Source organism: Lepus europaeus, unplaced genomic scaffold (genome assembly GCF_033115175.1).
Source record: "Lepus europaeus isolate LE1 unplaced genomic scaffold, mLepTim1.pri SCAFFOLD_47, whole genome shotgun sequence".
In the NCBI taxonomy this organism is placed as follows: Eukaryota; Metazoa; Chordata; class Mammalia; order Lagomorpha; family Leporidae; genus Lepus; species Lepus europaeus.
Window position 1 is genome coordinate 2017633 of NW_026909346.1, and position 72089 is coordinate 2089721.

A 72089-nucleotide genomic window follows, 5' to 3' on the forward strand; every position below is an offset into this window, starting at 1 on the left:
TTTTGAATGTACCTCCTTCTTTGATGGCTCCGTTCTTTCCACTGGGATCTCACTCACAGAGATCATTCATTTAGGTCTTTTTTTTCCATGATATCTTAGCTTTCCATGCCTACTATACTCTCATGGGTTCTTCAGCCAGATCCGAATGCCTTGAGGGCTGATTCTGTGGCCAGAGTGTTGTCCAAAACCATTTTTACTGTGATTGTCTTTGTCCATGGTATACGAATACTACACCACTTTGTCCATATATGTCTGGATGAAACCAGAAATATCCAGTTGTGTTTTGGCTAACTCAATCCCAGATATTGTGTAAGCCTCTGTGTTTGTGTTTTCTGGATATTATCGATGTACTTTATTGTTTTGAATGTTTTCTGTCAGGGAACATTGAATTTTAAGCTGTGAAACAGTAATTGGTTCCACAGGGAGACACCAGCTCTACACATTAATATTTTCTAGGGAGAAAGCTATAGGAAGTGTGGCAAACCAACATGATATTTCTGTTTGTATAGATGATATTTTATGCACTTGCCTAACGAAAAGACTTCACTTTTCTCCAAAACCATTTATACTGTGATGTTCCTGGTCCATTGCATATGAATTCCACACGAATTTGTCAGGATATGACTGGATGAAACTAGAAATATCCGGTTGTGTTTTGGTTAACTGAATCCCAGATATTGCGACAGACTCTGTGTTTGTGTTTTCCAGAAATTATGGATGGACTTTATGGTTTTGAATGTTTTTTATCAGGGAACATAATTTTGGGTTGGGAAACACTAATTCGTTCCACATGGAGACACCAGCTCTACACATTCGTATTTTCTAGGGAGAAAACTATAGGAACTGTGGCAAACAAACATGATATTTCTGTTTGTATTGATGACAATTTGCGCACCTGCCTAACGAATAGACTTTGCTTTTCGCCAAAACCATTTTTACTGTGATGTTCCTGCTCCATTGCACACGAATTCCACACGACTTTTTCAGGGTATGACTGGAGGAAACCAGAAATATCCGGTTATGTTCTGGAAACTCAATCCCAGATATTGCGACAGCCTCTGTGTTTGTGTTTTCGGGATATTATCAATGGGCTTTATTGTTTTTTTTATCAGGGAGTTTTTAATTGTGTGCTGGGAAACACTAATTTTTTCCACATGGAGACAACAGCTCCACACTTTCCTATTTTCTAGGGAGAAAGCTAGAGGAACTATGGCAAACAAACATGATATTTCTGTTTGTATAGATGACATTTTATAAACTTGCCTAACGAATAGACTTTGCTTTTCTCCAAAACCATTTTTACCATGATTGTTTGTGTCTATTGCATAGGAATACTACACCACTTTGTCCGCATATGAGTGGAGGAAACCAGAAATATCCGGTTGTGTTTTGGCTAACTCAATCCCACATATTGCGACAGCCTCTAAGTTTGTGTTTTCCAGAATTATCGATGGACTTTATTGTTTTGAATGTTTTTTATCAGGGAACATTTAATTTTGTGCTTGGAAACACTAATTGGTTCCACATGGATACACCAGCTGTACACGTTCGTATTTTCTAGGGAGAAAGCTAGATGAACTATGGTAAACAAACATGATATTTTTGTTTGTGTAGATGACATTTTATGCACTTGCCTAACGAAAGGATTTTCCTTTTGTCCAAAACCATTTTTTAAACTTTTATTTAATGAATATAAATTTCCAAAGTACAACTTATGGTTTACAATGGTTTCCCCCCCTCCCATAACTTCCCTCCCACCCGCATCCCTCCCCTTCCCCACTCCCTTTCCTCTTCCATTCACATAAAGGTTCATTTTCAATTCTGTTTATATACAGAAGATCAGTTTAGTACATATTAGGTAAAGATTTCAACGGTTTGCCCATATAGCAACATAAAGTGAAAAAATTAGCATTGGAGTACTAATTATAGCATTAAATAACAATGTACAGCACATTAAAAACAGAGATCCTACATGATATTTTTTTAAAAAATTAATTAATTTTTAATGCCATTTCCAATTTGACACTAGGTGGTTTTTTTTCATTTCCAATTCTCTTTATACACAGAAGATCGGTTCAGTATATAATTAGTGAAGACCTCATCAGTTTGTACCCACACAGAACCACAAAGTATAAAAAATACTGTTTCAGTACTGCTACACCCACAGCTGTCCCATCTGCGTAGCAAAACTGCTGCCATGTTGGGACCCTCAGGCTGGAGGGGTGGGGTCAGTGCTCCACGGAGTGAAGCCCCAGGCAGTTCCCATGCAGTCAGCGGTTGTCATGGCCCCTGGCGGCTAGAGAGGCACGAAACTGCCAGCTTGGCTCAGAGAACTTTCCTTGCTGTTGCTTTTGTTAATTTTAGCAGTGCTTTTTCATTGTGCTATGTGCAGTCAAGTGGGGTACAGGTGGGACACCAGGATTCAATAAACTTTACCTCCGGGAACATATCCTTGTGGGCGCCGCTATTCATCCAGGCTGTGCACAATGCAGCCTGGGCATTGACCTCAAATAACATTCTGGGAACATTGCTCGATCCCACAGAGCAGCTGGAGCTGCTTGGCTTTGATGAAGGAGATGGCACGGCAGAAGCCCACTTGGAGATGTTATTAGGAAATGTGCACGCCCAAAAAGATTCCAAAAGAGAGCAAGAATTAGCAAAGATTCCCAAGAGAATTTTGCCAAAAGGATATGAACAATATCTAATTAGTGGGCGGTGGTGGACTCGTCCTCAGTGGGCCCCGCAAGCGGGAAAATATTTACCCCCTCTAGTTATTATTCAGGTAGCGAATTAGTGCGTGTGAGAGGAGGTTGGGATAAAATGATCAAGAAATTTATAAAAGAAAAATTGTCTTTAAGTTAAGAAATGAACTCTCTGTGACCTTTCATAAAAGTGCAAAAACGATTCTCACGGCATATGTAGATTGAAAAACTGAAACCACTATTGTCTCACATGTGAGTTAGAATGTCCTGTTGATTAATGATTGTAATCGTAATTTCTTTTCCTTGAAGCCTGTATTTGCTTTGCCAAGTTCCGTGTAAAAGCGGAATAAAAGCTTATGCTTTGCAGCAAATAAACGCAGCAGCATACTCATACAATTTGGGTGTCTGTCTGTCATTCCCCCCGTCGATTCTTGCTCTCCTGGACACCTTCGCCCTCGTTCTCCCTCGGTCTGAGGCCTCTGATAGAGCCGGTCCGTGGCACAGTACTAGTTATAGCATCACTTCACATTAGACAACACATTAAGGACAGATCCCACATGGGGTGTAAGTACACAGTGACTCTTGTTGCTGACTTAACAATTTGACACTCCTGTTCATGGCGTCAGTAATCTCCCTAGGCTCTAGTCATGAGTTGCCATGGCTATGGAAGCCTTTAGAGTTCGCTGACTTTGATCTTATTCCGATAGGGTCATAGTCAAAGTGGAAGTTCTCTCCTCCTTTCGGAGAAAGGTACCTCCTTCTTTGATGGCTCCGTTCTTTCCACTGGCATCTCACTCACAGAGATCATTCATTTAGGACTTTTTTTTTCATGATATCTTGGCTTCCCATGCCTACTATACTCTCATGGGTGCTTCAGCCAGATCCGAATGCCTTGAGGGCTGATTCTGAGGCCAGAGTGTTCTCCAAAACCATTTTTACTGTGATTGTCTGTGTATATGGCATAGGAATACCACACCACTTTGTCCGGATATGAGTGGAGGAAACCAGAAATATACGGTTGTGTTTTGGCAAACTCAATCCCAGATATTGCGACAGCCTCTGTGTTTGTGTTTTCTGGATATTATCGACGGACTTTATTGTTTTGAATGTTTTTTATCAGGGAACATTTCATTTTGTGCTGGGAAACACTAGTTCATTCCACATGGAGACACCAGCTCTACAAATTCGTATTTTCTAGGGAGAAAGCTAGAGGAACTGCGGCAAACAGACATGATATTTCTGTTTGTATAGATGACATTGTATGCACTTGCCTAACGAAAAGACTTTGCTTTTCGCCAAAACCATTTTTACTGTGATGTTCCCAATCCATTGCACACGAATTCCACACCACTTTGTCAGGATATGACTGGATGAAATTAGAAATATCCAGTTGTGTTCTGGAAACTCAATCCCAGATCTGGCGACAGCCTCTGTGTTTGTGTTTTCTGGATATTATCGACGGACTTTATTGTTTTGAATGTTTTTTATCAGGGAACATTTCATTTTGTGCTGGGAAACACTAGTTCGTTCCACATGGAGACACCAGCTCTACAAATTCGTATTTTCTAGGGAGAAAGCTAGAGGAACTGCTGCAAACAAACATGATATTTCTGTTTGTATAGATGACATTGTATGCACTTGCCTAACGTAAAGACTTTGCTTTTCTCCAAAACCATTTTTACTGTGATTGTCTTTGTCCATTGCATACGAATACCACACCACTTTGTCCAGATATTTCTGGATGAAACTAGAAATATTCAGTTGTATTCAGGCTAACTCAATCCCACATATTGCGACAGCCTCTGTGTTTGTGTTTTCCGAAAATTATTTATGGACTTTATTGTTTTGAATGTTTTTTATTAGGGAACATTTAATTTTGTGCTGGGAAACAATAATTGGTTCCACATGGAGACACCAGTTCTACACATTCGTATTTTCTGGGGGAAAGCTAGAGGTACTGCAGGAAACACACGTGATATTTCTGTTTGTATAGATGACATTTTATGCACTTGCCTAACGAAAAGACTTTGCTTTTTGCCAAAACCATTTTTACTGTGATGTTCGCACTCCATTGCACACGATTTCCACACTACTTTGTCAGGATATGACTGGATGAAATTAGAAATATCCAGTTGTGTTCTGGAAACTCAATCCCAGATATTGCGACAGCCTCTGTGTTTGTGTTTTCTGGATATTATCGACGGACTTTATTGTTTTGAATGTTTTTTATCAGGGAACATTTCATTTTGTGCTGGGAAACACTAGTTCATTCCACATGGAGACACCAGCTCTACAGATTCGTATTTTCTAGGGAGAAATCTAGAGGAACTGCGGCAAACAGACATGATATTTCTGTTTGCATAGGTGACATTTTATCCACTCGCCTAGCGAAAAGACTTTGCTTTTCTCAGAACCATTTTTACTGTGATGTTCCCGCTCCTTTGCACACGAATTCCACACCACTTTCTCAGGATATGACTGGATGAAATTAGAAATATCCAGTTGTGTTCTGGAAACTCAATCCGAGATATTGCGACAGCCTCTGTGTTTGTGTTTTCTGGATATTATCGACGGACTTTATTGTTTTGAATGTCTTTTATCAGGGAACATTTCATTTTGTGCTGGGAAACACTAATTGTTCCACGTGGAGACACCAGTTCTACACATTCGTATTTTCTAGGGAGAAAGCTAGAGGAACTGCGGCAAACAGACATGATATTTCTGTTTGCATAGGTGACATTTTATCCACTCGCCTAGCGAAAAGACTTTGCTTTTCTCAGAACCATTTTTACTGTGATGTTCCCGCTCCTTTGCACACGAATTCCACACCACTTTCTCAGGATATGACTGGATGAAATTAGAAATATCTAGTTGTGTTCTGGAAACTCAATCCCAGATCTGGCGACAGCCTCTGTGTTTGTGTTTTCTGGATATTATCGACGGACTTTATTGTTTTGAATGTTTTTTATCAGGGAACATTTCATTTTGTGCTGGGAAACACTAATTGTTCCACATGGAGACACCAGTTCTACACATTCGTATTTTCTAGGGAGAAAGCTAGAGGTACTGCAGGAAACACACGTGATATTTCTGTTTGTATAGATGACATTGTATGCACTTGCCTAACGAAAAGACTTTGCTTCTCGCCAAAACCATTTTTACTGTGATGTTCCCAATCCATTGCACACGAATTCCACACCACTTTCTCAGGATATGACTGGATGAAATTAGAAATATCCAGTTGTGTTCTGGATACTCAATCCCAGATCTGGCGACAACCTCTGTGTTTGTGTTTTCTGGATATTATCGACGGACTTTATTGTTTTGAATGTACCTCCTTCTTTGATGGCTCCGTTCTTTCCACTGGGATCTCACTCACAGAGATCATTCATTTAGGTCTTTTTTTTCCATGATATCTTAGCTTTCCATGCCTACTATACTCTCATGGGTTCTTCAGCCAGATCCGAATGCCTTGAGGGCTGATTCTGTGGCCAGAGTGTTGTCCAAAACCATTTTTACTGTGATTGTCTTTGTCCATGGTATACGAATACTACACCACTTTGTCCATATATGTCTGGATGAAACCAGAAATATCCAGTTGTGTTTTGGCTAACTCAATCCCAGATATTGTGTAAGCCTCTGTGTTTGTGTTTTCTGGATATTATCGATGTACTTTATTGTTTTGAATGTTTTCTGTCAGGGAACATTGAATTTTAAGCTGTGAAACAGTAATTGGTTCCACAGGGAGACACCAGCTCTACACATTAATATTTTCTAGGGAGAAAGCTATAGGAAGTGTGGCAAACCAACATGATATTTCTGTTTGTATAGATGATATTTTATGCACTTGCCTAACGAAAAGACTTCACTTTTCTCCAAAACCATTTATACTGTGATGTTCCTGGTCCATTGCATATGAATTCCACACGAATTTGTCAGGATATGACTGGATGAAACTAGAAATATCCGGTTGTGTTTTGGTTAACTGAATCCCAGATATTGCGACAGACTCTGTGTTTGTGTTTTCCAGAAATTATGGATGGACTTTATGGTTTTGAATGTTTTTTATCAGGGAACATAATTTTGGGTTGGGAAACACTAATTCGTTCCACATGGAGACACCAGCTCTACACATTCGTATTTTCTAGGGAGAAAACTATAGGAACTGTGGCAAACAAACATGATATTTCTGTTTGTATTGATGACAATTTGCGCACCTGCCTAACGAATAGACTTTGCTTTTCGCCAAAACCATTTTTACTGTGATGTTCCTGCTCCATTGCACACGAATTCCACACGACTTTTTCAGGGTATGACTGGAGGAAACCAGAAATATCCGGTTATGTTCTGGAAACTCAATCCCAGATATTGCGACAGCCTCTGTGTTTGTGTTTTCGGGATATTATCAATGGGCTTTATTGTTTTTTTTATCAGGGAGTTTTTAATTGTGTGCTGGGAAACACTAATTTTTTCCACATGGAGACAACAGCTCCACACTTTCCTATTTTCTAGGGAGAAAGCTAGAGGAACTATGGCAAACAAACATGATATTTCTGTTTGTATAGATGACATTTTATAAACTTGCCTAACGAATAGACTTTGCTTTTCTCCAAAACCATTTTTACCATGATTGTTTGTGTCTATTGCATAGGAATACTACACCACTTTGTCCGCATATGAGTGGAGGAAACCAGAAATATCCGGTTGTGTTTTGGCTAACTCAATCCCACATATTGCGACAGCCTCTAAGTTTGTGTTTTCCAGAATTATCGATGGACTTTATTGTTTTGAATGTTTTTTATCAGGGAACATTTAATTTTGTGCTTGGAAACACTAATTGGTTCCACATGGATACACCAGCTGTACACGTTCGTATTTTCTAGGGAGAAAGCTAGATGAACTATGGTAAACAAACATGATATTTTTGTTTGTGTAGATGACATTTTATGCACTTGCCTAACGAAAGGATTTTCCTTTTGTCCAAAACCATTTTTTAAACTTTTATTTAATGAATATAAATTTCCAAAGTACAACTTATGGTTTACAATGGTTTCCCCCCCTCCCATAACTTCCCTCCCACCCGCATCCCTCCCCTTCCCCACTCCCTTTCCTCTTCCATTCACATAAAGGTTCATTTTCAATTCTGTTTATATACAGAAGATCAGTTTAGTACATATTAGGTAAAGATTTCAACGGTTTGCCCATATAGCAACATAAAGTGAAAAAATTAGCATTGGAGTACTAATTATAGCATTAAATAACAATGTACAGCACATTAAAAACAGAGATCCTACATGATATTTTTTTAAAAAATTAATTAATTTTTAATGCCATTTCCAATTTGACACTAGGTGGTTTTTTTTCATTTCCAATTCTCTTTATACACAGAAGATCGGTTCAGTATATAATTAGTGAAGACCTCATCAGTTTGTACCCACACAGAACCACAAAGTATAAAAAATACTGTTTCAGTACTGCTACACCCACAGCTGTCCCATCTGCGTAGCAAAACTGCTGCCATGTTGGGACCCTCAGGCTGGAGGGGTGGGGTCAGTGCTCCACGGAGTGAAGCCCCAGGCAGTTCCCATGCAGTCAGCGGTTGTCATGGCCCCTGGCGGCTAGAGAGGCACGAAACTGCCAGCTTGGCTCAGAGAACTTTCCTTGCTGTTGCTTTTGTTAATTTTAGCAGTGCTTTTTCATTGTGCTATGTGCAGTCAAGTGGGGTACAGGTGGGACACCAGGATTCAATAAACTTTACCTCCGGGAACATATCCTTGTGGGCGCCGCTATTCATCCAGGCTGTGCACAATGCAGCCTGGGCATTGACCTCAAATAACATTCTGGGAACATTGCTCGATCCCACAGAGCAGCTGGAGCTGCTTGGCTTTGATGAAGGAGATGGCACGGCAGAAGCCCACTTGGAGATGTTATTAGGAAATGTGCACGCCCAAAAAGATTCCAAAAGAGAGCAAGAATTAGCAAAGATTCCCAAGAGAATTTTGCCAAAAGGATATGAACAATATCTAATTAGTGGGCGGTGGTGGACTCGTCCTCAGTGGGCCCCGCAAGCGGGAAAATATTTACCCCCTCTAGTTATTATTCAGGTAGCGAATTAGTGCGTGTGAGAGGAGGTTGGGATAAAATGATCAAGAAATTTATAAAAGAAAAATTGTCTTTAAGTTAAGAAATGAACTCTCTGTGACCTTTCATAAAAGTGCAAAAACGATTCTCACGGCATATGTAGATTGAAAAACTGAAACCACTATTGTCTCACATGTGAGTTAGAATGTCCTGTTGATTAATGATTGTAATCGTAATTTCTTTTCCTTGAAGCCTGTATTTGCTTTGCCAAGTTCCGTGTAAAAGCGGAATAAAAGCTTATGCTTTGCAGCAAATAAACGCAGCAGCATACTCATACAATTTGGGTGTCTGTCTGTCATTCCCCCCGTCGATTCTTGCTCTCCTGGACACCTTCGCCCTCGTTCTCCCTCGGTCTGAGGCCTCTGATAGAGCCGGTCCGTGGCACAGTACTAGTTATAGCATCACTTCACATTAGACAACACATTAAGGACAGATCCCACATGGGGTGTAAGTACACAGTGACTCTTGTTGCTGACTTAACAATTTGACACTCCTGTTCATGGCGTCAGTAATCTCCCTAGGCTCTAGTCATGAGTTGCCATGGCTATGGAAGCCTTTAGAGTTCGCTGACTTTGATCTTATTCCGATAGGGTCATAGTCAAAGTGGAAGTTCTCTCCTCCTTTCGGAGAAAGGTACCTCCTTCTTTGATGGCTCCGTTCTTTCCACTGGCATCTCACTCACAGAGATCATTCATTTAGGACTTTTTTTTTCATGATATCTTGGCTTCCCATGCCTACTATACTCTCATGGGTGCTTCAGCCAGATCCGAATGCCTTGAGGGCTGATTCTGAGGCCAGAGTGTTCTCCAAAACCATTTTTACTGTGATTGTCTGTGTATATGGCATAGGAATACCACACCACTTTGTCCGGATATGAGTGGAGGAAACCAGAAATATACGGTTGTGTTTTGGCAAACTCAATCCCAGATATTGCGACAGCCTCTGTGTTTGTGTTTTCCAGAATTATCGATGGGCTTTATTGTTTTGAATGTTTTTTATCAGGGAACATTTCATTTTGTGCTGGGAAACACTAGTTCATTCCACATGGAGACACCAGCTCTACAAATTCATATTTTCTAGGGAGAAATCTAGAGGAACTGCGGCAAACAGACATGATATTTCTGTTTGCATAGGTGACATTTTATGCAATCGCCTAGCGAAAAGACTTTGCTTTTCTCAGAACCATTTTTACTGTGATGTTCCCGCTCCTTTGCACATGAATTCTACACCACTTTGTCAGGATATGACTGGATGAAATTAGAAATATCAAGTTGTGTTCTGGAAACTCAATCCCAGATATTGCGACAGCCTCTGTGTGTGTGTTTTCTGGATATTATCGACGGACTTTATTGTTTTGAATGTCTTTTATCAGGGAACATTTCATTTTGTGCTGGGAAACACTAATTGTTCCACGTGGAGACACCAGTTCTACACATTCGTATTTTCTAGGGAGAAAGCTAGAGGTACTGCAGGAAACACACGTGATATTTCTGTTTGTATAGATGACATTTTATGCACTTGCCTAACGAAAAGACTTTGCTTTTCTCAGAACCATTTTTACTGTGATGTTCCCGCTCCTTTACACACGAATTCCACACCACTTTGTCAGGATATGACTGGATGAAATTAGAAATATCCAGTTGTGTTCTGGAAACTCAATCCCAGATCTGGCGACAGCCTCTGTGTGTGTGTTTTCTGGATATTATCGACGGACTTTATTGTTTTGAATGTTTTTTATCAGGGAACATTTCATTTTGTGCTGGGAAACACTAGTTCGTTCCACATGGAGACACCAGCTCTACAAATTCGTATTTTCTAGGGAGAAAGCTAGAGGAACTGCGGCAAACATACATGATATTTCTGTTTGTATAGATGACATTGTATGCACTTGCCTAACGAAAAGACTTTGCTTTTCGCCAAAACCATTTTTACTGTGATGTTCCCAATCCATTGCACACGAATTCCACACCACTTTGTCAGGATATGACTGGATAAAATTAGAAATATCCAGTTGTGTTCTGGAAACTCAATCCCAGATCTGGCGACAGCCTCTGTGTTTGTGTTTTCTGGATATTATCGACGGACTTTATTGTTTTGAATGTTTTTTATCAGGGAACATTTCATTTTGTGCTGGGAAACACTAGTTCGTTCCACATGGAGACACCAGCTCTACAAATTCGTATTTTCTAGGGAGAAAGCTAGAGGAACTGCGGCAAACAAACATGATATTTCTGTTTGTATAGATGACATTGTATGCACTTGCCTAACGAAAAGACTTTGCTTTTCTCCAAAACCATTTTTACTGTGATTGTCTTTGTCCATTGCATACGAATACCACACCACTTTGTCCAGATATTTCTGGATGAAACTAGAAATATTCAGTTGTATTCAGGCTAACTCAATCCCACATATTGCGACAGCCTCTGTGTTTGTGTTTTCCGAAAATTATTTATGGACTTTATTGTTTTGAATGTTTTTTATTAGGGAACATTTAATTTTGTGCTGGGAAACAATAATTGGTTCCACATGGAGACACCAGTTCTACACATTCGTATTTTCTAGGGAGAAAGCTAGAGGTACTGCAGGAAACACACGTGATATTTCTGTTTGTATAGATGACATTTTATGCACTTGCCTAACGAAAAGACTTTGCTTTTTGCCAAAACCATTTTTACTGTGATGTTCGCACTCCATTGCACACGATTTCCACACCACTTTGTCAGGATATGACTGGATGAAATTAGAAATATCCAGTTGTGTTCTGGAAACTCAATCCCAGATATTGCGACAGCCTCTGTGTTTGTGTTTTCTGGATATTATCGACGGACTTTATTGTTTTGAATGTTTTTTATCAGGGAACATTTCATTTTGTGCTGGGAAACACTAGTTCATTCCACATGGAGACACCAGCTCTACAGATTCGTATTTTCTAGGGAGAAATCTAGAGGAACTGCGGCAAACAGACATGATATTTCTGTTTGCATAGGTGACATTTTATCCACTCGCCTAGCGAAAAGACTTTGCTTTTCTCAGAACCATTTTTACTGTGATGTTCCCGCTCCTTTGCACACGAATTCCACACCACTTTGTCAGGATATGACTGGATGAAATTAGAAATATCCAGTTGTGTTCTGGAAACTCAATCCCAGATATTGCGACAGCCTCTGTGTGTGTGTTTTCTGGATATTATCGACGGACTTTATTGTTTTGAATGTTTTTTATCAGGGAACATTTCATTTTGTGCTGGGAAACACTAGTTCGTTCCACATGGGGACACCAGCTCTACACATTCGTATTTTCTAGGGAGAAAGCTATAGGAACTGCGGCAAACAAACATGATAATTCTGTTTGTATAGATGACATTTTATGCACTTGCCTAACGAAAAGTCTTTGCTCTTCTCCAAACCATTTTTACTGTGATTTTCTCAGTCCATTGCATACGAATTCCACACCACTTTGTCCGGATATGACTGGAAGAAACCAGAAATATCCGGTTTTCTTTTGGCTAACTCAATCCCAGATATTGCTACGGCCTCTGTGTTTGTGTTTTCTGGATATTATCAACGGACTTTATTGTTTTGAATGTTTTTTTTTCCGGGAACATTTGATTTTCTGCTTGGAAAAAAAAATTGGTTCATCATGGGGACACCAGCTCTACACATTCGTATTTTCAAGGGAGAAAGCTAGAGGAACTGCGGCAAACAAACATGATATTTCTGTTTGTATCGATGATATTTTATGCACTTGCCTAACGATAAGACTTTGCTTTTCTCCAAAACCATTTTTACTGTGATTTTCTCGATCCATTGCATACTAATTCCACAATACTTTGTCCAGATATGACTGGATGAAACCGGAAATATCTGGTTTTTTTTGGCTAACTCAATCCCAGATATTGCTACAGCCTCTTTGTTGGTGTATACCTGATATTACCCACGGACTGTATTGTTTAGATTGTTTTTTAACAGGGAATATTTAATTTTGTGCTTGGAATCACTATTTGGTTCCACATGGAGACACCAGCTCTACACCTTCATATTTTCTAGGGAGAAAGCTAGAGAAACTGCGACAAACAAACATGATCTTTCTGAGTGTCTAGATGACATTTTATGCACTTCCCTAACGAATAGACATAGATTTCTCCAAACTATTTTTACTGTGATTTTCTCGGTCCATTGCATACGAATTCCACACCAGTTTGTATGGATATGACTGGATGAAACTGGAAATATCCGGTTTTTTTTTTTTTTTTTTGCTAACTCAATCCCAGATATTGCTACAGCATCTGTGTTTGTGGTTTCTGGATATTATCGATGGACTATATTTTTTGAAAGTTTTTTTATCGGGGAACATTTTATTTTGAGCTTGGATACAATAATTGGTTCCACATGGAGACATCAGGTGAACATATTCGTATTTTCTAGGGAGAAAGCTAGAGGAACTGCAGCAAGAAATATGATATTTCTGTTTGTATCGATGACATTTTATGCACTTGCCTAAAGAAAAGACTTTGCTTTTCTCCAGAACCATTTTTACTCTGAATATCTCAGTCCATTGCATACGAATTCCACACCACTTTGTCCCTATATGACTGGATGAAAACAGAAATGTCCGGTTGTGTTTTGGCTAACTGAATCCGAAATATTGTGAAAACCTCTGTGTTTGTGTTTTCTGGATATTATCGATGGACATTATGGTTTTGAATGTTTTTATCAGGGAACATTTCATTTTGTACCATAGAATCACTAATTGGTTCCTCATGGGGACACAAGCTCTACACATTCGTATTTTCTAGGGAGAAAGCTAGAGGAACTGCAGCAAACAAACATGATATTTCTGTTTCTATCAATGACATTTTAAGCACTTTCCTAACGAAAAGACTTGGGTTTTCTGCAAAACCATTTTTAGTGTGATTTTCTCAGTCCATTGCATCCGAATTCCAAACGACTTTGTCCGTACATGAGTGGATAAAACAAGAAATATCCGGTTGTTCTTTTGCTAACAAAATGTGAAATATTGTGAATATTTCTGTGTTTGTGTTTTCTGGATATGATCGATGGACTTTATTGTTTTGAATGTTTTTTATCAGGGAACATTTAAATGTGTGCTTGGAATCACTTATGGGTTCCACATGGAGACACCAGCTCTACACCTTCGTATTTTCTAGGGAGAAATCCAAAGGAACTGTGGCAAAAAACATGATATTTCTGTTTGTATAGATGACATTTTATGCACTTGCCAAACGAAAGACTTTGCTTTTCTCCAAAACCATTTTTCTGTGATTTTCTGGGTACACGTCATATGAATTCCACATGAGTTTGTTCGGATATGACAGGATGAAACCGGAAAAATCCGGTTTTGTTTTGGCTAATTCAACCCCAGATATTGCTACAGCCTCTGTGTTTGTGTATTCCTGATATTATCCATGGACTTTATTGTTTTGAATGTTTTTATTAGGGAACGTTTGATTCTGTTCTTGGAAACACTAATTGGTTCCACATGGAGACACCAGCTCTACACATTCCTATTTTCTAGGGAGAAAGCCAGAGGAACTGCGACAAACAAACGTGATATTTCTGTTTGTATAGATCACATTTTATGCACTTGCCTAACGAAAAGACTGCTTTTCTCCAAAACCTTTTTTACTATGATTTTCTCGGTCCATTGCATACGAATTCCACCCCAGTTTGTCCAGATATGACTGGATGAAACCAGAAATATCCGGTAGAGTAGTGGCTATCTCAATCTGAAAAATTGTGAAAGCCTCTGTTCTTGTGTTTTCTGGATATTATCAATGTTCTTTATTATTTTGAATGTTTTTATCAGGGAACATTTAATGTTGTACCGTTCAAACAGTAATAGGTTCATTTGGGTACACCAACTCTGCATATTCGTATTTTCTTGGGAGAGATCTAGAGGAACTGCGTCAAACAAACGTGATATTTCTGTTTCTATAGATGACATTTTATGCACTTTCCTAACAAGAAGACTTTGCTTTTCTCCAAAACCATTTGTACTGTGATTTTCTCGGTCCATTGCATAAGAATTCCACGCCAGTTTGTCCGGATATGACTGGATGAAACCAGAAATATCCGGTTGTGTTTTGGCTAATCAATCTCCGTTATTTCTACAGCCTCTGTGTTTGTGTATTCCTGATATTATCCACGGACTTTATTGTTTTGAATGTTTTTTATCAGGGATCATTTAATTTAGTGCTTGGAAACACTAACTGGTTCCACATGTAGACACCAGCTCTGCATATTTTTATTTTCTAGGGAGAAAGCTAGAGGAACTCCGGCAAACAAACATGATATTTATGTATCTATCAATGACAATTTAAGTACTTTTCTAACGAAAAAAAATTTGCTTTTCTCCAAAACCATTTTTTCTCTGATTTTCTCGGTACACTGCATACGAATGCCCCACGATTTTTTCCGGATATGACCGGATGAAACCGGAAATATCCGGTTGTGTTTTGGTTAATTCAATCCCAGATATTGCTACAGCCTCTGTGTTTTTGTTTTCCGGATATTTTCAACGGACTTTACAGCTTTGAATGTTTTTTATCAGGAACATTTTATTTTGAGCTTGGATACAGTAATTGGTTCCACATGGAGACACCAGCTCTACACATTCGTATTTTCTATGGAGAAAGCTAGAGGAACTGCGACAAACATGATATTTCTGTTTGTATAGATGACATTTTATGCATTTGCCTAAAGAAAAGACTGCTTTTCTTCAAAACCATTTTTACTGTGATTTTCTCAGTCCATTGTATATGAAGTCCACACCAGTTTGTCCGGATATGACTGGATGAAACCGGAAATATCCGGTTTTGTTTTGGCTAATTCAATCCGAAATATTGCTACAGCCTCTGTGTTTTTGTTTTCTGGATATAATCGAAGGACTTCATTGTTTTGAATATTTTTATCAGGGAACATTTAAGTTTGTACTGTATAATCACTAATTGGTTCATCATGGGGACACCAGCTCTACACATTTGTATTTTCTAGGGAGAAAGCTAGAGGAACTGCGGCAAACAAAGATGATATTTCTGTTTGTACTGATGACATTTTATGCACTTGACAAACTAAAAGGCTTTCGTATTCTGCAAAATTATTTTTACTGTGATTTTCTTTGTCCATTGCATCTGAATTCCACACCAGTTTGTCCAGATATGACTGGATGAAACCGGAAATATCCGGTTTTGTTTTGGCTAACTCAATCTCAGATATTGCTACAACCTCTGTGTTTGTGTATTCCTGATATTATCAATGGACGTTATAATTTTGAATGTTTTTTTTTTTTATCGGGGAACATTTAATTTTGAGCTTATATGCACTAATTGGTTTCACATCTAGACACCAGCTCTATATATTTGTATTTTCTAGGGAGAAAGCTAGAGGAACTCCAGCAAACAAAGATGATGTTTCTGTTTGTATCGATGACATTTTATGCACTTGCCTAACGAAAAGACTTTGCTTTTCTCCAAACAATTTTTACAGTGATTTTATCGTTCCATTTCATCTGAATTCCAAACGACTTTTTATGGATATGACTGGATGAAACCAGAAACATCCGGTTGTGTTTTCGCTAACTCAACCCGAAATATTGTGAAAGATTCTGTGTTTGTGTTTTCTGGATATTATCGATGGACTTTATTGTTTTGAATATTTTTATCAGGGAACATTTAATTTTTTACCGTAGAAACACTAATTGGTTCATCCTGGAGATACCAGCTCTACACATTCCTATTTTCTAGGGAGAAAGCTAGAGGAACTGTGGCAAACAAGCATGATATTTTTTTGTATAGATGACATTTTATGCACTTGCCTAACGAAAAGATTTTGCTTTACTCCAAAACCATTTTTACTGTGATTTTCTCGATCCATTGCATATGAATTCCACACCAGTTTGTCCGGATATGACTAGATGAAACCAGAAATATCTGGTTGTGTGTTGGCTAACTCAATCCGAAATATTGCTACAGCCTCTGTGTTTGTGTATTCCTGATATTATCCACGTACTATATTTATTTGAATGTTTTTTATTTTAGGGAACATTTAATTTTATGCTTGGAAAAACTAATTGGTTCATCATGGGGACACCACCTCTACACATTCGTATTTACTAGGGGAAAGGTTGAAGAACTGCGGCAAACAAACATGATATTTCTGTTTGTATAGATGACATTTTATGCAGTTCCCTAACGAAAAGACTTTGCCATTATACAAAACCATTTTTTCTGGGATTTTCTCAGTCCATTGCATACGAATTCCACACCACTTTGTCCGCATATGACTGGATGAAACCAGACATATCTGGTTTTGTTTTGGCTAACTCAATCCCAGATATTGCTACGGCCTCTGTGTTTGTGTTTTCTGGATATTATCAACGGACTTTATTGTTTCGAATGTTTATTATCGGGGAACATTTTATTTTGAGCTTGTATACAGTAATTGGTTCCACATGAGACACCAGCTCTACACATTCGTATTTTCTAGGAAGATAGCTAGAGGAGCTGCGGCAAACAAACATGATATTTCTGTTTGTATAGATGACATTTTATGCACTTGCCTAATGAAAACACTTTGCTTTTCTCCATAACCATTTTTACTGTGATTTTCTCGGTCCATTGCATATGAATTCCACAGCAGTTTGTCCGGATATGACTGGATGAAACCAGAAATATCCGGTTGTGTTTTGGCTAACTCAATCCGAAATATTGCTACAGCCTCTGTGTTTCTGTTTTCTGGATATTATCGATGGACTTTATTCTTTTGAATGATTTTATCAGGGAACATTTCACTTTGTACCGTAGAAACACTAACTGGTTCATCATGGGGACACCAACTCTGCACATTCGTATTTTCTAAGGGAAAGGTAGAGGAACTGCGGCAAACAAACATGATATTTCTGTTTGTATAGATGACATTTTATGCACTTGCCTAACGAAAAGACTTTGCTTTTCTCCAAAACCATTTTTACCGTGATTTTCTCGGTCCATTGCATATGAATTCCACACCACTATGTCCGGATATGACTGGATGAAACCAGAAAGATCTGGTTGTGTGTTGGCTAACTCAATCCGAAATATTGCTACATCCTCTGTATTTGTGTATTCCTGATATTATCCACGGACTTAATTTTTTGGAATTTCTTTTCAGGGAATATTTAATTTTCTGCTTGGAAAAAAAATTGGTTAAAAATGGGGACACTATCTCTACACATTCGTATTTTCTAGGGAGAAAGCTAGAGGAACTGCGACTAACAAACATGATATTTCTGTTTGTATAGATGACATTTTATGCACTTGCCTAACGAAAAGTCTTTGCTCTTCTCCAAAACCATTTTTACTGTGATTTTCTCGGGCCATTGCATACGAATTCCACACCACTTTGTCCGGATATGACTGGATGAAACCAGAAATATCCGGTTGTGTTTTGGCTAACTCAATCCGAAATGTTGTGAAAGCCTCTGTGTTTGTGTTTTCTGGATATTGTCAACGGACTTTATTGTTTTGAATGTTTTTTATCGGGGAACATTTTATTTTGAGCTTCGATACAGTAATTGGTTCCACATGGAGACACCAGCTCTACACATTCGTATTTTCTAGGGGAAAGCTATAGGAACTGCGGCAAACAAACATGATAATTCTGTTTGTATAGATGACATTTTGTGCACCTGTCTAACGAAAAGTCTTTGCTCTTCTCCAAAACCATTTTTACTGTGATTTTCTCAGTCCATTGCATACGAATTCCACACCACTTTGTCCGGATATGACTGGATGAAACCAGAAATATCCGGTTTTGTTTTGGCTAACTCAAACCCAGATATTGCTACGGCCTCTGTGTTTGTGTTTTCTGGATATTGTCAATGGACTTTATTGTTTCGAATGTTTTTATCAGGGAACATTTAATTTTGTACCGTTCAAACACTAATTGGTTCATCATGGGGACACCAGCTCTACACATTCGTATTTTCTAAGGGAAAGGTAGAGGAACTGCTGGAAACAAACATTATATTTCTGTTTGTATAGATGACATTTTATGCACTTGCCTAATGAAAAGACTTTGCTTTTCTCCAAAACCATTTTTACTGTGATTTTCTCGGTCCATTGCATACGAATTCCACACCATTTTTTCCGGATATGACTGGATGAAACCAGAAATATCCGGTTGTGTTTTGGCTAACTCAATCCGAAATTTTGTGAAAGCCTCTGTGTTTCTGTTTTCTGAATATTATCGATGGACTTTATTCTTTTGAATGATTTTATCAGGGAACATTTCACTTTGTACCGTAGAAACACTAACTGGTTCATCATGAGGACACCAGCTCTACACATTCCTATTTTCTAGGGAGAAAGCTAGAGGAACTGTGGCAAACAAGCATGATATTTTTTTGTATAGATGACATTTTATGCACTTGCCTAACGAAAAGATTTTGCTTTACTCCAAAACCATTTTTACTGTGATTTTCTCGATCCATTGCATATGAATTCCACACCAGTTTGTCCGGATATGACTAGATGAAACCAGAAATATCTGGTTGTGTGTTGGCTAACTCAATCCGAAATATTGCTACAGCCTCTGTGTTTGTGTATTCCTGATATTATCCACGTACTATATTTTTTTGAATGTTTCTTTTTTTTCAGGGAGCATTTAATTTTGTGCTTGGAAAAACTAATTGGTTTATCTTGGGGACACCAGCTCTACACATTCTTATTTTCTAGGGGAAAGGTTGAAGAACTGCGGCAAACAAACATGATATTTCTGTTTGTATAGATGACATTTTATGCAGTTCCCTAACGAAAAGACTTTGCCATTATACAAAACCATTTTTTCTGGGATTTTCTCAGTCCATTGCATACGAATTCCACACCACTTTGTCTGCATATGACTGGATGAAACCAGACATATCTGGTTTTGTTTTGGCTAACTCAATCCCAGATATTGCTACGGCCTCTGTGTTTGTGTTTTCTGGATATTATCAACGGACTTTATTGTTTCGAATGTTTATTATCGGGGAACATTTTATTTTGAGCTTGTATACAGTAATTGGTTCCACATGAGACACCAGCTCTACACATTCGTATTTTCTAGGAAGAAAGCTAGAGGAGCTGCGGCAAACAAACATGATATTTCTGTTTGTATAGATGACATTTTATGCACTTGCCTAATGAAAAGACTTTGCTTTTCTCCAAAACCATTTTTACTGTGATTTTCTCGGTCCATTGCATATGAATTCCACACCAGTTTGTCCGGATATGACTGGATGAAACCAGAAATATCCGGTTGTGTTTTGGCTAACTCAATCCGAAATATTGCTACAGCCTCTGTGTTTCTGTTTTCTGGATATTATCGATGGACTTTATTCTTTTGAATGATTTTATCAGGGAACATTTCACTTTGTACCGTAGAAACACTAACTGGTTCATCATGGGGACACCAGCTCTACACATTCGTATTTTCTAAGGGAAAGGTAGAGGAACTGCGGCAAACAAACATGATATTTCTGTTTGTATAGATGACATTTTATGCACTTGCCTAACGAAAAGACTTTGCTTTTCTCCAAAACCATTTTTACCGTGATTTTCTCGGTCCATTGCATATGAATTCCACACCACTATGTCCGGATATGACTGGATGAAACCAGAAAGATCTGGTTGTGTGTTGGCTAACTCAATCCGAAATATTGCTACATCCTCTGTATTTGTGTATTCCTAATATTATCCACGGACTTAATTTTTTTGAATTTCTTTTCAGGGAATATTTAATTTTCTGCTTGGAAAAAAAATTGGTTAAAAATGGGGACACTATCTCTACACATTCGTATTTTCTAGGGAGAAAGCTAGAGGAACTGCGACTAACAAACATGATATTTCTGTTTGTATAGATGACATTTTATGCACTTGCCTAACGAAAAGTCTTTGCTCTTCTCCAAAACCATTTTTACTGTGATTTTCTCGGGCCATTGCATACGAATTCCACACCACTTTGTCCGGATATGACTGGATGAAACCAGAAATATCCGGTTGTGTTTTGGCTAACTCAATCCGAAATGTTGTGAAAGCCTCTGTGTTTGTGTTTTCTGGAAATTGTCAACGGACTTTATTGTTTTGAATGTTTTTTATCGGGGAACATTTTATTTTGAGCTTCGATACAGTAATTGGTTCCACATGGAGACACCAGCTCTACACATTCGTATTTTCTAGGGGAAAGCTATAGGAACTGCGGCAAACAAACATGATAATTCTGTTTGTATAGATGACATTTTGTGCACCTGTCTAACGAAAAGTCTTTGCTCTTCTCCAAAACCATTTTTACTGTGATTTTCTCAGTCCATTGCATACGAATTCCACACCACTTTGTCCGGATATGACTGGATGAAACCAGAAATATCCGGTTTTGTTTTGGCTAACTCAAACCCAGATATTGCTACGGCCTCTGTGTTTGTGTTTTCTGGATATTGTCAATGGACTTTATTGTTTCAAATGTTTTTATCAGGGAACATTTAATTTTGTACCGTTCAAACACTAATTGGTTCATCATGGGGACACCAGCTCTACACATTCGTATTTTCTATGGGAAAGGTAGAGGAACTGCTGGAAACAAACATGATATTTCTGTTTGTATAGATGACATTTTATGCACTTGCCTAATGAAAAGACTTTGCTTTTCTCCAAAACCATTTTTACTGTGATTTTCTCGGTCCATTGCATACGAATTCCACACCATTTTTTCCGGATATGACTGGATGAAACCAGAAATATCCGGTTGTGTTTTGGCTAACTCAATCCGAAATTTTGTGAAAGCCTCTGTGTTTCTGTTTTCTGAATATTATCGATGGACTTTATTCTTTTGAATGATTTTATCAGGGAACATTTCACTTTGTACCGTAGAAACACTAACTGGTTCATCATGGGGACACCAGCTCTACACATTCCTATTTTCTAGGGAGAAAGCTAGAGGAACTGTGGCAAACAAGCATGATATTTTTTTGTATAGATGACATTTTATGCACTTGCCTAACGAAAAGATTTTGCTTTACTCCAAAACCATTTTTACTGTGATTTTCTCGATCCATTGCATATGAATTCCACACCAGTTTGTCCGGATATGACTAGATGAAACCAGAAATATCTGGTTGTGTGTTGGCTAACTCAATCCGAAATATTGCTACAGCCTCTGTGTTTGTGTATTCCTGATATTATCCACGTACTATATTTTTTGAATGTTTCTTTTTTTTCAGGGAGCATTTAATTTTGTGCTTGGAAAAACTAATTGGTTTATCTTGGGGACACCAGCTCCACACATTCTTATTTTCTAGGGGAAAGGTTGAAGAACTCCGGCAAACAAACATGATATTTCTGTTTGTATAGATGACATTTTATGCAGTTCCCTAACGAAAAGACTTTGCCATTATACAAAACCATTTTTTCTGGGATTTTCTCAGTCCATTGCATACGAATTCCACACCACTTTGTCTGCATATGACTGGATGAAACCAGACATATCTGGTTTTGTTTTGGCTAACTCAATCCCAGATATTGCTACGGCCTCTGTGTTTGTGTTTTCTGGATATTATCAACGGACTTTATTGTTTCGAATGTTTATTATCGGGGAACATTTTATTTTGAGCTTGTATACAGTAATTGGTTCCACATGAGACACCAGCTCTACACATTCGTATTTTCTAGGAAGAAAGCTAGAGGAGCTGCGGCAAACAAACATGATATTTCTGTTTGTATAGATGACATTTTATGCACTTGCCTAATGAAAACACTTTGCTTTTCTCCAAAACCATTTTTACTGTGATTTTCTCGGTCCATTGCATACGAATTCCACAGCAGTTTGTCCGGATATGACTGGATGAAACCAGAAATATCCGGTTGTGTTTTGGCTAACTCAATCCGAAATATTGCTACAGCCTCTGTGTTTCTGTTTTCTGGATATTATCGATGGACTTTATTCTTTTGAATGATTTTATCAGGGAACATTTCACTTTGTACCGTAGAAACACTAAGTGGTTCATCATGGGGACACCAGCTCTACACATTCGTATTTTCTAAGGGAAAGGTAGAGGAACTGCGGCAAACAAACATGATATTTCTGTTTGTATAGATGACATTTTATGCACTTGCCTAACGAAAAGACTTTGCTTTTCTCCAAAACCATTTTTACTGTGATTTTCTCGGTCCATTGCATATGAATTCCACACCACTATGTCCGGATATGACTGGATGAAACCAGAAAGATCTGGTTGTGTTTTGGCTAACTCAATCCGAAATATTGCTACATCCTCTGTATTTGTGTATTCCTAATATTATCCACGGACTTAATTTTTTTGAATTTCTTTTCAGGGAATATTTAATTATCTGCTTGGAAAAAAAATTGGTTAAAAATGGGGACACTATCTCTACACATTCGTATTTTCTAGGGAGAAAGCTAGAGGAACTGCGACTAACAAACATGATATTTCTGTTTGTATAGATGACATTTTATGCACTTGCCTAACGAAAAGTCTTTGCTCTTCTCCAAAACCATTTTTACTGTGATTTTCTCGGGCCATTGCATACGAATTCCACACCACTTTGTCCGGATATGACTGGATGAAACCAGAAATATCCGGTTGCGTTTTGGCTAACTCAATCCGAAATGTTGTGAAAGCCTCTGTGTTTGTGTTTTCTGGAAATTGTCAACGGACTTTATTGTTTTGAATGTTTTTTATCGGGGAACATTTTATTTTGAGCTTCGATACAGTAATTGGTTCCACATGGAGACACCAGCTCTACACATTCGTATTTTCTAGGGGAAAGCTATAGGAACTGCGGCAAACAAACATGATAATTCTGTTTGTATAGATGACATTTTGTGCACCTGTCTAACGAAAAGTCTTTGCTCTTCTCCAAAACCATTTTTACTGTGATTTTCTCAGTCCATTGCATACGAATTCCACACCACTTTGTCCGGATATGACTGGATGAAACCAGAAATATCCGGTTTTGTTTTGGCTAACTCAAACCCAGATATTGCTACGGCCTCTGTGTTTGTGTTTTCTGGATATTGTCAATGGACTTTATTGTTTCAAATGTTTTTATCAGGGAACATTTAATTTTGTACCGTTCAAACACTAATTGGTTCATCATGGGGACACCAGCTCTACACATTCGTATTTTCTATGGGAAAGGTAGAGGAACTGCTGGAAACAAACATGATATTTCTGTTTGTATAGATGACATTTTATGCACTTGCCTAATGAAAAGACTTTGCTTTTCTCCAAAACCATTTTTACTGTGATTTTCTCGGTCCATTGCATACGAATTCCACACCATTTTTTCCGGATATGACTGGATGAAACCAGAAATATCCGGTTGTGTTTTGGCTAACTCAATCCGAAATTTTGTGAAAGCCTCTGTGTTTCTGTTTTCTGAATATTATCGATGGACTTTATTCTTTTGAATGATTTTATCAGGGAACATTTCACTTTGTACCGTAGAAACACTAACTGGTTCATCATGGGGACACCAGCTCTACACATTCCTATTTTCTAGGGAGAAAGCTAGAGGAACTGTGGCAAACAAGCATGATATTTTTTTGTATAGATGACATTTTATGCACTTGCCTAACGAAAAGATTTTGCTTTACTCCAAAACCATTTTTACTGTGATTTTCTCGATCCATTGCATATGAATTCCACACCAGTTTGTCCGGATATGACTAGATGAAACCAGAAATATCTGGTTGTGTGTTGGCTAACTCAATCCGAAATATTGCTACAGCCTCTGTGTTTGTGTATTCCTGATATTATCCACGTACTATATTTTTTGAATGTTTCTTTTTTTTCAGGGAGCATTTAATTTTGTGCTTGGAAAAACTAATTGGTTTATCTTGGGGACACCAGCTCCACACATTCTTATTTTCTAGGGGAAAGGTTGAAGAACTCCGGCAAACAAACATGATATTTCTGTTTGTATAGATGACATTTTATGCAGTTCCCTAACGAAAAGACTTTGCCATTATACAAAACCATTTTTTCTGGGATTTTCTCAGTCCATTGCATACGAATTCCACACCACTTTGTCTGCATATGACTGGATGAAACCAGACATATCTGGTTTTGTTTTGGCTAACTCAATCCCAGATATTGCTACGGCCTCTGTGTTTGTGTTTTCTGGATATTATCAACGGACTTTATTGTTTCGAATGTTTATTATCGGGGAACATTTTATTTTGAGCTTGTATACAGTAATTGGTTCCACATGGAGACACCAGCTCTACACATTCGTATTTTCTAGGAAGAAAGCTAGAGGAGCTGCGGCAAACAAACATGATATTTCTGTTTGTATAGATGACATTTTATGCACTTGCCTAATGAAAACACTTTGCTTTTCTCCAAAACCATTTTTACTGTGATTTTCTCGGTCCATTGCATACGAATTCCACAGCAGTTTGTCCGGATATGACTGGATGAAACCAGAAATATCCGGTTGTGTTTTGGCTAACTCAATCTGAAATATTGCTACAGCCTCTGTGTTTCTGTTTTCTGGATATTATCGATGGACTTTATTCTTTTGAATGATTTTATCAGGGAACATTTCACTTTGTACCGTAGAAACACTAAGTGGTTCATCATGGGGACACCAGCTCTACACATTCGTATTTTCTAAGGGAAAGGTAGAGGAACTGCGGCAAACAAACATGATATTTCTGTTTGTATAGATGACATTTTATGCACTTGCCTAACGAAAAGACTTTGCTTTTCTCCAAAACCATTTTTACTGTGATTTTCTCGGTCCATTGCATATGAATTCCACACCACTATGTCCGGATATGACTGGATGAAACCAGAAAGATCTGGTTGTGTGTTGGCTAACTCAATCCGAAATATTGCTACATCCTCTGTATTTGTGTATTCCTAATATTATCCACGGACTTAATTTTTTTGAATTTCTTTTCAGGGAATATTTAATTATCTGCTTGGAAAAAAAATTGGTTAAAAATGGGGACACTATCTCTACACATTCGTATTTTCTAGGGAGAAAGCTAGAGGAACTGCGACTAACAAACATGATATTTCTGTTTGTATAGATGACATTTTATGCACTTGCCTAACGAAAAGTCTTTGCTCTTCTCCAAAACCATTTTTACTGTGATTTTCTCGGGCCATTGCATACGAATTCCACACCACTTTGTCCGGATATGACTGGATGAAACCAGAAATATCCGGTTGTGTTTTGGCTAACTCAATCCGAAATGTTGTGAAAGCCTCTGTGTTTGTGTTTTCTGGAAATTGTCAACGGACTTTATTGTTTTGAATGTTTTTTATCGGGGAACATTTTATTTTGAGCTTCGATACAGTAATTGGTTCCACATGGAGACACCAGCTCTACACATTCGTATTTTCTAGGGGAAAGCTATAGGAACTGCGGCAAACAAACATGATAATTCTGTTTGTATAGATGACATTTTGTGCACCTGTCTAACGAAAAGTCTTTGCTCTTCTCCAAAACCATTTTTACTGTGATTTTCTCAGTCCATTGCATACGAATTCCACACCACTTTGTCCGGATATGACTGGATGAAACCAGAAATATCCGGTTTTGTTTTGGCTAACTCAAACCCAGATATTGCTACGGCCTCTGTGTTTGTGTTTTCTGGATATTGTCAATGGACTTTATTGTTTCAAATGTTTTTATCAGGGAACATTTAATTTTGTACCGTTCAAACACTAATTGGTTCATCATGGGGACACCAGCTCTACACATTCGTATTTTCTATGGGAAAGGTAGAGGAACTGCTGGAAACAAACATGATATTTCTGTTTGTATAGATGACATTTTATGCACTTGCCTAATGAAAAGACTTTGCTTTTCTCCAAAACCATTTTTACTGTGATTTTCTCGGTCCATTGCATACGAATTCCACACCATTTTTTCCGGATATGACTGGATGAAACCAGAAATATCCGGTTGTGTTTTGGCTAACTCAATCCGAAATTTTGTGAAAGCCTCTGTGTTTCTGTTTTCTGAATAATATCGATGGACTTTATTCTTTTGAATGATTTTATCAGGGAACATTTCACTTTGTACCGTAGAAACACTAACTGGTTCATCATGGGGACACCAGCTCTACACATTCCTATTTTCTAGGGAGAAAGCTAGAGGAACTGTGGCAAACAAGCATGATATTTTTTTGTATAGATGACATTTTATGCACTTGCCTAACGAAAAGATTTTGCTTTACTCCAAAACCATTTTTACTGTGATTTTCTCGATCCATTGCATATGAATTCCACACCAGTTTGTCCGGATATGACTAGATGAAACCAGAAATATCTGGTTGTGTGTTGGCTAACTCAATCCGAAATATTGCTACAGCCTCTGTGTTTGTGTATTCCTGATATTATCCACGTACTATATTTTTTGAATGTTTCTTTTTTTTCAGGGAGCATTTAATTTTGTGCTTGGAAAAACTAATTGGTTTATCTTGGGGACACCAGCTCTACACATTCTTATTTTCTAGGGGAAAGGTTGAAGAACTCCGGCAAACAAACATGATATTTCTGTTTGTATAGATGACATTTTATGCAGTTCCCTAACGAAAAGACTTTGCCATTATACAAAACCATTTTTTCTGGGATTTTCTCAGTCCATTGCATACGAATTCCACACCACTTTGTCTGCATATGACTGGATGAAACCAGACATATCTGGTTTTGTTTTGGCTAACTCAATCCCAGATATTGCTACGGCCTCTGTGTTTGTGTTTTCTGGATATTATCAACGGACTTTATTGTTTCGAATGTTTATTATCGGGGAACATTTTATTTTGAGCTTGTATACAGTAATTGGTTCCACATGAGACACCAGCTCTACACATTCGTATTTTCTAGGAAGAAAGCTAGAGGAGCTGCGGCAAACAAACATGATATTTCTGTTTGTATAGATGACATTTTATGCACTTGCCTAATGAAAACACTTTGCTTTTCTCCAAAACCATTTTTACTGTGATTTTCTCGGTCCATTGCATACGAATTCCACAGCAGTTTGTCCGGATATGACTGGATGAAACCAGAAATATCCGGTTGTGTTTTGGCTAACTCAATCCGAAATATTGCTACAGCCTCTGTGTTTCTGTTTTCTGGATATTATCGATGGACTTTATTCTTTTGAATGATTTTATCAGGGAACATTTCACTTTGTACCGTAGAAACACTAAGTGGTTCATCATGGGGACACCAGCTCTACACATTCGTATTTTCTAAGGGAAAGGTAGAGGAACTGCGGCAAACAAACATGATATTTCTGTTTGTATAGATGACATTTTATGCACTTGCCTAACGAAAAGACTTTGCTTTTCTCCAAAACCATTTTTACTGTGATTTTCTCGGTCCATTGCATATGAATTCCACACCACTATGTCCGGATATGACTGGATGAAACCAGAAAGATCTGGTTGTGTGTTGGCTAACTCAATCCGAAATATTGCTACATCCTCTGTATTTGTGTATTCCTAATATTATCCACGGACTTAATTTTTTTGAATTTCTTTTCAGGGAATATTTAATTATCTGCTTGGAAAAAAAATTGGTTAAAAATGGGGACACTATCTCTACACATTCGTATTTTCTAGGGAGAAAGCTAGAGGAACTGCGACTAACAAACATGATATTTCTGTTTGTATAGATGACATTTTATGCACTTGCCTAACGAAAAGTCTTTGCTCTTCTCCAAAACCATTTTTACTGTGATTTTCTCGGGCCATTGCATACGAATTCCACACCACTTTGTCCGGATATGACTGGATGAAACCAGAAATATCCGGTTGTGTTTTGGCTAACTCAATCCGAAATGTTGTGAAAGCCTCTGTGTTTGTGTTTTCTGGAAATTGTCAACGGACTTTATTGTTTTGAATGTTTTTTATCGGGGAACATTTTATTTTGAGCTTCGATACAGTAATTGGTTCCACATGGAGACACCAGCTCTACACATTCGTATTTTCTAGGGGAAAGCTATAGGAACTGCGGCAAACAAACATGATAATTCTGTTTGTATAGATGACATTTTGTGCACCTGTCTAACGAAAAGTCTTTGCTCTTCTCCAAAACCATTTTTACTGTGATTTTCTCAGTCCATTGCATACGAATTCCACACCACTTTGTCCGGATATGACTGGATGAAACCAGAAATATCCGGTTTTGTTTTGGCTAACTCAAACCCAGATATTGCTACGGCCTCTGTGTTTGTGTTTTCTGGATATTGTCAATGGACTTTATTGTTTCGAATGTTTTTATCAGGGAACATTTAATTTTGTACCGTTCAAACACTAATTGGTTCATCATGGGGACACCAGCTCTACACATTCGTATTTTCTATGGGAAAGGTAGAGGAACTGCTGGAAAAAAAACATGATATTTCTGTTTGTATAGATGACATTTTATGCACTTGCCTAATGAAAAGACTTTGCTTTTCTCCAAAACCATTTTTACTGTGATTTTCTCGGTCCATTGCATACGAATTCCACACCATTTTTTCCGGATATGACTGGATGAAACCAGAAATATCCGGTTGTGTTTTGGCTAACTCAATCCGAAATTTTGTGAAAGCCTCTGTGTTTCTGTTTTCTGAATATTATCGATGGACTTTATTCTTTTGAATGATTTTATCAGGGAACATTTCACTTTGTACCGTAGAAACACTAACTGGTTCATCATGGGGACACCAGCTCTACACATTCCTATTTTCTAGGGAGAAAGCTAGAGGAACTGTGGCAAACAAGCATGATATTTTTTTGTATAGATGACATTTTATGCACTTGCCTAACGAAAAGATTTTGCTTTACTCCAAAACCATTTTTACTGTGATTTTCTCGATCCATTGCATATGAATTCCACACCAGTTTGTCCGGATATGACTAGATGAAACCAGAAATATCTGGTTGTGTGTTGGCTAACTCAATCCGAAATATTGCTACAGCCTCTGTGTTTGTGTATTCCTGATATTATCCACGTACTATATTTTTTTGAATGTTTCTTTTTTTTCAGGGAGCATTTAATTTTGTGCTTGGAAAAACTAATTGGTTTATCTTGGGGACACCAGCTCTACACATTCTTATTTTCTAGGGGAAAGGTTGAAGAACTGCGGCAAACAAACATGATATTTCTGTTTGTATAGATGACATTTTATGCAGTTCCCTAACGAAAAGACTTTGCCATTATACAAAACCATTTTTTCTGGGATTTACTCAGTCCATTGCATACGAATTCCACACCACTTTGTCTGCATATGACTGGATGAAACCAGACATATCTGGTTTTGTTTTGGCTAACTCAATCCCAGATATTGCTACAGCCTCTGTGTTTGTGTTTTCTGGATATTATCAACGGACTTTATTGTTTCGAATGTTTATTATCGGGGAACATTTTATTTTGAGCTTGTATAGAGTAATTGGTTCCACATGAGACACCAGCTCTACACATTCGTATTTTCTAGGAAGAAAGCTAGAGGAGCTGCGGCAAACAAACATGATATTTCTGTTTGTATAGATGACATTTTATGCACTTACCTAATGAAAACACTTTGCTTTTCTCCAAAACCATTTTTACTGTGATTTTCTCGGTCCATTGCATACGAATTCCACAGCAGTTTGTCCGGATATGACTGGATGAAACCAGAAATATCCGGTTGTGTTTTGGCTAACTCAATCCGAAATATTGCTACAGCCTCTGTGTTTCTGTTTTCTGGATATTATCGATGGACTTTATTCTTTTGAATGATTTTATCAGGGAACATTTCACTTTGTACCGTAGAAACACTAAGTGGTTCATCATGGGGACACCAGCTCTACACATTCGTATTTTCTAAGGGAAAGGTAGAGGAACTGCGGCAAACAAACATGATATTTCTGTTTGTATAGATGACATTTTATGCACTTGCCTAACGAAAAGACTTTGCTTTTCTCCAAAACCATTTTTACCGTGATTTTCTCGGTCCATTGCATATGAATTCCACACCACTATGTCCGGATATGACTGGATGAAACCAGAAAGATCTGGTTGTGTGTTGGCTAACTCAATCCGAAATATTGCTACATCCTCTGTATTTGTGTATTCCTAATATTATCCACGGACTTAATTTTTTTGAATTTCTTTTCAGGGAATATTTAATTTTCTGCTTGGAAAAAAAATTGGTTAAAAATGGGGACACTATCTCTACACATTCGTATTTTCTAGGGAGAAAGCTAGAGGAACTGCGACTAACAAACATGATATTTCTGTTTGTATAGATGACATTTTATGCACTTGCCTAACGAAAAGTCTTTGCTCTTCTCCAAAACCATTTTTACTGTGATTTTCTCGGGCCATTGCATACGAATTCCACACCACTTTGTCCGGATATGACTGGATGAAACCAGAAATATCCGGTTGTGTTTTGGCTAACTCAATCCGAAATGTTGTGAAAGCCTCTGTGTTTGTGTTTTCTGGAAATTGTCAACGGACTTTATTGTTTTGAATGTTTTTTATCGGGGAACATTTTATTTTGAGCTTCGATACAGTAATTGGTTCCACATGGAGACACCAGCTCTACACATTCGTATTTTCTAGGGGAAAGCTATAGGAACTGCGGCAAACAAACATGATAATTCTGTTTGTATAGATGACATTTTGTGCACCTGTCTAACGAAAAGTCTTTGCTCTTCTCCAAAGCCATTTTTACTGTGATTTTCTCAGTCCATTGCATACGAATTCCACACCACTTTGTCCGGATATGACTGGATGAAACCAGAAATATCCGGTTTTGTTTTGGCTAACTCAAACCCAGATATTGCTACGGCCTCTGTGTTTGTGTTTTCTGGATATTGTCAATGGACTTTATTGTTTCGAATGTTTTTATCAGGGAACATTTAATTTTGTACCGTTCAAACACTAATTGGTTCATCATGGGGACACCAGCTCTACACATTCGTATTTTCTATGGGAAAGGTAGAGGAACTGCTGGAAACAAACATTATATTTCTGTTTGTATAGATGACATTTTATGCACTTGCCTAATGAAAAGACTTTGCTTTTCTCCAAAACCATTTTTACTGTGATTTTCTCGGTCCATTGCATACGAATTCCACACCATTTTTTCCGGATATGACTGGATGAAACCAGAAATATCCGGTTGTGTTTTGGCTAACTCAATCCGAAATTTTGTGAAAGCCTCTGTGTTTCTGTTTTCTGAATATTATCGATGGACTTTATTCTTTTGAATGATTTTATCAGGGAACATTTCACTTTGTACCGTAGAAACACTAACTGGTTCATCATGGGGACACCAGCTCTACACATTCCTATTTTCTAGGGAGAAAGCTAGAGGAACTGTGGCAAACAAGCATGATATTTTTTTGTATAGATGACATTTTATGCACTTGCCTAACGAAAAGATTTTGCTTTACTCCAAAACCATTTTTACTGTGATTTTCTCGATCCATTGCATATGAATTCCACACCAGTTTGTCCGGATATGACTAGATGAAACCAGAAATATCTGGTTGTGTGTTGGCTAACTCAATCCGAAATATTGCTACAGCCTCTGTGTTTGTGTATTCCTGATATTATCCACGTACTATATTTATTTGAATGTTTTTTATTTTAGGGAACATTTAATTTTATGCTTGGAAAAACTAATTGGTTCATCATGGGGATACCACCTCTACACATTCGTATTTACTAGGGGAAAGGTTGAAGAACTGCGGCAAACAAACATGATATTTCTGTTTGTATAGATGACATTTTATGCAGTTCCCTAACGAAAAGACTTTGCCATTATACAAAACCATTTTTTCTGGGATTTTCTCAGTCCATTGCATACGAATTCCACACCACTTTGTCCGCATATGACTGGATGAAACCAGACATATCTGGTTTTGTTTTGGCTAACTCAATCCCAGATATTGCTACGGCCTCTGTGTTTGTGTTTTCTGGATATTATCAACGGACTTTATTGTTTCGAATGTTTATTATCGGGGAACATTTTATTTTGAGCTTGTATACAGTAATTGGTTCCACATGAGACACCAGCTCTACACATTCGTATTTTCTAGGAAGAAAGCTAGAGGAGCTGCGGCAAACAAACATGATATTTCTGTTTGTATAGATGACATTTTGTGCACTTGCCTAATGAAAACACTTTGCTTTTCTCCAAAACCATTTTTACTGTGATTTTCTCGGTCCATTGCATATGAATTCCACAGCAGTTTGTCCGGATATGACTGGATGAAACCAGAAATATCCGGTTGTGTTTTGGCTAACTCAATCCGAAATATTGCTACAGCCTCTGTGTTTCTGTTTTCTGGATATTATCGATGGACTTTATTCTTTTGAATGATTTTATCAGGGAACATTTCACTTTGTACCGTAGAAACACTAACTGGTTCATCATGGGGACACCAGCTCTACACATTCGTATTTTCTAAGGGAAATGTAGAGGAACTGCGGCAAACAAACATGATATTTCTGTTTGTATAGATGACATTTTATGCACTTGCCTAACGAAAAGACTTTGCTTTTCTCCAAAACCATTTTTACCGTGATTTTCTCGGTCCATTGCATATGAATTCCACACCACTATGTCCGGATATGACTGGATGAAACCAGAAAGATCTGGTTGTGTGTTGGCTAACTCAATCCGAAATATTGCTACATCCTCTGTATTTGTGTATTCCTAATATTATCCACGGACTTAATTTTTTTGAATTTCTTTTCAGGGAATATTTAATTTTCTGCTTGGAAAAAAAATTGGTTAAAAATGGGGACACTATCTCTACACATTCGTATTTTCTAGGGAGAAAGCTAGAGGAACTGCGACTAACAAACATGATATTTCTGTTTGTATAGATGACATTTTATGCACTTGCCTAACGAAAAGTCTTTGCTCTTCTCCAAAACCATTTTTACTGTGATTTTCTCGGGCCATTGCATACGAATTCCACACCACTTTGTCCGGATATGACTGGATGAAACCAGAAATATCCGGTTGTGTTTTGGCTAACTCAATCCGAAATGTTGTGAAAGCCTCTGTGTTTGTGTTTTCTGGAAATTGTCAACGGACTTTATTGTTTTGAATGTTTTTTATCGGGGAACATTTTATTTTGAGCTTCGATACAGTAATTGGTTCCACATGGAGACACCAGCTCTACACATTCGTATTTTCTAGGGGAAAGCTATAGGAACTGCGGCAAACAAACATGATAATTCTGTTTGTATAGATGACATTTTGTGCACCTGTCTAACGAAAAGTCTTTGCTCTTCTCCAAAACCATTTTTACTGTGATTTTCTCAGTCCATTGCATACGAATTCCACACCACTTTGTCCGGATATGACTGGATGAAACCAGAAATATCCGGTTTTGTTTTGGCTAACTCAAACCCAGATATTGCTACGGCCTCTGTGTTTGTGTTTTCTGGATATTGTCAATGGACTTTATTGTTTCGAATGTTTTTATCAGGGAACATTTAATTTTGTACCGTTCAAACACTAATTGGTTCATCATGGGGACACCAGCTCTACACATTCGTATTTTCTAAGGGAAAGGTAGAGGAACTGCTGGAAACAAACATTATATTTCTGTTTGTATAGATGACATTTTATGCACTTGCCTAATGAAAAGACTTTGCTTTTCTCCAAAACCATTTTTACCGTGATTTTCTCGGTCCATTGCATACGAATTCCACACCATTTTTTCCGGATATGACTGGATGAAACCAGAAATATCTGGTTGTGTTTTGGCTAACTCAATCCGAAATTTTGTGAAAGCCTCTGTGTTTCTGTTTTCTGAATATTATCGATGGACTTTATTCTTTTGAATGATTTTATCAGGGAACATTTCACTTTGTACCGTAGAAACACTAACTGTTTCATCATGGGGACACCAGCTCTACACATTCCTATTTTCTAGGGAGAAAGCTAGAGGAACTGTGGCAAACAAGCATGATATTTTTTTGTATAGATGACATTTTATGCACTTGCCTAACGAAAAGATTTTGCTTTACTCCAAAACCATTTTTACTGTGATTTTCTCGATCCATTGCATATGAATTCCACACCAGTTTGTCCGGATATGACTAGATGAAACCAGAAATATCTGGTTGTGTGTTGGCTAACTCAATCCGAAATATTGCTACAGCCTCTGTGTTTGTGTATTCCTGATATTATCCACGTACTATATTTATTTGAATGTTTTTTATTTTAGGGAACATTTAATTTTATGCTTGGAAAAACTAATTGGTTCATCATGGGGACACCACCTCTACACATTCGTATTTACTAGGGGAAAGGTTGAAGAACTGCGGCAAACAAACATGATATTTCTGTTTGTATAGATGACATTTTATGCAGTTCCCTAACGAAAAGACTTTGCCATTATACAAAACCATTTTTTCTGGGATTTTCTCAGTCCATTGCATACGAATTCCACACCACTTTGTCCGCATATGACTGGATGAAACCAGACATATCTGGTTTTGTTTTGGCTAACTCAATCCCAGATATTGCTACGGCCTCTGTGTTTGTGTTTTCTGGATATTATCAACGGACTTTATTGTTTCGAATGTTTATTATCGGGGAACATTTTATTTTGAGCTTGTATACAGTAATTGGTTCCACATGAGACACCAGCTCTACACATTCGTATTTTCTAGGAAGAAAGCTAGAGGAGCTGCGGCAAACAAACATGATATTTCTGTTTGTATAGATGACATTTTATGCACTTGCCTAATGAAAACACTTTGCTTTTCTCCAAAACCATTTTTACTGTGATTTTCTCGGTCCATTGCATATGAATTTACAGCAGTTTGTCCGGATATGACTGGATGAAACCAGAAATATCCGGTTGTGTTTTGGCTAACTCAATCCGAAATATTGCTACAGCCTCTGTGTTTCTGTTTTCTGGATATTATCGATGGACTTTATTCTTTTGAATGATTTTATCAGGGAACATTTCACTTTGTACCGTAGAAACACTAACTGGTTCATCATGGGGACACCAGCTCTACACATTCTTATTTTCTAAGGGAAAGGTAGAGGAACTGCGACTAACAAACATGATATTTCTGTTTGTATAGATGACATTTTATGCACTTGCCTAACGAAAAGACTTTGCTTTTCTCCAAAACCATTTTTACCGTGATTTTCTCGGTCCATTGCATATGAATTCCACACCACTATGTCTGGATATGACTGGATGAAACCAGAAAGATCTGGTTGTGTGTTGGCTAACTCAATCCGAAATATTGCTACATCCTCTGTATTTGTGTATTCCTAATATTATCCACGGACTTAATTTTTTTGAATTTCTTTTCAGGGAATATTTAATTTTCTGCTTGGAAAAAAAATTGGTTAAAAATGGGGACACTATCTCTACACATTCGTATTTTCTAGGGAGAAAGCTAGAGGAACTGCGACTAACAAACATGATATTTCTGTTTGTATAGATGACACTTTATGCACTTGCCTAACGAAAAGTCTTTGCTCTTCTCCAAAACCATTTTTACTGTGATTTTCTCGGGCCATTGCATACGAATTCCACACCACTTTGTCCGGATATGACTGGATGAAACCAGAAATATCCGGTTTTGTTTTGGCTAACTCAAACCCAGATATTGCTACGGCCTCTGTGTTTGTGTTTTCTGGATATTGTCAATGGACTTTATTGTTTCGAATGTTTTTATCAGGGAACATTTAATTTTGTACCGTTCAAACACTAATTGGTTCATCATGGGGACACCAGCTCTACACATTCGTATTTTCTAAGGGAAAGGTAGAGGAACTGCTGGAAACAAACATTATATTTCTGTTTGTATAGATGACATTTTATGCACTTGCCTAATGAAAAGACTTTGCTTTTCTCCAAAACCATTTTTACCGTGATTTTCTCGGTCCATTGCATACGAATTCCACACCATTTTTTCCGGATATGACTGGATGAAACCAGAAATATCTGGTTGTGTTTTGGCTAACTCAATCCGAAATTTTGTGAAAGCCTCTGTGTTTCTGTTTTCTGAATATTATCGATGGACTTTATTCTTTTGAATGATTTTATCAGGGAACATTTCACTTTGTACCGTAGAAACACTAACTGGTTCATCATGGGGACACCAGCTCTACACATTCCTATTTTCTAGGGAGAAAGCTAGAGGAACTGTGGCAAACAAGCATGATATTTTTTTGTATAGATGACATTTTATGCACTTGCCTAACGAAAAGATTTTGCTTTACTCCAAAACCATTTTTACTGTGATTTTCTCGATCCATTGCATATGAATTCCACACCAGTTTGTCCGGATATGACTAGATGAAACCAGAAATATCTGGTTGTGTGTTGGCTAACTCAATCCGAAATATTGCTACAGCCTCTGTGTTTGTGTATTCCTGATATTATCCACGTACTATATTTTTTTGAATGTTTCTTTTTTTTCAGGGAGCATTTAATTTTGTGCTTGGAAAAACTAATTGGTTTATCTTGGGGACACCAGCTCTACACATTCTTATCTTCTAGGGGAAAGGTTGAAGAACTGCGGCAAACAAACATGATATTTCTGTTTGTATAGATGACATTTTATGCAGTTCCCTAACGAAAAGACTTTGCCATTATACAAAACCATTTTTTCTGGGATTTTCTCAGTCCATTGCATACGAATTCCACACCACTTTGTCCGCATATGACTGGATGAAACCAGACATATCTGGTTTTGTTTTGGCTAACTCAATCCCAGATATTGCTACGGCCTCTGTGTTTGTGTTTTCTGGATATTGTCAATGGACTTTATTGTTTCGAATGTTTTTATCAGGGAACATTTAATTTTGTACCGTTCAAACACTAATTGGTTCATCATGGGGACACCAGCTCTACACATTCGTATTTTCTATGGGAAAGGTAGAGGAACTGCTGGAAACAAACATTATATTTCTGTTTGTATAGATGACATTTTATGCACTTGCCTAATGAAAAGACTTTGCTTTTCTCCAAAACCATTTTTACTGTGATTTTCTCGGTCCATTGCATACGAATTCCACACCATTTTTTCCGGATATGACTGGATGAAACCAGAAATATCCGGTTGTGTTTTGGCTAACTCAATCCGAAATTTTGTGAAAGCCTCTGTGTTTCTGTTTTCTGAATATTATCGATGGACTTTATTCTTTTGAATGATTTTATCAGGGAACATTTCACTTTGTACCGTAGAAACACTAACTGGTTCATCATGGGGACACCAGCTCTACACATTCCTATTTTCTAGGGAGAAAGCTAGAGGAACTGTGGCAAACAAGCATGATATTTTTTTGTATAGATGACATTTTATGCACTTGCCTAACGAAAAGATTTTGCTTTACTCCAAAACCATTTTTACTGTGATTTTCTCGATCCATTGCATATGAATTCCACACCAGTTTGTCCGGATATGACTAGATGAAACCAGAAATATCTGGTTGTGTGTTGGCTAACTCAATCCAAAATATTGCTACAGCCTCTGTGTTTGTGTATTCCTGATATTATCCACGTACTATATTTTTTTGAATGTTTCTTTTTTTTCAGGGAGCATTTAATTTTGTGCTTGGAAAAACTAATTGGTTTATCTTGGGGACACCAGCTCTACACATTCTTATCTTCTAGGGGAAAGGTTGAAGAACTGCGGCAAACAAACATGATATTTCTGTTTGTATAGATGACATTTTATGCAGTTCCCTAACGAAAAGACTTTGCCATTATACAAAACCATTTTTTCTGGGATTTTCTCAGTCCATTGCATACGAATTCCACACCACTTTGTCCGCATATGACTGGATGAAACCAGACATATCTGGTTTTGTTTTGGCTAACTCAATCCCAGATATTGCTACGGCCTCTGTGTTTGTGTTTTCTGGATATTATCAACGGACTTTATTGTTTCGAATGTTTATTATCGGGGAACATTTTATTTTGAGCTTGTATACAGTAATTGGTTCCACATGAGACACCAGCTCTACACATTCGTATTTTCTAGGAAGAAAGCTAGAGGAGCTGCGGCAAACAAACATGATATTTCTGTTTGTATAGATGGCATTTTATGCACTTGCCTAATGAAAACACTTTGCTTTTCTCCAAAACCATTTTTATTGTGATTTTCTCGGTCCATTGCATATGAATTCCACACCAGTTTGTCCGGATATGACTGGATGAAACCAGAAATATCCGGTTGTGTTTTGGCTAACTCAATCCGAAATATTGCTACAGCCTCTGTGTTTCTGTTTTCTGGATATTATCGATGGACTTTATTCTTTTGAATGATTTTATCAGGGAACATTTCACTTTGTACCGTAGAAACACTAACTGGTTCATCATGGGGACACCAGCTCTACACATTCGTATTTTCTAAGGGAAAGGTAGAGGAACTGCGGCAAACAAACATGATATTTCTGTTTGTATAGATGACATTTTATGCACTTGCCTAACGAAAAGACTTTGCTTTTCTCCAAAACCATTTTTACCGTGATTTTCTCGGTCCATTGCATATGAATTCCACACCACTATGTCCGGATATGACTGGATGAAACCAGAAAGATCTGGTTGTGTGTTGGCTAACTCAATCCGAAATATTGCTACATCCTCTGTATTTGTGTATTCCTAATATTATCCACGGACTTAATTTTTTTGAATTTCTTTTCAGGGAATATTTAATTTTCTGCTTGGAAAAAAAATTGGTTAAAAATGGGGACACTATCTCTACACATTCGTATTTTCTAGGGAGAAAGCTAGAGGAACTGCGACTAACAAACATGATATTTCTGTTTGTATAGATGACATTTTATGCACTTGCCTAACGAAAAGTCTTTGCTCTTCTCCAAAACCATTTTTACTGTGATTTTCTCGGGCCATTGCATACGAATTCCACACCACTTTGTCCGGATATGACTGGATGAAACCAGAAATATCCGGTTGTGTTTTGGCTAACTCAATCCGAAATGTTGTGAAAGCCTCTGTGTTTGTGTTTTCTGGATATTGTCAACGGACTTTATTGTTTTGAATGTTTTTTATCGGGGAACATTTTATTTTGAGCTTCGATACCGTAATTGGTTCCACATGGAGACACCAGCTCTACACATTCGTATTTTCTAGGGGAAAGCTATAGGAACTGCGGCAAACAAACATGATAATTCTGTTTGTATAGATGACATTTTGTGCACCTGTCTAACGAAAAGTCTTTGCTCTTCTCCAAAACCATTTTTACTGTGATTTTCTCAGTCCATTGCATACGAATTCCACACCACTTTGTCCGGATATGACTGGATGAAACCAGAAATATCCGGTTTTGTTTTGGCTAACTCAAACCCAGATATTGCTACGGCCTCTGTGTTTGTGTTTTCTGGATATTGTCAATGGACTTTATTGTTTCGAATGTTTTTATCAGGGAACATTTAATTTTGTACCGTTCAAACACTAATTGGTTCATCATGGGGACACCAGCTGTACACATTCGTATTTTCTATGGGAAAGGTAGAGGAACTGCTGGAAACAAACATTATATTTCTGTTTGTATAGATGACATTTTATGCACTTGCCTAATGAAAAGACTTTGCTTTTCTCCAAAACCATTTTTACTGTGATTTTCTCGGTCCATTGCATACGAATTCCACACCATTTTTTCCGGATATGACTGGATGAAACCAGAAATATCCGGTTGTGTTTTGGCTAACTCAATCCGAAATTTTGTGAAAGCCTCTGTGTTTCTGTTTTCTGAATATTATCGATGGACTTTATTCTTTTGAATGATTTTATCAGGGAACATTTCACTTTGTACCGTAGAAACACTAACTGGTTCATCATGGGGACACCAGCTCTACACATTCCTATTTTCTAGGGAGAAAGCTAGAGGAACTGTGGCAAACAAGCATGATATTTTTTGTATAGATGACATTTTATGCACTTGCCTAACGAAAAGATTTTGCTTTACTCCAAAACCATTTTTACTGTGATTTTCTCGATCCATTGCATATGAATTCCACACCAGTTTGTCCGGATATGACTAGATGAAACCAGAAATATCTGGTTGTGTGTTGGCTAACTCAATCCAAAATATTGCTACAGCCTCTGTGTTTGTGTATTCCTGATATTATCCACGTACTATATTTTTTTGAATGTTTCTTTTTTTTCAGGGAGCATTTAATTTTGTGCTTGGAAAAACTAATTGGTTTATCTTGGGGACACCAGCTCTACACATTCTTATCTTCTAGGGGAAAGGTTGAAGAACTGCGGCAAACAAACATGATATTTCTGTTTGTATAGATGACATTTTATGCAGTTCCCTAACGAAAAGACTTTGCCATTATACAAAACCATTTTTTCTGGGATTTTCTCAGTCCATTGCATACGAATTCCACACCACTTTGTCCGCATATGACTGGATGAAACCAGACATATCTGGTTTTGTTTTGGCTAACTCAATCCCAGATATTGCTACGGCCTCTGTGTTTGTGTTTTCTGGATATTATCAACGGACTTTATTGTTTCGAATGTTTATTATCGGGGAACATTTTATTTTGAGCTTGTATACAGTAATTGGTTCCACATGAGACACCAGCTCTACACATTCGTATTTTCTAGGAAGAAAGCTAGAGGAGCTGCGGCAAACAAACATGATATTTCTGTTTGTATAGATGACATTTTATGCACTTGCCTAATGAAAACACTTTGCTTTTCTCCAAAACCATTTTTACTGTGATTTTCTCGGTCCATTGCATATGAATTCCACAGCAGTTTGTCCGGATATGACTGGATGAAACCAGAAATATCCGGTTGTGTTTTGGCTAACTCAATCCGAAATATTGCTACAGCCTCTGTGTTTCTGTTTTCTGGATATTATCGATGGACTTTATTCTTTTGAATGATTTTATCAGGGAACATTTCACTTTGTACCGTAGAAACACTAACTGGTTCATCATGGGGACACCAGCTCTACACATTCGTATTTTCTAAGGGAAAGGTAGAGGAACTGCGGCAAACAAACATGATATTTCTGTTTGTATAGATGACATTTTATGCACTTGCCTAACGAAAAGACTTTGCTTTTCTCCAAAACCATTTTTACCGTGATTTTCTCGGTCCATTGCATATGAATTCCACACCACTATGTCCGGATATGACTGGATGAAACCAGAAAGATCTGGTTGTGTGTTGGCTAACTCAATCCGAAATATTGCTACATCCTCTGTATTTGTGTATTCCTAATATTATCCACGGACTTAATTTTTTTGAATTTCTTTTCAGGGAATATTTAATTTTCTGCTTGGAAAAAAAATTGGTTAAAAATGGGGACACTATCTCTACACATTCGTATTTTCTAGGGAGAAAGCTAGAGGAACTGCGACTAACAAACATGATATTTCTGTTTGTATAGATGACATTTTATGCACTTGCCTAACGAAAAGTCTTTGCTCTTCTCCAAAACCATTTTTACTGTGATTTTCTCGGGCCATTGCATACGAATTCCACACCACTTTGTCCGGATATGACTGGATGAAACCAGAAATATCCGGTTGTGTTTTGGCTAACTCAATCCGAAATGTTGTGAAAGCCTCTGTGTTTGTGTTTTCTGGATATTGTCAACGGACTTTATTGTTTTGAATGTTTTTTATCGGGGAACATTTTATTTTGAGCTTCGATACCGTAATTGGTTCCACATGGAGACACCAGCTCTACACATTCGTATTTTCTAGGGGAAAGCTATAGGAACTGCGGCAAACAAACATGATAATTCTGTTTTTGTATAGATGACATTTTGTGCACCTGTCTAACGAAAAGTCTTTGCTCTTCTCCAAAACCATTTTTACTGTGATTTTCTCAGTCCATTGCATACGAATTCCACACCACTTTGTCCGGATATGACTGGATGAAACCAGAAATATCCGGTTTTGTTTTGGCTAACTCAAACCCAGATATTGCTACGGCCTCTGTGTTTGTGTTTTCTGGATATTGTCAATGGACTTTATTGTTTCGAATGTTTTTATCAGGGAACATTTAATTTTGTACCGTTCAAACACTAATTGGTTCATCATGGGGACACCAGCTCTACACATTCGTATTTTCTATGGGAAAGGTAGAGGAACTGCTGGAAACAAACATTATATTTCTGTTTGTATAGATGACATTTTATGCACTTGCCTAATGAAAAGACTTTGCTTTTCTCCAAAACCATTTTTACTGTGATTTTCTCGGTCCATTGCATACGAATTCCACACCATTTTTTCCGGATATGACTGGATGAAATCAGAAATATCCGGTTGTGTTTTGGCTAACTCAATCCGAAATTTTGTGAAAGCCTCTGTGTTTCTGTTTTCTGAATATTATCGATGGACTTTATTGTTTTGAATGATTTTATCAGGGAACATTTCACTTTGTACCGTAGAAACACTAACTGGTTCATCATGGGGACACCAGCTCTACACATTCCTATTTTCTAGGGAGAAAGCTAGAGGAACTGTGGCAAACAAGCATGATATTTTTTTGTATAGATGACATTTTATGCACTTGCCTAACGAAAAGATTTTGCTTTACTCTAAAACCATTTTTACTGTGATTTTCTCGATCCATTGCATATGAATTCCACACCAGTTTGTCCGGATATGACTAGATGAAACCAGAAATATCTGGTTGTGTGTTGGCTAACTCAATCCGAAATATTGCTACAGCCTCTGTGTTTGTGTATTCCTGATATTATCCACGTACTATATTTTTTGAATGTTTCTTTTTTTTTCAGGGAGCATTTAATTTTGTGCTTGGAAAAACTAATTGGTTTATCTTGGGGACACCAGCTCTACACATTCTTATTTTCTAGGGGAAAGGTAGAAGAACTGCGGCAAACAAACATGATATTTCTGTTTGTATACATGACATTTTATGCACTTGCCTAAGGAAAAGACTTTGCTCTTCTCCAAAACCATTTTTACTGTGATTTTCTCGGTCCAGTGCATACGAATTCCACACCACTTTGTCCGGATGTGACTGGATGAAACCAGAAATATCTGGTTGTGTTTTGGCTAACTCAATACCAGATAATGCTACGGCCTCTGTGTTTGTGTTTTCTGGATATTATCAACGGACTTTATTGTTTCGAATGTTTATTATCGGGGAACATTTTATTTAGAGCTTGGATACAGTAATTGGTTCCACATGAGACACCAGCTCTACATATTCGTATTTTCTAGGGAGAAAGCTAGAGGAACTGCGGCAAACATACATGATATTTCTGTTTGTATAGATGACATTTTACGCACTTGCCTAACGAAAAGACGTTGCTTTTCTCCAAAACCATTTTTACTGTGATTTTCTCGGTCCATTGCATACGAATTCCACACCACTTTGTCCGGATATGACTGGATGAAAGCAGAAATATCCGGTTGTGTTTTGGCTAACTCAATCTGAAATATTGTGAAAACCTCTGTGTTTTTGTATTCCTGATATTATCCACGGATTTTATTTATTTGAATGCTTTTTATTTTAGGGAACATTTAATTTTATGCTTGGAAAAACTAATTGGTTCATCATGGGGACACCAGCTCTACACATTCGTATTTACTAGGGGAAAGGTTGAAGAACTGCGGCAAACAAACATGATATTTCTGTTTGTATAGATGACATTTTATGCAGTTCCCTAACGAAAAGACTTTGCTTTTATACAAAATCATTTTTTCTGGGATTTTCTCAGTCCATTGCATACGAATTCCACACCACTTTGTCCGGATGTTACTGGATGAAACCAGACATATCTGGTTTTGTTTTGGCTAACTCAATCCCAGATATTGCTACAGCCTCTGTGTTTGTGTTTTCTGGATATTATCAACGGACTTTATTGTTTCGAAAGTTTATTATCGGGGAACATTTTATTTTGAGCTTGTATACAGTAATTGGTTCCACATGAGACACCAGCTCTACACATTCGTATTTTCTAGGAAGAAAGCTAGAGGAGCTGCGGCAAACAAACATGATATTTCTGTTTGTATAGATGACATTTTATGCACTTGCCTAATGAAAACACTTTGCTTTTCTCCAAAACCATTTTTACTGTGATTTTCTCGGTCCATTGCATATGAATTCCACAGCAGTTTGTCCGGATATGACTGGATGAAACCAGAAATATCCGGTTGTGTTTTGGCTAACTCAATCCGAAATATTGCTACAGCCTCTGTGTTTCTGTTTTCTGGATATTATCGATGGACTTTATTCTTTTGAATGATTTTATCAGGGAACATTTCACTTTGTACCGTAGAAACACTAACTGGTTCATCATGGGGACACCAGCTCTACACATTCGTATTTTCTAAGGGAAAGGTAGAGGAACTGCGGCAAACAAACATGATATTTCTGTTTGTATAGATGACATTTTATGCACTTGCCTAACGAAAAGACTTTGCTTTTCTCCAAAACCATTTTTACCGTGATTTTCTCGGTCCATTGCATATGAATTCCACACCACTATGTCCGGATATGACTGGATGAAACCAGAAAGATCTGGTTGTGTGTTGGCTAACTCAATCCGAAATATTGCTACATCCTCTGTATTTGTGTATTCCTAATATTATCCACGGACTTAATTTTTTTGAATTTCTTTTCAGGGAATATTTAATTTTCTGCTTGGAAAAAAAATTGGTTAAAAATGGGGACACTATCTCTACACATTCGTATTTTCTAGGGAGAAAGCTAGAGGAACTGCGACTAACAAACATGATATTTCTGTTTGTATAGATGACATTTTATGCACTTGCCTAACGAAAAGTCTTTGCTCTTCTCCAAAACCATTTTTACTGTGATTTTCTCGGGCCATTGCATACGAATTCCACACCACTTTGTCCGGATATGACTGGATGAAACCAGAAATATCCGGTTGTGTTTTGGCTAACTCAATCCGAAATGTTGTGAAAGCCTCTGTGTTTGTGTTTTCTGGATATTGTCAACGGACTTTATTGTTTTGAATGTTTTTTATCGGGGAACATTTTATTTTGAGCTTCGATACCGTAATTGGTTCCACATGGAGACACCAGCTCTACACATTCGTATTTTCTAGGGGAAAGCTATAGGAACTGCGGCAAACAAACATGATAATTCTGTTTGTATAGATGACATTTTGTGCACCTGTCTAACGAAAAGTCTTTGCTCTTCTCCAAAACCATTTTTACTGTGATTTTCTCAGTCCATTGCATACGAATTCCACACCACTTTGTCCGGATATGACTGGATGAAACCAGAAATATCCGGTTTTGTTTTGGCTAACTCAAACCCAGATATTGCTACGGCCTCTGTGTTTGTGTTTTCTGGATATTGTCAATGGACTTTATTGTTTCGAATGTTTTTATCAGGGAACATTTAATTTTGTACCGTTCAAACACTAATTGGTTCATCATGGGGACACCAGCTCTACACATTCGTATTTTCTATGGGAAAGGTAGAGGAACTGCTGGAAACAAACATTATATTTCTGTTTGTATAGATGACATTTTATGCACTTGCCTAATGAAAAGACTTTGCTTTTCTCCAAAACCATTTTTACTGTGATTTTCTCGGTCCATTGCATACGAATTCCACACCATTTTTTCCGGATATGACTGGATGAAATCAGAAATATCCGGTTGTGTTTTGGCTAACTCAATCGGAAATTTTGTGAAAGCCTCTGTGTTTCTGTTTTCTGAATATTATCGATGGACTTTATTGTTTTGAATGATTTTATCAGGGAACATTTCACTTTGTACCGTAGAAACACTAACTGGTTCATCATGGGGACACCAGCTCTACACATTCCTATTTTCTAGGGAGAAAGCTAGAGGAACTGTGGCAAACAAGCATGATATTTTTTTGTATAGATGACATTTTATGCACTTGCCTAACGAAAAGATTTTGCTTTACTCTAAAACCATTTTTACTGTGATTTTCTCGATCCATTGCATATGAATTCCACACCAGTTTGTCCGGATATGACTAGATGAAACCAGAAATATCTGGTTGTGTGTTGGCTAACTCAATCCGAAATATTGCTACAGCCTCTGTGTTTGTGTATTCCTGATATTATCCACGTACTATATTTTTTGAATGTTTCTTTTTTTTTCAGGGAGCATTTAATTTTGTGCTTGGAAAAACTAATTGGTTTATCTTGGGGACACCAGCTCTACACATTCTTATTTTCTAGGGGAAAGGTAGAAGAACTGCGGCAAACAAACATGATATTTCTGTTTGTATACATGACATTTTATGCACTTGCCTAAGGAAAAGACGTTGCTCTTCTCCAAAACCATTTTTACTGTGATTTTCTCGGTCCAGTGCATACGAATTCCACACCACTTTGTCCGGATGTGACTGGATGAAACCAGAAATATCTGGTTGTGTTTTGGCTAACTCAATACCAGATAATGCTACGGCCTCTGTGTTTGTGTTTTCTGGATATTATCAACGGACTTTATTGTTTCGAATGTTTATTATCGGGGAACATTTTATTTAGAGCTTGGATACAGTAATTGGTTCCACATGAGACACCAGCTCTACATATTCGTATTTTCTAGGGAGAAAGCTAGAGGAACTGCGGCAAACATACATGATATTTCTGTTTGTATAGATGACATTTTACGCACTTGCCTAACGAAAAGACGTTGCTTTTCTCCAAAACCATTTTTACTGTGATTTTCTCGGTCCATTGCATACGAATTCCACACCACTTTGTCCGGATATGACTGGATGAAAGCAGAAATATCCGGTTGTGTTTTGGCTAACTCAATCTGAAATATTGTGAAAACCTCTGTGTTTTTGTATTCCTGATATTATCCACGGATTTTATTTATTTGAATGCTTTTTATTTTAGGGAACATTTAATTTTATGCTTGGAAAAACTAATTGGTTCATCATGGGGACACCAGCTCTACACATTCGTATTTACTAGGGGAATGGTTGAAGAACTGCGGCAAACAAACATGATATTTCTGTTTGTATAGATGACATTTTATGCAGTTCCCTAACGAAAAGACTTTGCTTTTATACAAAATCATTTTTTCTGGGATTTTCTCAGTCCATTGCATACGAATTCCACACCACTTTGTCCGGATGTTACTGGATGAAACCAGACATATCTGGTTTTGTTTTGGCTAACTCAATCCCAGATATTGCTACAGCCTCTGTGTTTGTGTTTTCTGGATATTATCAACGGACTTTATTGTTTCGAAAGTTTATTATCGGGGAACATTTTATTTTGAGCTTGTATACAGTAATTGGTTCCACATGAGACACCAGCTCTACACATTCGTATTTTCTAGGAAGAAAGCTAGAGGAGCTGCGGCAAACAAACATGATATTTCTGTTTGTATAGATGACATTTTATGCACTTGCCTAATGAAAACACTTTGCTTTTCTCCAAAACCATTTTTACTGTGATTTTCTCGGTCCATTGCATATGAATTCCACAGCAGTTTGTCCGGATATGACTGGATGAAACCAGAAATATCCGGTTGTGTTTTGGCTAACTCAATCCGAAATATTGCTACAGCCTCTGTGTTTCTGTTTTCTGGATATTATCGATGGACTTTATTCTTTTGAATGATTTTATCAGGGAACATTTCACTTTGTACCGTAGAAACACTAACTGGTTCATCATGGGGACACCAGCTCTACACATTCGTATTTTCTAAGGGAAAGGTAGAGGAACTGCGGCAAACAAACATGATATTTCTGTTTGTATAGATGACATTTTATGCACTTGCCTAACGAAAAGACTTTGCTTTTCTCCAAAACCATTTTTACCGTGATTTTCTCGGTCCATTGCATATGAATTCCACACCACTATGTCCGGATATGACTGGATGAAACCAGAAAGATCTGGTTGTGTGTTGGCTAACTCAATCCGAAATATTGCTACATCCTCTGTATTTGTGTATTCCTAATATTATCCACGGACTTAATTTTTTTGAATTTCTTTTCAGGGAATATTTAATTTTCTGCTTGGAAAAAAAATTGGTTATAAATGGGGACACTATCTCTACACATTCGTATTTTCTAGGGAGAAAGCTAGAGGAACTGCGTCTAACAAACATGATATTTCTGTTTGTATAGATGACATTTTATGCACTTGCCTAACGAAAAGTCTTTGCTCTTCTCCAAAACCATTTTTACTGTGATTTTCTCGGGCCATTGCATACGAATTCCACACCACTTTGTCTGGATATGACTGGATGAAACCAGAAATATCCGGTTGTGTTTTGGCTAACTCAATCCGAAATGTTGTGAAAGCCTCTGTGTTTGTGTTTTCTGGATATTGTCAACGGACTTTATTGTTTTGAATGTTTTTTATCGGGGAACATTTTATTTTGAGCTTCGATACCGTAATTGGTTCCACATGGAGACACCAGCTCTACACATTCGTATTTTCTAGGGGAAAGCTATAGGAACTGCGGCAAACAAACATGATAATTCTGTTTGTATAGATGACATTTTGTGCACCTGTCTAACGAAAAGTCTTTGCTCTTCTCCAAAACCATTTTTACTGTGATTTTCTCAGTCCATTGCATACGAATTCCACACCACTTTGTCCGGATATGACTGGATGAAACCAGAAATATCCGGTTTTGTTTTGGCTAACTCAAACCCAGATATTGCTACGGCCTCTGTGTTTGTGTTTTCTGGATATTGTCAATGGACTTTATTGTTTCGAATGTTTTTATCAGGGAACATTTAATTTTGTACCGTTCAAACACTAATTGGTTCATCATGGGGACACCAGCTCTACACATTCGTATTTTCTATGGGAAAGGTAGAGGAACTGCTGGAAACAAACATTATATTTCTGTTTGTATAGATGACATTTTATGCACTTGCCTAATGAAAAGACTTTGCTTTTCTCCAAAACCATTTTTACTGTGATTTTCTCGGTCCATTGCATACGAATTCCACACCATTTTTTCCGGATATGACTGGATGAAACCAGAAATATCCGGTTGTGTTTTGGCTAACTCAATCCGAAATTTTGTGAAAGCCTCTGTGTTTCTGTTTTCTGAATATTATCGATGGACTTTATTCTTTTGAATGATTTTATCAGGGAACATTTCACTTTGTACCGTAGAAACACTAACTGGTTCATCATGGGGACACCAGCTCTACACATTCCTATTTTCTAGGGAGAAAGCTAGAGGAACTGTGGCAAACAAGCATGATTTTTTTTGTATAGATGACATTTTATGCACTTGCCTAATGAAAAGATTTTGCTTTACTCCAAAACCATTTTTACTGTGATTTTCTCGATCCATTGCATATGAATTCCACACCAGTTTGTCCGGATATGACTAGATGAAACCAGAAATATCTGGTTGTGTGTTGGCTAACTCAATCCGAAATATTGCTACAGCCTCTGTGTTTGTGTATTCCTGATATTATCCACGTACTATATTTTTTTGAATGTTTCTTTTTTTTCAGGGAGCATTTAATTTTGTGCTTGGAAAAACTAATTGGTTTATCTTGGGGACACCAGCTCTACACATTCTTATTTTCTAGGGGAAAGGTAGAAGAACTGCGGCAAACAAACATGATATTTCTGTTTGTATAGATGACATTTTATGCAGTTCCCTAACGAAAAGACTTTGCCATTATACAAAACCATTTTTTCTGGGATTTTCTCAGTCCATTGCATACGAATTCCACACCACTTTGTCCGCATATGACTGGATGAAACCAGACATATCTGGTTTTGTTTTGGCTAACTCAATCCCAGATATTGCTACGGCCTCTGTGTTTGTGTTTTCTAGATATTATCAACGGACTTTATTGTTTCGAAAGTTTATTATCGGGGAACATTTTACTTTGAGCTTGTATACAGTAATTGGTTCCACATGAGACACCAGCTCTATACATTCGTATTTTCTAGGAAGAAAGCTAGAGGAGCTGCGGCAAACAAACATGATATTTCTGTTTCTATCGATGACATTTTATGCACTTGCCTAATGAAAACACTTTGCTTTTCTCCAAAACCATTTTTACTGTGATTTTCTCGGTCCATTGCATATGAATTCCACACCAGTTTGTCCGGATATGACTGGATGAAACCAGAAATATCCGGTTGTGTTTTGGCTAACTCAATCCCAAATATTGCTACAGCCTCTGTGTTTCAGTTTTCTGGATATTATCGATGGACTTTATTCTTTTGAATGATTTTATCAGGTATCATTTCACTTTGTACCGTAGAAACACTAACTGGTTCATCATGGGGACACCAGCTCTACACATTCGTATTTTCTAAGGGAAAGGTAGAGGAACTGCGGCAAACAAACATGATATTTCTGTTTGTATAGATGACATTTTATGCACTTGCCTAACGAAAAGACTTTGCTTTTCTCCAATACCATTTTTACTGTGATTTTCTCGATCCTTTGCATACGAATTCCACACCAGTTTGTCCGGAAGTGACTGTATGAAACCAGAAATATCGGGTTGTGTTTTGGCTAACTCAATCAGAAATATTGTGATAGTCTCTGTGTTTGTGTTTTCTGGATATTATTGATGGACGTTACTGTTTTGAATGTTTTTATCAGGGGACATTTAATTTTGTACCGTAGAAACAGTAATTAATTCATCATGGGGACACCAGGTCTACACATTCCTATTTTCTAGGGAGAAACCTAGAGGAACTGCAGCAAACAAACATGATATTTCTGTTTGTATAGATGACATTTTATGCACTTGCCTAAAGAAAAGACTTTGCTTTTCTCCAAAACAGTTTTTACTCTAATTTTCTCGGTCCATTGCATACGAATTCCACACCACTTTTTCCGGATATGACTGGATGTAACCAGACATATCCGGTTTTATTTTGGCTAACTCAATCCCAAATATTGCTATGGCCACTGTGATTTTGTTTTCTGGATATTATTAAGGGACTTTATTGTTTTGAATGTTTATTATCGGGGAACATTTTATTTTGATCTTGGATACAGTAATTGGTTCCACATGGAGACACCTGCTCTACATATTCGTATTTTCTAGGAAGAAAGCAAGAGGAACTGTGGCAAACAAACATGATATTTCTGTTTGTATAGATGACATTTTATGCAGTTCCCTAACGAAAAGACTTTGCTTTTCTCCAAAAACATTTGTACTGTGATTTTCTCGGTCCATTGCATACGAATTCCACACCACTTTGTCCAGATATGACTGGATGAAACCAGTAATATCTGGTATTGTTTTGGCTAACTCAATCCCAGATATTTCTACGGCCTCTGTGTTTGTGTTTTCTGGATATTATCAATGGACTTTATTGTTTCGAATGTTTATTATATGGGAACATTTTATTTTCAGCTTGGTTACAGTAATTGGTTCCACATGGAGACACCAGCTCTTCATATTCGTATTTTCTAGGAAGAAAGCTAGAGGAACTGTGGCAAACAAACTTGATATTTCTGTTTGTATAGATGACATTTTATGCACGTGCCTAACGAAAAAATTTTGCTTTTCTCCAAAACCATTTTTACTGTGATTTTCTCGGTCCACTGCATATGAATTCCACAGCAGTTCTCCGTATATGACTGGATGAAACTGGAAAAATCCGGTTGTGTTTTGGCTAAATCAATCCGAAATATATCTACAGCCTCTGTGTTTGGTACTCCTGATAATATCCATGGACTTTATTTTTTTGAATTTTTTTTTAGAGTGCATTTAATTTTGTGCTTGGAAAAACTGGTTCATCATGGGGAAACCAGCTCTACAGATTCGTATTTTCTAGGGAGAAAGCTAGAGGAACTGCGGCAAACAAACATGATATTTCTGCTTGTATCGATGACATTTTATGCAGTTCCCTAACGAAAAGACTTTGGTTTTATCCAAAACCATTTTTACTGTGATTTTCTCGGTCCATTGCATATGAATTCCACACCAGTTTGTCCGGATATGACTGGATGAAACCAGAAATATCCGGTTGTGTTTTGGGTAACTCAATCCGAAATATTGTGAAAGCCACTGTGTTTGTGTTTTCTGGATATTATCGATGGACTTTATAGTTTTGAATGTTTTTATCAGGGAACATTTAATTTTTTACCGTAGAAACAGTAATTGGTTCATCATGGGGACACCAGCTTACACATTCTTATTTTCTAGGGGAAAGGTTGAGGAACTGCGGCAAACATACATGATATTTCTGTTTTTATAGATGAAATTTTATGCACTTGCCTAACGAAAAGACTTTGCTTTTCTCCAAAACCTTTTTTACTGTGATTTTCTCAGTCCATTGCATATGAATTCCATACCACTCTGTCCGGATATGACTGGATGAAAATAGAAATATCCGTTTGTGTTTTGGTAACACAACCCCAGATATTGCTATGGCCTCTTTTTGTTTTCTGGATATTGTCAACGGACTTTATTGTTTTGAATGTTTTTTATCGGGGAACATTTTATTTTGAGCTTGGATACAGTAATTGGTTCCACATGGAGACACCAGCTCTACATATTCGTATTTTCTAGGGAGAAAGCAAGAGGAACTGCGACAAACAAACATGATATTTCTGTTTGTTTAGATGACATTTTATGCAGTTCCCTAACGAAAAGACTTTGCTTTTCTCCAAAACCTTTTGTACTGTGATTTACTTGTTCCATTGCATACGAATTCCACACCACTTTGTCCGGATATGACTGGACGAAACTTGAAAAATCTGGTTGTGTTTTGGCTAACCCAGTCCCAGATATTGCTACGGCCTCTGTGTTTGAGTTTTCTGGATATTATCAATGGACTTTATTGTTTTGAATGTTTATTAGGGGAACATTTTATTTTGAGCTTGGATACAGTAATTGGTTCCATATGGAGACACCAGATCTACATACTCGTATTTTCTAGGAAGTAAGCTAGAGGAACTGCGGCAAACAAACATGATATTTTTGTTTGTATAGATGACATTTTATGCACTTGCCTAATGAAAAGACTTTGCTTTTCTCCCATGCTACAGCGTCTGTGTTTGTGTTTTCTGGATATTATCGATGGACTTTATTGTTTTGAATGTTTTTATCAGGGAACATTTCATTTTATACCGTACAAACACTTACTGGTTCATCATGGGGACACCAGCTCTACACATTCGTATTTTCTAGGGAGAAAGCTAGAGGAACTGTGGCAAACAAACATGATATTTCTGTTTGTATAGATGACATTTTATGCACTTGCCTAACGAAAAGTCTTTGCTCTTCTCCAAACCATTTTTACTGTGATTTTCTCGGGCCATTGCATACGAATTCCACACCACTTTGTCCGGATATGACTGGAAGAAACCAGAAATATCCGGTTTTCTTTTGGCTAACTCAATCCCAGATATTGCTACGGCCTCTGTGTTTGTGTTTTCTGGATATTATCAACGGACTTTATTGTTTTGAATGTTTTTTTTCCGGGAACATTTGATTTTCTGCTTGGAAAAAAAAATTGGTTCATCATGGGGACACCAGCTCTACACATTCGTATTTTCAAGGGAGAAAGCTAGAGGAACTGCGGCAAACAAACATGATATTTCTGTTTGTATCGATGATATTTTATGCACTTGCCTAACGATAAGACTTTGCTTTTCTCCAAAACCATTTTTACTGTGATTTTCTCGATCCATTGCATACTAATTCCACAATACTTTGTCCAGATATGACTGGATGAAACCGGAAATATCTGGTTTTTTTTGGCTAACTCAATCCCAGATATTGCTACAGCCTCTTTGTTGGTGTATACCTGATATTACCCACGGACTGTATTGTTTAGAATGTTTTTTAACAGGGAATATTTAATTTTGTGCTTGGAATCACTATTTGGTTCCACATGGAGACACCAGCTCTACACCTTCATATTTTCTAGGGAGAAAGCTAGAGAAACTGCGACAAACATGATCTTTCTGAGTGTCTAGATGACATTTTATGCACTTGCCTAACGAATAGACATAGATTTCTCCAAAACTATTTTTACTGTGATTTTCTCGGTCAATTGCATACGAATTCCACACCAGTTTGTATGGATATGACTGGATGAAACTGGAAATATCCGGTTTTTTTTTTTTTTTTTGCTAACTCAATCCCAGATATTGCTACAGCATCATGTTTGTGGTTTCTGGATATTATCGATGGACTATATTTTTTGAAAGTTTTTTTATCGGGGAACATTTTATTTTGAGCTTGGATACAATAATTGGTTCCACATGGAGACATCAGGTGAACATATTCGTATTTTCTAGGGAGAAAGCTAGAGGAACTGCGGCAACAAATATGATATTTCTGTTTGTATCGATGACATTTTATGCACTTGCCTAACGAAAAGACTTTGCTTTTCTCCAGAACCATTTTTACTCTGATTTTCTCAGTCCATTGCATACGAATTCCACACCAGTTTGTCCCGATATGACTGGATGAAACCAGAAATATCCTGTTGCTTTGGCTAACTGAATGCGAAATATTGTGAAAGTTTCTGTGTTTGTGTGTTCTGAATATTATCGATGGACGTTATTGTTTTGAATGTTTTTATCAGGGAACATTTAATTTTGTACCATAGAAACACTAATTGGTTCATCATGGGGACACCAGCTCTACACATTCGTATTTTCTTTGGAGAAAGCTAGAGGAACTGCGGCAAACAAACATGATATTTCTGTTTCTATCAATGACATTTTAAGCACTTTCCTAACGAAAAGACTTGGGTTTTCTGCAAAACCATTTTTAGTGTGATTTTCTCAGTCCATTGCATCCGAATTCCAAACGACTTTGTCTGTATATGAGTGGATAAAACAAGAAATATCCCTTTGTTCTTTTCTAATTCCATGTGAAATATTGTGAATATTTCTGTGTTTGTGTTTTCTGGATATGATCGATGGACTTTATTGTTTTGAATGTTTTTATCAGGGAACCTTTAAATTTGTACCGTAGAAACACTAATTGTTTCCACATGAGGACACCAGCTCTACACATTCATATTTTATAGCGAGAAAGCAAGAGCTACTGCAGCAAACAAACATGATATTTCTGTTAATATAGATGACATTTTATGCACTTGCCTAAAGAGAAGACTTTGCTTCTCTCCAAAGAATTTTTACTGTGAATTTCTCGGTTCATTGCATACGAATTCCACACCAGTTTGTCCAGATATGACTGGATGAAACCGGAAATATCCGGTTTTGTTTTGGCTAACTCAATCCCAGATATTGCTACAACCTCTGTGTTTGTGTATTCCAGATATTATCCATGGACTTTATTGTTTTGAATGTTTTTAATCGGGGAACATTTAATTTTGTTCTGGGAAAACTAATTTGTTCCACATGGAGACACCAGCTATACACATTCGTATTTTCTAGGGAGAAAGCTAGAGAAACTGCGACAAACAAACATGATATTTCTGTTTGTATCGAGGACATTTTATGCACTTGCCTAACGAAAACACTTTGCTTTTCTCCAAAACCATTTTTATTGTGATTTTCTCAGTCCATTGCATACGATTCCACACCTCTTTGTCCGGATATGACTGGATGTAACCGGAAATACCCAGTTTTGTTTTAGCTAACTCAATGCCAGATACTGCTACCGCCTATGTGTTTCTGTATTCCTGATATTATATACGGACTTTATTGTTTTGAATGTTTTTTTTCAGGGAACATTTTATTTAGTGCTTGGAATCACTAATTGGTTCCACATGGAGACACCAGCTCTAAACATTCGTATTTTCTAGGGAGAAAGCTAGAGGAACTGTTATAAAAAAAATGGTATTTCTGTTTGTGTAGATAACATTTTATGCACTTGCCTAACAAAAAGACTTTGCTTTTCTCCAAAACCATTTTTACTCTGAATATCTCAGTCCATTGCATACGAATTCCACACCACTTTGTCCCTATATGACTGGATGAAAACAGAAATGTCCGGTTGTGTTTTGGCTAACTGAATCCGAAATATTGTGAAAACCTCTGTGTTTGTGTTTTCTGGATATTATCGATGGACATTATGGTTTTGAATGTTTTTATCAGGGAACATTTCATTTTGTACCATAGAATCACTAATTGGTTCCTCATGGGGACACAAGCTCTACACATTCGTATTTTCTAGGGAGAAAGCTAGAGGAACTGTGGCAAACAAACATGATATTTCTGTTTCTATCAATGACATTTTAAGCACTTTCCTAACGAAAAGACTTGGGTTTTCTGCAAAACCATTTTTAGTGTGATTTTCTCAGTCCATTGCATCCGAATTCCAAACGACTTTGTCCGTACATGAGTGGATAAAACAAGAAATATCCGGTTATTCTTTTGCTAACACAATGTGAAATATTGTGAATATTTCTGTGTTTGTGTTTTCTGGATATGATCGATGGACTTTATTGTTTTGAATGTTTTTTATCAGGGAACATTTAAATGTGTGCTTGGAATCACTTATGGGTTCCACATGGAGACACCAGCTCTACACCTTCGTATTTTCTAGGGAGAAATCCAAAGGAACTGTGGCAAAAAACATGATATTTCTGTTTGTATAGATGACATTTTATGCACTTGCCAAATGAAAGACTTTGCTTTTCTCCAAAACCATTTTTCTGTGATTTTCTGGGTACACGTCATATGAATTCCACATGAGTTTGTTCGGATATGACAGGATGAAACCGGAAAAATCCGGTTTTGTTTTGGCTAATTCAACCCCAGATATTGCTACAGCCTCTGTGTTTGTGTATTCCTGATATTATCCATGGACTTTATTGTTTTGAATGTTTTTATTAGGGAACGTTTGATTCTGTTCTTGGAAACACTAATTGGTTCCACATGGAGACACCAGCTCTACACATTCCTATTTTCTAGGGAGAAAGCCAGAGGAACTGCGACAAACAAACGTGATATTTCTGTTTGTATAGATCACATTTTATGCACTTGCCTAACGAAAAGACTGCTTTTCTCCAAAACCTTTTTTACTATGATTTTCTCGGTACACTGCATACGAATTCCACACGAGTTTGTCCGGATATGACTGGATGAAACCAGAAATATTCGGTAGAGTAGTGGCTATCTCAATCTGAAATATTGTGAAAGCCTCTGTTCTTGTGTTTTCTGGATATTATCAATGTTCTTTATTATTTTGAATGTTTTTATCAGGGAACATTTAATGTTGTACCGTTGAAACAGTAATAGGTTCATTTGGGTACACCAACTCTGCATATTCATATTTTCTTGGGAGAGATCTAGAGGAACTGCGTCAAACAAACGTGATATTTCTGTTTCTATAGATGACATTTTATGCACTTTCCTAACAAGAAGACTTTGCTTTTCTCCAAAACCATTTGTACTGTGATTTTCTCGGTCCATTGCATAAGAATTCCACACCAGTTTGTCCGGATATGACTGGATGAAACCAGAAATATCCGGTTGTGTTTTGGCTAATCAATCTCAGTTATTTCTACAGCCTCTGTGTTTGTGTATTCCTGATATTATCCACGGACTTTATTGTTTTGAATGTTTTTTATCAGGGATCATTTAATTTAGTGCTTGGAAACACTAACTGGTTCCACATGTAGACACCAGCTCTGCATATTTTTATTTTCTAGGGAGAAAGCTAGAGGAACTCCGGCAAACAAACATGATATTTATGTATCTATCAATGACAATTTAAGTACTTTTCTAACGAAAAAAAATTTGCTTTTCTCCAAAACCATTTTTTCTCTGATTTTCTCGGTACACTGCATACGAATTCCCCACGATTTTTTCCGGATATGACCGGATGAAACCGGAAATATCCGGTTGTGTTTTGGTTAATTCAATCCCAGATATTGCTACAGCCTCTGTGTTTTTGTTTTCCGGATATTTTCAACAGACTTTACAGCTTTGAATGTTTTTTATCAGGAACATTTTATTTTGAGCTTGGATACAGTAATTGGTTCCACATGGAGACACCAGCTCTACACATTCGTATTTTCTATGGAGAAAGCTAGAGGAACTGCGACAAACATGATATTTCTGTTTGTATAGATGACATTTTATGCATTTGCCTAAAGAAAAGACGTTGCTTTTCTTCAAAACCATTTTTACTGTGATTTTCTCAGTCCATTGCATATGAAGTCCACACCAGTTTGTCCGGATATGACTGGATGAAACCGGAAATATCCGGTTTTGTTTTGGCTAATTCAATCCGAAATATTGCTACAGCCTCTGTGTTTTTGTTTTCTGGATATAATCGAAGGACTTCATTGTTTTGAATATTTTTATCAGGGAACATTTAAGTTTGTACTGTATAATCACTAATTGGTTCATCATGGGGACACCAGCTCTACACATTCGTATTTTCTAGGGAGAAAGCTAGAGGAACTGCGGCAAACAAAGATGATATTTCTGTTTGTACTGATGACATTTTATGAACTTGACAAACTAAAAGGCTTTCGTATTCTGCAAAATTATTTTTACTGTGATTTTCTTTGTCCATTGCATCTGAATTCCACACCAGTTTGTCCAGATATGACTGGATGAAACCGGAAATATCCGGTTTTGTTTTGGCTAACTCAATCTCAGATATTGCTACAACCTCTGTGTTTGTGTATTCTTGATATTATCAAAGAACGTTATAATTTTGAATGTTTTTTTTTATCGGGGAACATTTAATTTTGAGCTTATATGCACTAATTGGTTTCACATCTAGACACCAGCTCTACATATTTGTATTTTCTAGGGAGAAAGCTAGAGGAACTCCAGCAAACAAAGATGATGTTTCTGTTTGTATCGATGACATTTTATGCACTTGCCTAACGAAAAGACTTTGCTTTTCTCCAAACAATTTTTACAGTGATTTTATCGTTCCATTTCATCTGAATTCCAAACGACTTTTTATGGATATGACTGGATGAAACCAGAAACATCCGGTTGTGTTTTCGCTAACTCAACCCGAAATATTGTGAAAGATTCTGTGTTTGTGTTTTCTGGATATTATCGATGGACTTTATTGTTTTGAATATTTTTATCAGGGAACATTTAATTTTTTACCGTAGAAACACTAATTGGTTCATCATGGAGACACCAGCTCTACACATTCCTATTTTCTAGGGAGAAAGCTAGAGGAACTGCGGCAAACAATCATGATGTTTCTTTTATATAGATGACATTTTATGCACTTGCCTAACGAAAAGATTTTGACTTTCTCCAAAACCGTTTTTACTGTGATTTTTTTGGTTCATTGCATACGAATTCCACACCACTTTGTCCGCATATGACTGGATGAAACCAGAAATATCCAGTTGTGTTTTGGCTAACTCAATCCGAAATATTGTGAAAGCCTCTGGGTTTGTATTTTCTGGATATTATCAATGGACTTTATTTATTTTTTTTAACTGTTATTTAATGAATATAAATTTCAAGTGTACAGCTTATGGATTACAATGGCTTCCCCCTCCCATAACTTCCCTCCCACATGCAACCCTCCCCTCTCCCGCTACCTCTCCCCTTCCATTTGCATCAAGATTCATTTTCATTTCTCTTTATATACAGAAGATCAATGTAGTATATATGAAGTAAAGATTTCTACAGTTTGCACCCACATAGAAACACAAAGTGAAAAATACTGTTTGATTACTAGTTATGGCATTAAATCAAAATGTACAGTACATTAAAGACAGAGATCCCACATGAGGAGCAAGTGCACAGTGGCTCCTGTTGTTGACCCAACAAATTGACATTCTAGTTTATGGCGCCAGTAACCATCCTAGGCTGTCGTCATGAGTTGCCAAGGCTATGGAAGCCTTCCAAGTTTGCCGACTCTGATCATATTTAGACAAGGTCATAAGAGACAGAGTGAGGATAGTAACCAATGATCCTAAGAGTGGCATTTACCAGGTTTGAACAATTATACAGCATTAAGTGGGGAAGAGGACCATCAGTACACACAGGTTGGGAGTAGAGCCATTGGTGGTAGATTAGGGGTTATAATCACAAAGAAATGAGGCCCAAGTGCACTAGACAGGGCTTTTCAGCTTAGAGCCAACAAGATCTGTGGCTCTGACCTGGGCATCCTTCGACTCCAGGGCAGGTCCATTTCCAGTGATCCAACTCTTGGCAGAGCTCCCAGGGCTCTTCACAAGCTGACTTCTGCTGAAGCCCAGGCTTACCACATTGAAAGCCACTGCAGTGGACTGGCCTGTTGGGTCTCCTTGAGGGCAGATAACTGTACAGATCAGCCATTAATAGGCCTGCCACCCATTGCTTCTGATGCCGAGCTTTCTTTTCCTCCTGGTTTGTGTTAAAGCAAACCAGAGGATGCAAGTCAAGGGAGTGCGCAAGTCCCATCTCTAATCTTCTGCGGCCTGAACTACAAGTCTATAGTCACAGGCATGTTCTGCAGTAGTTTTTCTAAGGTAGACAATGCCCATGTGGAAAATTATATTCTCACTTTAAAACTTTCTTTCCTTTTGGTCTGAAAGGGAGGTTTTTTCTACTTACTGTATATTTCGCTGCTCGCAAAGTGAATCTACTATGAGATTATTATTTAAGTTCTTATTTTGGCTATGCTATTACAGAAAAATGTTAGCCATCTCTTTTATAAGGTCTAAAGATTAAATTGTGCATCCTACAGATTCCTTTATAATAGAATTAGTTTCCTACCTTGAAGAGAATAGAGAAATGAAAGAACAAGTTGGGCTTAGAATAGAGAAATGAGGGAGCAAGTCCTAGATCGCTTGCTGACAATAGCAATATTACATGAATACTTAGCAAATAGTTTCATCCATTAGATAACAACTGAAAAAAACATTTACCAGAGGTCCAATGCCTTCTATAAATTTTAAGAATCATGTATTTGAAAACACCTCTTAAATATCTAACATGGTGTAGATTGTTTAGCCAATAAACTTAAGCACAACCATCTAAATGTTTTTAGTTTCTTTCTACCAACAAGTTTAAAACATATGATACACAGATTCAGGTCACACCAATTAAAATGTATCTTTGATTGATTTTAGCAGCATAAACTTATGGACACTCTTATCTGTAAGCCATTTAAAATAAAACTCTTAATATAATTTCCCCATGTGGACATACAATATGTACACACATATAACATAGCATAATAGACCAATATAGCAATTTTAATAATAGCTTTTAAAATCTTTAACTCTTTTTCTAGATTGCCAATGGATTTGAATTGCTTTTTGTTTTTAGTAACCTCAGTTAACCATACTTTCTCTCAGTTGGTACTGTTAATACATTATTGGCTTCATCTGTTTACAGAGCCATCCCAAAGTACTGAATACAATGGAAGTGGCTGGAAAAAGTCCATAGGAACCTATAGGAGGACAGCTAAACACAGAACCAACAACACTTTAGTTTTATGAGCAGCACACCATATATAACTATGGATGACAAAAGACTTTAAGTCGCCATGTTTAAAATTATAAACTCATCAACCAACAAGAGGCACTTGCTTACTTCACAGTATTTTTGAAAGCACCTGTAGGATTTTACAAGTATTTAACCCTTTAGGCCTCTGGGGCTTTCTCATTAAGATAACTATCATGTCTAGTAACACAAGATCATTAGACGTTTTAATTCTCAAACATTTGTATTAATAGCATTTTCCATTATAGAAACTTAAAGTCTGGTACCACATCACATCCTGACAGTCCTTCTAATATAATCCAAATAGCCTGCTTAGTTGGTGTCTCTATAAGATGAGAGACATAGGTCCTTCGATTTTTTCAGTTGGGCCCAAACTGGAAAAACCAAAGTCCAGGATTTACTGGAAATTTTAGAGACCAGATTGTTTGAAACTTTGATTTTTTGAATGCCTGTCAAGAATGCCAAGAAGGCTCAAAATCCAAAATATCTGGTTGAAATAAGATTCCTTAAAATCATGACATAACATAGACCAAATTTGATCATTGTTACAAGGTGACTATTCAAATCTTTGAAAATAAGCACATATTTAAATAACCCATAGCTCTTAATAAAAATTCAGCTGTTTTTGAACAATTGGAATTGAACAGACATCAAGAGCACATAATAGATTACTTTAACGCATTGCTTTAACAGAGCATCAGAGTTTAATTCTATGTCAAAGAGAAATTGAGCTTCCTGTGATCTTTTGCTGTTAGGTTTCCTTCCTTTACCTTCTTTCATATTGGTGACCGTGTTTCTGTGTTTCTGTGTGTAACACATCTTTAAGCATCTTTTGCAGGGCAGGATGAGTGGCAGCAAATTCTTTCAGTTTCTGTTTGCTATGAAAAGTCTTAATTTCACCTTCATTCACAAATGAGAGCTTTGCAGGATATAGTATTCTGGGCTGGCAGTTTTTCTCTCTTAGTACCTGGGCTATGTCTCGCCATTCCCTTCTAGCTTGTAGGGTTTCTGATGAGAAGTCTGCTGTCAGTCTAATTGGAGATCCTCTAAGAGTAATCTGACGTTTCTCTCTTGCACATTTTAGGATCTTTTCTTTATGTTTCACTGTGGTGAGTTTGATTACAACATGTCGTGGTGAGGATCTCTTTTGGTCATGTTTATTAGGGGTTCTATAAGCTTCCTGTACTAAGATGCCTCTGTCCTTCTCCAAACCTGGGAAATTTTCTGCTAGTATCTCACTGAAAATGCCTTCTAATCCTTTCTCCCTCTCCATGCCTTCAGGAACTCCTAGAACCCGAATGTTGGGTTTTTTAATAGTATCCTGTAGATTCCTGACAATATGTTTTAGATTTCTGATTTCTTCTTCTTTTCTTTGGGTTGCCTGTTTCCTTTCCTGTTCTCCGTCTTCTAAGTCTGATATTCTCTCTTCTGCTTCACCCATTCTGTTTTTAAGGCACTCTAATGTGTTTGTCATTTGATCTATTGAATTCTTCATTTCATTATGATTTCTCATCACTATCACAGTTTCTTGTTCCACTAGTTGTTTCATTTCAATTTGATTCCTCCTTAATATTTCATTTTCACGAGAGAGATTTTCTATCTTGTCCATTAAGGATTTCTGTAGTTCAAGAATTTGTTTTTGAGAACTTCTTAATGTTCTTATCAATTTTTTGACATCCACTTATTGCATTTCTTCGATCTCATCATCTTCATAATCTTGAATTGGGGTGTCTTTTTCATTTGGGGGCATCATAGTGTCTTCCTTGTTCTCGTTAGCTTGGTTTTTGTGTTTGTTGTTTGGCATGTTGGAGACATTTGGTTTCTTCACTGTGGTGTTTTTTCTTGTTACAATATGGCTCTATATTAAGTGGACTGTCTGCTTTCAGTGGAGCCTTAGAGGCTTGAGATGAGTGTGGACTGAGAGCTGTGTTTGGTTCCTCAGGATTGAGGGTGTGTCAAAGATGACACTCCCAGGTCAGGTGTGGTAAATGTCTCTTTCTTTTTTTGATTCAAAAGGGAAGTAATTCTGCACAGCTGAACGTAATTGGAGGTAGTTAGCAGGCAAATGATATACCCACAGGAGCCAGAGATTGGAAGCTCTTTCCCAAGGACCACACAGGAAGTCTGTGCTGCCCTCAGTGTGGGCTCCAATTCTCCTGCAGTCTCCCACTGGGTTGCCAAGTTAGATCCTAACCTCCTGTTATTTCACCCCTCCCCCCAGAGTCAGGTGTTTCTGCTAGGCTCAGGGCTGATGCAGACCTGAGGTTGCCCTGCTTATGACGTATGTCCAAAATGGTGCCTGCTCTGTCTTGCTCACCTTGAGAGGTGAGCGGAGAGAGAGAAACTTGTGTCCGTATCGGTCACTTTTTTATTTTTTTCCTCGCTGTCTTCTAGTTAGCCTGGTGAATTTTTCCCAACGGAGTTTCAAGCCTCGTTCCCTCTAGCCTCCTCTTTCTACTTGCCCACTGGTGTCTCGGGCTATTGAGGTTCGGCTCAACTCAGGTCCCAGGGCTGGTGTGTTGAGTGTGCCGCTGGTGTCCCGAACTTGGACTCCCACGCTCTCCACGCAGGTATGCTGTGAATCACTAGTTCTGGAACTGTTTCCACTGCTGTTTCATCCCGTACTCTTCCTTGACCCTGCAGTATCTCCACTTATGTTAAACTGTTTCTCCCCCGGACTAATAGTGTGCTCCCTGCCAATTCCGCCATCTTGCCGCTCTCCTAATTTCCTATCTGGACTTTATTATTTTGAATGTTTTTTATTGGGGAACATTTTATTTTAAGCTGGGATACATAATTGGTTGCGCATGGAGACAACAGCTGAACATATTCGTATTTTCTAGGGAGAAAGATAGAGGAAATGTGGCAAACAAACATGATATTGCTGTTTGTATAGATGACATTTTATGCACTTGCCTAATGAAAAGCCTTTGCTCTTCTCCAAAACCATTTTTACTGTGATTTTCTCGGTCCATTGCATACCAATTCCACACCCGTTTGCCTGGATATGACTGAATGAAACTGGAAATATCCGGTTTTGTTTTGGCTAACTCAATCCCAGATATTGCTACAGCCTCTGGTTTTGTGTTTTCCAGATATTATCCATGGAGTTTATTGTTTTGAATTTTTTTCATCAGGGAAGATTAAATTTTATTCTTTGAAAAAGTAATTGGTTCCACATGGAGACACCAGCTCTACACATTCTAGGGAGAAAGCTAGAGGAACTGCAGGAAACAAACATGATATTTCTGTTTGTATCTATTACACTTTATGCACTTGCCTATCGAAAAGACTTTGCTTTTCTCCAAAACCATTTTTACTGTGATTTTCTCGGTCCATTGCATACGAATTCCGCACCAGTTTGTCTGGATATGACTGTATGAAACCAGAAATATCCGGTTGTGTTTTGGCTAACTCAATCCGAAATACTATGAAAGACTCTGTGTTTCTGTTTTCTGGATATTATCGATGGGCTTTATTGTTTTCAATATTTTTATCAGCGAACATTTAATTTTGTAGGTTGAAACACTAAGTTGTTCCTCATGGTAACTCCAGCTCTACACATTCATATTTTCTAGGGAGAAAGCTAGAGGAACTGCGGCAAACAAACATGATATTTCTGTTTGTATACATGAAATTATATGCAATTGCCTAACGAAAGGACATTGCTTTTCTCCAAAGCCATTTTTACTGTGATTTTCTCGGTCCATTGCATACGTTTTTCCACACCAGTTTGTATGGATATGACTGGATGAAACCAGAAATAGCGATTTTGTTTTGGCTAACTCAATCCGGGATATTGCTACAGCCTCTGTGTTTGTGATTTCTGAATATTATCAACAGAATTTATTATTTTGAATGTTTTTATCAGGGAACATTTAATTTTGTGCTTGTAATCACTAACTGATTCCACATGGAGACACCAGCTCTACACATTCCTATTTTCTAGAGAGAAAGCTAGAAGAGCTGTGACAAACAAATATGATATTTCTGTTTGTATAGATGACATTTTATGCACTTGCCTAATGAAAAGACTTTGCTTTTCTCCAAAACCATTTTTTACTGTGATTTGCTCGGTCCATTGCATACGAATTCCACACCACTTTGTTCCGAAATGACTGGATTCAAGCAGAAATATCCGGTTTTGTTTTGGCTAACTCAATCCGAAATATTGTGAAAGCCTCTGTGTTTGTGTTTTCTAGATATTATCGATTGACTTTATTGTTCTGAATGTTTTTATCAGGGAACATTTATTTTGTGCATGGAAACAGTAATTGGTTCAACATGGGGACAACAGCTCTACACATTCTTATTTTCTAGGGAGAAAGCTAAAGGAACTGTGGCAAACAAACATGATATTTCTGTTTGTATAGATGACATTTTATGCTCTTGCCTAATGAAACGAGTTTGCTTTGCTCAAAAACCATTTTTATTGTGATTTTCTTGGTCCATTGCATACGAACTCCACACCAGTTTTTCTGGATATGACTGGATGAAACCGGAAATATCGATTTTGTTTTGGCTAACTCTATCCCAGATATTGCTACAGCCCCTTTGTTTGTGGTTTCTCGATATTATCGATGGACTTTATTGTTTTGAATGTTTTTTATCAGGGAACATTTAATTTTGACCTTAGATACACTAACTGGTTCCACATGGAGACACCAGCTCTACACATTCGTATTTTCTACGGAGAAAGCTAGAGGAACTGCGCAAACAAACATGATGTTTCTGTTTGTATCGATGAAAATTTATGCACTTGCCTAACGAAAAGACTTTGCTTTTCTCCAAAACCAAATTGACTGTGATTTTCTCGGTCCATTGCATCGGTATTCCAAATGATTTTTTCCGGATATGACTGGAGGAAACCGGAAATATCTGGTTCTCTTTTGGAAAACTCAATCGGAAATATTGTAAGTCTCTGTGTTTGTGTTTTCTGGGTATTATCGATGGAATTTATTGTTTTGAATGTTTTTATCAGGGAACATTTAATTTTGTACCAAATAAACACTAATGGCTTCATCATGGAGACTCCAGTTATACACATTCGTATTTTCTAGGGAGAAAGCTAGAGGAACTGCGGCAAACAAACATGATATTTCTATTTTTATAGATGACATTTTATGCACTTGCCTAATGAAAAGCCTTTGCTCTTCTCCAAAACCATTTTTACTGTGATTTTCTCGGTCCATTGCATACCAATTCCACACCCGTTTGCCCGGATATGACTGGATGAAACTGGAAATATCCGGTTTTGTTTTGGCTAACTCAATCCCAGATATTGCTACAGCCTCTGTGTTTGTTTTTTCTGGATATTATCAATGGACTTTATTTTTTTGATTCTTTTTTTTCGGGGAACAATTAATTTTGGGCTTGGATACAGTAATTGGTTGCACATGGAGACACCAACTCTACATGTTCGTATTTTCTACGGACAAAGCTAGAGGAACTGTGGCAAACAAACACGATATTTCTGTTTGTATCAATGACATTTTATGCAGTTGCCTAACAAAAAGACTTTGCTTTTCTCCAAAATGATCTGTACTGTGATTTTCGCGGTACACTGCACACGAATTCCACACCACTTTGTCCCGATATGACTGGATGAAACCGGAAATATCCGGTTGTGTTTTGCCTAACTCAATCCCAGATATTGCTACACCCTCTCTGTTTGTGTTTGCTAGATATTATTAACAGACTTTCTTGTTTTGAATCTTTTTATCAGGGAACATTTAATTTTGTACCAAAGAAACACTAATTGTTCATCATGGAAACACCAGCTCTACACATTCGTATTTTCTAGGGAGAAAGCTAGAGGAACTGTGGCAAACAAACATGATATTTCTGTTTGTGTCAATGACATTTTATGCAGTTGCCTAACGAAAAGAGATTGCTTTTCTCCAAAACCATTTTTACTGTGATTTTCTCGGTCCATTGCATACAAATTCCACACCAGTTTGTCCGGATATGACTGGATGAAACTTGAAATATAGGTTTTGTTTTGGCTAACTCTATCCAAGATATTGCTACAGCTTCTGTGTTTGTGTTTTCTGGATATTATCAATGGACTTTATTGTTTTGAATTTTTTTTATCAGGGAACATTAAATTTTGTTCCTGGAAAAACCAATTGGTTCCACATGTAGAGAACAGCTCTACACATTCGTATTTTTTAGGGAGAAAGCTAGAGGAACTGCGGCAAACAAACATGATATTTCTGTTTGTATAGATGATATTTTATGCACTTGCCTAACGAGAAGACTTTGGTTTTCTCCAAAACAATTTTTACTGTGATTTTCTCGGTCCATTGCATACGAATTCCACTCCACTTTCACTGGATATGCCTGGATAAAACCAGAAATATCTGGTTTTGCTTTGGCTAACTCAATCCCAGATATTGTACAGCCTCTGTTTTTGTGCATTCCTGATATTATCAACGGACTTTATTGTTTTGAATGTTTTTTTTCAAGGAACATGTAATTTTGTTCTTGGAAACACTAATTGGTTCCACATGGGGACACCAGCTCTACACATTCGTATTTTCTAGGGAGAATGCTAGAGTTTCTGTGACAAACAACATGATATTTCTGTTTGTATCGATGACATTTTATGCACTTGCCTAATGAAAAGATTTGCTTTTCTCCAAAACCATTTGTACTGTGATTTTCTCGCTCCTTGCATAGGAATTCCACACCAGGTTGTTCTGATATGACTGGATGAAACCAGAAATATCCGATTATATTTTGGCTAACTCAATCCCAGATATTGTGACAGCCACTGTGTTTGTGTTTTCTGGATATTTTCAACGGACTTTATTGCTTTGAATGTTTTTTATCGGGGAACATTTTATTTTGAGCTTAGATACACTAATTGGTTCATCATGGGAACACCAGCTCCACACATTCGTATTTTCTAGGGAGAAAGCTAGAGGGACTGTGTCAAAAAACATGATATTTCTGTTTGTATAGATGACATTTTATGCACTTGCCTAACGAATAGATTTTGCTTTTCTCCAAAAACATTTCTACTGTGATTTTCTCGGTCCATTTCATACGAATTCGACTCCACTTTCTCTGGACATGGCTGGATGACACCAGAAATATCTGGTTTATTTTGGCTAACTCAATCCCAGATATGGCTACAGGCTCTGTGTTTGTGTTTTCTGATATTTTCAATGACTTTATTGTTTTGAATGTTTTTTATCGGGGAACATTTTATTTTGAGCTTAGATACACTAATTGGTTCATCATGGGAACACCAGCTCTACACATTCGTATTTTCAAGGGAGAAAGCTAGTGGAATTGTGACAAACAAACATTATATTTCTGTTTTTATAGATGACATTTTATGCACTTGCCTAACAAAAAAGACTTTGCTTTTCTCCAAAACCATTTTTACTGTGATTTTCTCGGTCCATTGCATATGAATTCTGCACCAGTTTGTCCGGATATGACTGGATGAAACAGGAAATATCTGGTTTTGTTTTGGCTAACTCAATCCCAGATATTGCCACAGCCTCTGTGTTTGTGTTTTCTGGATATTATCGATGGATTTATTGCTTGAATGTTTTTATCAGGGAACATTTAATCTTTTACCATAGAAACACTAATTGGTTCATCATGGGGATACCAGCTCTAGACATTAGTATTTTCTAGAGAAAAAGCTAGAGGAACTGCGACAAATGAACATGACATTTCTGTTTGTATCGATGACATTTTATGCCCTTGCCTAACGAAAAGACTTTGCTTTTCTCCAAAACCATTTTTACTCTGATTTTCTCAGTCCATTGCATACGAATTCCACACCAGTTTCTCTGGACATTCTTGGATGAATCCAGAAATATCTGGTTTTGTTTTGGCTAACTCAATCCCAGATATTGCGACAGCCTCTGTGTTTGTGTTTTCCGGATATTTTCAACGGACTTTATTATTTTGAATGTGTTTTATCGGGGAACATTTAATTTTGAGTTTAGATACACTAATTGGTTCATCATGGGAACATCAGCTCTACACATTCGTATTTTCTAGGGAGAAAGCTAGAGGAACTGTGGCAAACAAGCATGATATTTCTGTTTGTATCGATGACATTATATGCACTTGCCTAACGAAAAGACTTTGCTTTTTTCTAAAACGTTTTTTACTGTGATTTTCGTGGTCCATTGAATACAAATTCCACACCACTTTGTCCGGATATGACTGGATGAAACGAGAAATATCCGGTTTTATTGCGGCAAGATGGCCGAATAGGCAGGGAGCACACTATTTGGAGGTGAGAGGGTTTAATATATGTGGAGATACTGCAGAGTCAAGGAAGAGTAGGGGATGAAACAGCAGAGAAAACATTTCCGGAACTATTGATTCACAGTGTACCTGCCTGCAGAGCTTGGGAGACACCAGCGGCAGACTCAACACACCAGCACTGTAATGCGAGGTGAGCCAAACCTCAATAGCCCGAGTCACCAGCGGGCAAGTGGAAAGAGGAGGCTAGAGGGAACGAGGCTTGAAACTCCGTGGGGAAAAATTCACCAGGCTAACGAGAAGAGAGATAGGAAAAAATAATAAAAGTGACCGATACGGACACAAGTTTCTCTCTCTCCGCTCACCTCTCAAATGCGAGCAAGACAGAGCATGCACCATTTTGGACATACGTCATAAGCAGGGCGGCCGCAGGTCTGCACCAGCCCTGAGTCTAGCAGAAACACCTGACTCTGGGGGGAGGGGTGAAATAACAGGAGATTAGCATCTAACTTGGCAACCCAGTGGGAGACTGCAGGAGAATTGGAGCCCATACTAAGGCAGCAGAGATTCCCTGTGTGGTCCTTGGGAAAGAGCTTCCAATCTCTGGCTCCTGGGGGTATATCATTTGCCTGCTAACTACCTCCAATTACGTTCAGCTGTGCAGAATTACTTCCCTTTTGAATCAAAGAAAGAAAGAGAGATTTACCACACCTAACCTGGGAGTGTCATCTTTGACACACCCTCAACCCTGAGGAACCAAACACAGCTCTCAGTCCACACTCATCTCAAGCCTCTAAGGCTCCACCGAAAGCAGACAGTCCACTTAATATAGAGCCATAGTGTAACAAGAAAAAACACCACAGTGAAGAAACCAAATATCTCCAACATGCAAAACAACAAATGCAAAAACCGAGGTAACAAGAACAAGGAAGACACTATGACGCCCCCAAATGAAAAAGACACCCCAATTCAAGATTATGAAGATGATGAGATCGAAGAAATGCAAGAAACAGATCTCAAAAAATTGATAAGAACATTAAGAAGTTCTCAAAAACAAATTCTTGAACTACAGAAATCCTTAATGGACAAGATAGAAAATCTCTCTCGTGAAAATGAAATATTAAGGAGGAATCCAAATGAAATGAAACAACTAGTGGAACAAGAAACTGTGATAGTGATGAGAAATCATAATGAAATGAATAATTCAATACATCAAATGACAAACACATTAGAGAGCCTTAAGAGCAGAATGGGCGAAGCAGAAGAGAGAATATCAGACTTAGAAGACAGAGAACAGGAAGGGAAACAGGCAAACCAAAGAAAAGAAGAAGAAATCAGAAATCTAAAACATATTGTCAGGAATCTACAGGATACTATTAAAAAACCCAACATTCGGGTTCTAGGAGTTCCTGAAGGCATGGAAAGGGAGAAAGGATTAGAAGGCATTTTCAGTGAGATACTAGCAGAAAATTTCCCAGGTTTGGAGAAGGACAGAGGCATCTTAGTACAGGAAGCTTATAGAACCCCTAATAAACATGACCAAAAGAGATCCTCACCACGACATGTTGTAATCAAACTCACCACAGTGAAACATAAAGAAAAGATCCTAAAATGTGCAAGACGGAAATGTCAGATTACTCTTAGAGGAACTCCAATTAGACTCACAGCAGACTTCTCAT